The sequence below is a fragment of the Eleutherodactylus coqui genome, chromosome 7 (genome assembly GCF_035609145.1).
Source record: "Eleutherodactylus coqui strain aEleCoq1 chromosome 7, aEleCoq1.hap1, whole genome shotgun sequence".
NCBI lineage: Eukaryota > Metazoa > Chordata > Amphibia > Anura > Eleutherodactylidae > Eleutherodactylus > Eleutherodactylus coqui.
This window is the reverse complement of record NC_089843.1, coordinates 30,590,849-30,662,937: the sequence shown is the minus strand read 5'-3', so window position 1 is coordinate 30,662,937 and position 72,089 is coordinate 30,590,849. Positions and strand designations below refer to the sequence as shown.

The window sequence follows — 72,089 nt, the reverse complement described above, 5'->3', positions numbered from 1 at the left end:
TACAACTCCCTAATGTGAAGTCCCTGTGGACCCACGGCATGGGTGGCTCCCTGGAACCCACCGGCGGTACATAAATATATCCCATTGCATTGCCCATCACAGCTGAGGTAACGTCAGGTTTAATGCAGGTGGACTTCGGCCCACACTGCATGCCCCAGTCAGACTGGGGTTCTTTATAAGTAGACACATGCAGTTACAACTCCGTGTGGACCAACAGCATAGGTGGGTCCCAGGAAGCCACTGGCGGTACATAAATATATCCCATTGCAGTGCCCTGGACAGCAAAGCTAACGTCAGATTAAATGCAGGTGGGCTTCGGCCCACACTGCATGCCCCAGTCACACTGGGGTTTTTTATAAGTAGACACAGGCAGGTACAACTCCCTATTGTGAAGTCCGTGTGGACCGACAGCATGGGTGGGTCCCAGGAAGCCACCGGCGGTACATAAATATATCCCATTGCAGTGCCCTGGACAGCAAAGCTAACGTCAGATTAAATGCAGGTAGGCTTCGGCGGTACATAAATGTATCCCATTGCAGTGCCCTGCTCAGCAGAGCTAACGTCACATACAATACAGGTGTGCTTCGACCCACAGTGCATGCCCCAGTCAGAGTGATAATATGTACCTAAACAGTAACCGCGTTGGTGGGAATGTGGTGGCGACTGCAGACCTAGTAGCGCGGTTTTATTTAGTTGGTTTTCGGAATGTGGCCAGAATTAAGTGGGCCGTGGCAGGGGGGATGGGGGGGGGGCTCTCTTGTTGTGTTGGTTAAGGTGAAATTCTTGGACTGCCACCAGACGGACCTATGCAAAGGTATTTGCCAAGAATGTTTTCATTGTTGGAGGAGGAGGGGGATGTTTTTGAGGCACTACGTGTCCTCTCCACGTGTCCGTGGTTATATGCACCTTAACAGTAACCACGTTGGTGGGAAATGGCCTCGCCACCATCATGTCTTTGGGAAGCCTCCGTTTCCACACCCCAGTGACATAGCATTAGCAGCGGTATAGGTAGAGCCCAGAATTAGTAACATTTCAGCGGTAGCATTAGCGACAGGCCCCAGTAACATATCACTAGCAGCATTATAGGGGGAGCACAGTATTAGCTCCATTTCAGTAGTAGTAGCAGTCAAGACAGGCCACAGTAACATTCCCGTTGCAGCAGTTTAGGGAGATAACAGTCTCTTGCACATTTCAGTAGTTCCAGTATAGACAAGGCCCCAGTTACATGTATGTAGCAAAAGTGTAGGCCAACCCCACACACCTTGCTGTACCATGAGTGCAGGCGAAGCCCATAAAAATTACTAGGATTACACTGTAGGCGAGGGCCCAAAAAAATTGGTGTACCAACAATACTAATGTACCTCAGAAAAATTGCCCATGCCCAACCAAGAGGGCAGGTGAAACCCATTAATCGCTTTGGTTAATGTGGCTTAATTTGTACCTAGGCCTGTAGGCAGCCCAGTTAAAATAAAAGTTGGTTCAGGTGCAAGTTTCAACGCTTTAATGAGAATTGAAACGTATAACCATTGTTTACTCAAGTCATATGACTGAGCCTTGTGGGCCTAAGAAAAATTGCCCAGACAGATACTGTATGCAGCGTATATATTGTATACTGTTTCTCTCTGGCGCTACGACGGCGGTGATGTAACGGAGACAGCAGAGCCAGGAAACAATTTTGCGCACGCCTGTAGTTAGACGTAGGTGCGTAGGACTGAGCTAGTGGAATTCACAGCGCAGAAGCTGTCAAGTCGCCAAAGGGCAGTGGTACGCCTTAAGTATTTGGCTTCCCTTTTTTTAAATGGTGAGCTGAAACAGCAGATACTGTATGCAGCATATATTATGTTTACTGTTTCCCTCTGGCGCTACGACGGCGGTGATGTAACGGAGACAGCAGAGCCAGGAAACAATTTTGCGCACGCCTGTAGTTAGACGTAGGTGCGTAGGACTGAGCTAGTGGAATTCACAGCGCAGAAGCTGTCAAGTCACCAAAGGGCAGTGGTACGCCTTAAGTATTTGGCTTCCCTTTTTTTCAATGGTGAGCTGAAACAGCAGATACTGTATGCAGCGTATATATTGTATACTCTTTCCCTCTGGCGCTATGACGGCGGTGATGTAACGGGCACAGCAGAGCCAGGAAACAATTTTGCGCACGCCTGCTGTAACGCTTAGCTGCGTATTAATTACGACATCTGCCTCTGAAGACAAACTGTTCTAAATTTGCTAAAAACTCAAACTGTGTGAAAAAAAATCAACTTTTCTTGGAAAAGAGGCATTTAAAGAGAATATTCCACTAAAAACCACACAGAATATTTGCAGAGTATCGAGCCCTAAAATGCACGATAAAAAGAATATGACAATTATAGCAGATGTCCCAGCGACGGCGGGACCTAGGAGCATAGCACAATCGTGTAAGTTATGTGTGGACTTGAATGTCTTTAAATACATGTAACTATACATCTTACTATACATAGCTCTAGCCTGTATAACCCTAAGCTGCTTATATGTTTATCTGTGTAGTGCTCAGCACTGTAACCCTTAAAACTCTGCCTGATTATACGGCACACAATATGTAACTTTGGATTACGTATAAGAGGGGCGTCATTTACTGAACCCATTACATTTTCTTTCAGTCATAGACACCGTGATGATGAGGAGCAGTATTTTAACAGCCATCCAACCCCACATCTCTGCTTCCACATCTCTGCTTCAGCACCGCTGCAGTGAAGAAAGGCAATCCTGACTCTCTGTATTAAAGCCACCAAATGGAGCCACCTGCTACAGAGGATTATCATTGGTGCTCCCAACCATCTCTAGTTCAGGAATACAATACTATTCCTGATGGAGGAGTCAAACCAATACTACCCACCTTAAGATCATAAAATGACTGAAGCATTTACGAGGCACTATCGGCAATTTCTGCAGTGGATGATAATCTGTCCGTCATTAGGAAGCACTGGTAAGATGCATTTCATAAATTCAAACGATATACAGAAGTATTATGACAAACAAGCATACAATACACAACAGATATCTACATTATAAGCCATAGAAAGAGACCTGTATCTCATGAAAACAACACATAAAAAAGGCAAAAAAATCATAGCCAAGAATTCTTTGTTACCAGGGACCGGCAATTATCCATTGATATACTGAACAGGTTAAATAGAATGGGTGGCCCACAGCTTGGCACTTAAGCCAGATACTTCAAATCTATATACAAAAGATATGTCAAGTGTTTTATATCCGAGCCGAATGCTCACAGAGTACCAGAAATAATCGCTTAAGATCAAGAAGTTGCTGAACTTGCCAGAAAGTACACTGATGAACTATTATAATTGTTTATGACAGGCTCTGGGTTGAAAACAACATTATAAAAACATAGGCCATGGATTTAGCAGGTCAAAGGCTGTTAAAAATAATACAAATGTTGTCCAGGGCTAGTAGGACCATGGCAAGCAAAATACACAATGTCAGCTATTCACAACAGTCCACCACAACAAAGGCTAGATTTTCACACACAATTTGTAGACAATGCTGACACCACACAGAATCCACCTGGAGCTGAACGTTATGAGCTGACTGAAGGGTCTGACCAGCCTGCTGTTAGTTCAGTATTTTTACAGTATTATTTTCATAGACTTTAAAATCTTATTATTTTCAATGGTGTTGAATATGTAGAACATTTCAGGTTTGTGATCTTAGGCCATGTACAGCTATTTGCAGATGCTGTGTGCTGTACAAAGTGCCATTTAGTCTTTTATTTTTCAGTGATATTCAACTGGGTGATTTTGTGCAGCTAAAGCTAGAAGGTGGCCACTCTCTGGATGCTGTTTATTTAATAAAGTAGGCCAGGGATGCTCTAAAAGCTATGAACGTCTTAATGCTGTGGACAGTGTACTACAGAGAAGTGCAGAGTGTCTAGCCGCTGGTTGTTCATTCTAGTGTTCATTCTAATCAAAAATCAGAGAGGTAGTGGAAAGCATCGGAGATGGTTGAAATCTATATTTTACAGATTAAGTCATACAACCACCACTTTTTTTGTTTAGTCACAATTTTGACTATGATATGTGTTTAGCTGTCAATCGCCCTGCATAGACTGTGGTACAGAGTGTTAAGGCAGCATAATTGCAGTCCCAAGCTCTTGTTCATGACCTGAAGCTTGTGGGTTCAGTCCCTGTGTGATTCAGGTAGCCAGCTCAATGTTAACTCAGTGTTCTATCCCTCCAAGGTCAGTAAAATGAGTACCCAGCTTGCTGGGGGTAAAAGATGGCTTGGTAGGACAACGGCAAACCACCCCATAAAAGGAATTTACCAAGAAAATGACACAATATCACGCTACCCTAGGAGTCGGTCATGACTTGGTGCTTGCATCGGGGGACTTTAACTTTACCTTAGAGAAAGGGTGATAATGTTTTAGATATTATTACATGGTTCTGTGTCTAAAGTTTGTTCAGTTGTTCGCAGATTCCACTTTTATTGCTCGCAATGCCAGCAGATATGTCTCTTATTTTAATGATAAAGAGTTGATTTGCAAAAAATACCTGTAAAGATGATTAGCCAAGGAAAGCGGCTGTTGTGTGTGACGGTGCCTGATTTGAACTTGAGGTTCATAGAGTCGCTGAGTTTCATTACCAAGTAGCTTAGAAAGCTGTCAGGGAGAAAGAGGGGGGACCCAATCAATCCTGCTTTATCGCTGATTTGTCACAGATCGACCACTCCGAGCGCTCTTGCCGCTATGACCACTTGTCATGGCGAAGTCTCAGTCAATTACTCTAGTGGGGTTGCAAGCATGGAGTTGTTAGAATACAGGTGGATTTGTCCCCAGCTTTCCCAGGCTTCTGCATGCATTCAGAACAAAGCTTCAAATAATCCCATGAGCTAGTCTAAATGCCTCTAGCAATATACAATACCCGCACACACTCGCTGCCACCACCAGCTTTTAACACAGGTAAACTGGTGGTGGCAGCGAGTGTGTGTTGGTATTGTATAGTACTAGAGGCATTTAGACTAGCTCATGGGTAAGCTTATGAATTCTGAACACAATTTTTTGAGTTACGGTTCATTTTAAAATGGACAAGGTTTGACTAATAGATTGCAGATTTTTTTCTAGAAAAAAGACTAGCAGTTCTGAATATTTATATATATATATATATATATATATATACATATATGCAAAACTATACAGAAAAGGATGTTACAGTAGAGATAAGGTTTTCAGGCATGCGCAGCAAACAGTACGTTCAATAAACAAAGAAGAAAATAACAGAAAGCTACCAGATTTGGGATGTTTCAGAATCAGTTGGGGTCATGGGAAGAAACAGGAAAGTTTTTATGCCGCAATGTATCTCAGAAGGTCTGACAACTGAATATTTCTGACCCTCCCAGTTTTTAAGGTTTCCCCAGAACACACCTCCCCCACCCCGTGAGATCATTCCAAGAGAGGGGGGGGGGAGCGTTTGTACCTGTGGAAAAACCATAATTCCCCACTTTGCCTATATCTCTGCAGCAGATTATATGATCAGAAAAATATGCCTGGCATGTTTCCAGTTATGATTTTTTCTACTCAGCGATGCCAAGCATGACACATAAATTATATCCAGTTGCGCAGATGTGCTATTTGGGGGATTTCTGGGGCCCACACTTCCATGAGGTTAGATATGTTTTTATCAGCTGATCCACCCTACTCCAAAATTATAATTTATATTGGGCTAGGACCTTTACATAATTAATAATTCTTATTAAGAGATTTTCCCGTTAATCTGACTCCTGGAGCCTGGGTGTCTGTGGGAAATACTATAGTTGTCAGCCCTCACTGGCGGGGGGGGGGGGGGGGGTAATTAGCATTCCCCTGTCACTGGCTAACTTTATTGCCATACAGAAAAAGCATCTCCTGATGCCAAATGCATATCAGAAACCTCTGCAGATGTGATGGAGGAATGGAGGATTTAAAAAAAAATTGTTCTACTCTCCCAGTATCCAGAGTGGCAAGTTGCTATGGACAGTTGGGTGACACTTTATGAATATCATTATACAACATAAGCTACCACACGTTATGGACTTTTTAAGTTTCAAGGGTCACTTCCCACACTTTTTCAACATTGAGGAAAATCAAAATTGTATAAATCCCCTACCAGCAGTTAAATATTATGGTGTAGAGTACAAGATGACTGGTGAGAAAAAGGAAATCATGGAATGGTATGAGGTGCAAAAAAACATTACTTTTTTATTTTACTGCAAATAAGATGTTGAGGATTTAAAATAGGTGCCTGAACGTCATCAAGATTGTGTTATGGAAATGACTAAACCAATGGCATGGAACAACTAAAAAATTTCCACGTAATGTGTTTATCCCTTTCAGCAGGTCACTCTGTTTCCTGTATGTATGGCAGGGTATTGGTATAAATTCCTTCCAAAAGACACCATAACTATTTTACCAGTGGATTATTATTACAAGACCGAAAAACATTAATCAACAGTGGCTATTAAGTGTCTCATGTACGTGTCTCAAACAGAAAACATTGACATTCAATATGCGCTGAGAGCAAGCGAAAAACAGGTGGGTCGGTATTTTTTAGAAAGTTATGCAATATGATCAGCGCATTCTGTTTGAATTTCTGGGCTGTTTTTACCACATCTGCTACAATGAAAAGGATAAACATAATCTAATTATGGCCAGCAATATCACACTTTTCTAATGATTCTTACAGCATTGCGGATACACAGTGCATGTTTAGTGGGAGCATGAGTGGAAGAAAATGGTTGAAAAAGATTGAAACCTTCAGACATTTCTTCTTAAAATGCAATTGCTAACGCCACTAGACCCGGGATGATTTCACCAGTCTGTATCCCCTTATCAACAAAACAAATATGTATCCTGTAGGTCCCCACAGATTATTCAGGAAATACAAATACATTTTGGATACATCAAAAATTACTCTGGCATTGCAAAATTTACAATGCCCCTCCAAGAGATTTGTTTTTTTCCGGTACTGCCGATGAAAATTAACAAGAAATTGTAGGGAGTTAACCAGCAAAATAACTGATGATATTCACACCACAGAGTTTGTATCTGCAGGTCCCAAAACCTACGGCTACAAACTAAACATGGGTAAAACCATCTTCAAAGTCAAACGGATAACTCTAAACTTTACTAACACACAGTGGGTACATTTTGACTGCTTAAAAGATCTGCTTTTGGATCATTCTCACAATTCATTCTCTAAAACTCATCAATCTATTAGCATAAAACAGTCTGGGATTGTGAAAAATAAGAAATACTGGGACATTGAAGCAAACTGCTGTGCAAAACACAAAAGTGCGTTTATAGAAAGAGACACTTAGATGATTTTACACCACTGATTTCTGGCTACTAGTTCCGGTATAGTGATGGTGAATAACACACACTTACCTACATATACAAGCCCTGTAATATCGTTTGAGCGTATGTGTGTTGGCAAAAACTATATGATGACCAGTCTGCTATTTTTGCTAAGCAGACTTTGTAATAAATAAGAAGTATTGGGTTGTTGGTGAGGCAGCACTACGCAAAGCACAAAAACACCTAAGGGGGGGATTATTAGACAAATATACAGTAGAGCCTGACTCTCATGTATTTTAGCTGGCCCGTCTAACGCTGGGGAAAACGTATTTTGTAAAACAGCTGTTACATAGCTGAGACACATACATCACGCAAGCCCGATAATATTGTTTGGTTTTATACATGCTGGCAAACACTGTATGATGAACTGTCTGATTCTTTTCCTAACAATAGGTTTATCAAGGGCCTCCTGCGGACATTTATAGAGTTATTTCAAGGTAAATTTGTCTACTGTTGATGATCTCATGGACCGCATTAGTGAAAGCTGAAATAGAAAAATCATTTGCCAAGTAAATGGTGCAGAACATATTTTGCCTGAGTTAAAAAAGTGGATGATAAATTTAGACACCAAGTACAAACATTTTAGCAGCAAACCCACCCCTATGATGTATCGTGATATTCTTGGTTTATCCACCCCTCCCCACAGCCTGCATCATAATTATAAGAATTTATTTCTCTACAAGGCCAGGAGTTATATCTCCAAGGCCTAGTAAATCCAGCCTCTAGCCCTTTAATTCACAAGACCATCAAGACCTATTACCTACATATAAGGGTGCCTACCCACTTGCGTTGCCGATTTTCGCACATGAAAAACGCGGCGTTTTTGCGTGTTTTTGTGCGTTTTCCACGCCATTTTCGCAGCGTTTTTCACAGCGTTTTTTGCAGCCCTCCATTGACAATCATGGGTGCATTAAGAGAAAAATAAGGACACATATGCAACTGACAGTTCCTATGTGAAAAAAACCCCACAAAACGGAAAAAAAAACCCAGATGGACAAGAACACATTGTAAACTAATTGCTCTTGAGAAAAAACGCAAAACATCGGAGGAAAAAAAATTGCAAGTGGGTAGGCACTCTAAAGGTGAAAGCTCTCACTGACTCACGGACTGACTCACCACTAATTCTTTAACTTCCTGATGTCATACAAACATAAAATTTTGCAGAGCCATTCTTTAGATTCTAAATAGGAAAAATAAAGGGGTCACAACTCGAAAATTCAATGCTAAGTGAAAAAGTATTGTTGGGCTTGTGTAATGTACGAAATCTAATTCTCTAACTTCCCAATGCCATACAAACATGAAATTTGGCAGGAGCATTCTTTAGGTCCTACGTAGGAAAAATAAAGGGGTCACGACTCAAACATTTAATGCTAAGTGCAAAAGTTTTGGCACACCTTTGTAATGTAACTTCCTGGTGTCATACAAACATGAAAATTGGCAAAACCATTCTTTAGGTCCTAAATAGGAAAAGTAAAGGGGTCACAACTCAAAAATTCAATGTTAAGTGCAAAAGTATTGGTGCCCCTGTGTAGTGTAACAAATCTAATTCTTTAGCTTTCTGATGTTGTAGAAACATGAAATTTTGCACAACCATTTTTAGGTCCTGAATAGGAAAAGTAAAGGGGTCACAAATTGACTATTCAATGCTAAGTGCAAAAATAAGAACACCCCTATGTAATGTAACTTTTTGGTGTTGTACAAGCGTGAAATTTGAAGTGAGCATTCTTTAGGCCCTAAGGGCTTTGTCACATGGGCGTATTGGCACCCCTACATGGGTGCCGATGCGCCCGTGTGACTGAGCCCTTACTGCAGGTAGAAAACGGCCGTACTTCAAGACAGACGACTCCCCGCAGCACTGAAGAAAGAACACATGACCGGCAATGAAGCCGATCACATGTTCTTTCTTCCGGCGCTGCAGAGAGACATCTGTCCTGAAGTGCGGCCGTCTTCTACCTGCAGTAACACGAGCACCGATGCGCCTGTGTGACTAAGCCCTAAATGAGGAGAGTGGGAGGGGTGGCATATTCTGCAGAGGGACATCCATACATGCAGCCTGAGGAGAATCTAATGTTCATCTATGTGTATACATATTTTATTCCTTGGTTACTCTAAAGTTACCTTGACTACATAAAAATTTCTGTGCAAAAAACACAAACACCTGTATCAAATTAACTCGGGGGAGTCTGGGTATATCAGCTAATAATAGTATAAAGATCACACATCAGTTCTATGCAAAAGTTTTAAAAGCTTTATTGAACACACACATGAACACAACCAACTTTAATGCAAATATATTTACTTTTTTACTATAATTTACACAGTTAACCATGCAGTTTGAAGCAGAGGTAGAGTTCTGCTTTTAGACAGTAAACTGTCCTTTGTTATTTCTAAAGGTGAGAAAGGAAAAATGCATGTTTTTCTCTTCAGGTAGCATGTACATAACCACGGTTCAAGTCTACTTTTAGTGTAAGTCCAGTGTGTTGAAGCCGTGGATGGCACTTCCCTTGTATATAAATTCATAATTATTGTTTCAGGCTGTAATATTTTCATTCTGCAACAGTCTGTTTAGTAAAAGTTCAGCATTTTTTTAAAATGGGGATTGACATTGACTCTATTATCAGGTTCAGGATTTGACATTTGTTGATGACCTGATTCACTAGGAGTTACAAGCTTTAAAGTTGCTAACTGTTGCATCTTGTATAAAATGAATTAAGTATCTTTGTAGAAGATCAGTGTGTCTTTTAAGTTTTCCATCATCTGGTAGGTCACTACGCTGAAAAGCACTATTACTCTCATCATCAAGACGTTGAATAGCAGTTTGTATTATGTCAGGTGTCGTTATAATGGTTTGTCTTAACTTATTAAGCTTGCATTTTGGGATCAAGTACAATTTCTTTACATGCTCTATTATTGTTCAGCACGTAGGCTGATTATTATCAAGATAGCAAAACCTAATAGCGATCTTATAAAATTGCCGAACTGATTCACTATATGCTTCTTTTTCTTTATGGTCAGAGTTTTCTCATTCTTAGGGTCCGGGCAGACGAGCATAGGCGTATTTACGTTCGCACGAGCGCAACGTATAATCGCCCGAGCGATCGTTTTTCACCGATCATGACCAGAGCTAGAAAGCGTATTTTCGTTTGTTCCTACTTTGCAAACGGTCTTTTCGGCGATCGAATATGCGTTGGCGCGTATTTCGGTCGCATATGTTCCATTTTTTTTTCGAATTTCCGTTTTTACGCGCCGTAAAATCGCCCATGTGAACGAATACATTCGAAACCATTGCCTCAGATGGTCACGTATATACGTTTGGTCACAAAAACGCGCCGTTTATGCGCTCGTCTGCCCGCACCCTTATAGCGTGGTGCCACTTTTTTCGTACATTTTTCTGATGCTCTTTTAAGGTTATTCAGCCTTTAAAGCTCTCTGCGCTATGGCTATAATTAAATAATTGCCCACATGGTGAGTATTTCTTCTTCTCTGAAGAAGCAGCAGCAGGAGGAAAAAGAAACAGCAGCTAGCATTGTTGTCCTGTAGAACTGTGTCTTTAGGTTCACAGCTCATCAACATATGCATGGAGTGTGTATATTCTCTTTGTATATTATATCCTTGTTCTTCCCATTTTGCCTCCTCTGGAGTAGAAACAAGAAAGAAGTGTTGTGGCTCAGATGTTAGCACTGCTATTTTGCAATGCTCAAGTTCTAGATTCAAATCTGGCGAAATACAATATCTGGATATTGCTTTAATGTTCTCTTTGCATTTATTCTTGTTGTTTTCCCCCTCTTTTGGAGCAGACCAAAGAATATTGGTGGCTCAGTTGTTAGTTTTGCTTTCTGTATTGAAGGTTGAATCTGACCCTGGGCAACAACTGAATGAAGTTTTTTAAAGTCCATGCTGATATTATCCTTGATGTGACTTGAACCTAAGATTCCAGCATTGAAAGGCAAAAGAAAGTGCAATTTTTTTGCTAAAAGTTAGGTCGCCATGACCCAATCTGATTCTGCGAAAATCAACCCAATTTTAGTGCCCAACCAATCATAATAATCAACACTACCCAAAACTGTACGCAATATTCCATGTGTAGTCTGACCAGTGATTGAGGAAGAAGGAGGAAGAATGGATGGAAATGATTCTTCACATTGTGATAATCTTATCTGCAGCTGCAGGATACTTTTGTTGCTAAAGAAAGATCTACAGTTTATTAAATTTAACAGTTCACTTACCTTTTCTCCTTGCACTGTGGTTGTCTATTCAATGTTGTGCCAAATCAGGGTCACTGCCTACAGAATCTCCACCCTTCTGTCCAGAATGGGCATTGCACGTACATAAAGGCTCAGAGACTTGTATTCTTTTTAAATCTGGTGCCTGCCAGTATCTATTACATACACAGCACACAAGGCCATAACAAACAGCAAAGTTCATTACTTTGTACCCCACCAAGGTGAGAGTCTAGTGGCGTCCTCCCTGTCAGACTTGGGCCCTTTACTAGTCCTCAATACACCTCTGGCTTGTAGCCTTGTGAATTGGAATGCTCGAAACGGACTCCCATTGAAGTTCATGGGAGTATATAGCAAGTTAACCAATTTACGCTTTGATGGTTCCCAATGCAGGCAACCCCCCCCCCCCCCCCTCCCAAAAAAACTACAAAAAAATAAAGCAAAAAAAAAACCTAATGGGATACAGCCAGACATCTGCATAGCAAAGTTCTTTATAGTTTCTTACTGCCTTTAGAATGGCTACTGAATCAAGGAAGGAGAGTAGTTCACAAATAACTTCTCTAGAGGGCTCTGTGAATACGTTCAATAATAATGGCGGCTGTCCTATCCGACCCGAAGAGTAATTCAAAGATTTCTTTAGTGATTTTTGTTAAGCAGTTCCCTGCCCACGCCTCCAGCAGTCCCTTGATGCACACATTGCTGCGCCTATTTCTATTTTCAAGGTCTTCTTGCATTATCAGGGTTCTGTTAATATGGGAATGCTGCTCTTTTAGGATATGCTCAACTTCCAAGGAGTGAGAAGTCATAGATGAAGATGTGGCTTCCAGCTCCTCTACCCTACAATCCATCTGCCAGATCTCTTATTTTATCTCACACAGGTCTGATCTTACTGGGCGCAGGGCTTGAAAGATCAGATCCCTCATAAATCCCCTGGAGAGCTTTCCACCATCCTCCCCATCTGTGGATGCCTCCTCCTCTCCCTCCTTACTATGGGAAGCAGAGGTTTCCTGAGCCGGAGCCATCTTGGAGGCTGCACGCAGGGACTGGGCGCTCTGTTCCTTAAGGTACTGCTGCATGTCCACTTGCCCTCTCGCCGGTTGGGGAGTTCCCTGGAGCTCTCCCCTGTCTCTCTGCCGATCTTCCCCATCTTTTTCTCCTTTAGGCTGCTGGAAAGGGTGCCAGAAGGTGCCGCTGTGATGGAGCACTGCACTCAGGTGTCCATCTCGCTTAACGATCAGGCTCCGCCCCAACTTTACAGTCTTAATAGGTTATGAAAATAATAAACATAGACAAAATGACTGAGGGAAGTAAGTAACATGTTTTGGGGGATAGAGTTACCCCTTTCTCAAGCACATAACAGGGTGTCTAGCTAGTTGATATATTTATGAGGTTTACATGTCAGCAAGCATAGACTTTCAATTTCCCAATATTGCGGTTGTTTTGGTGTGAAAAAAAGACTTGAAAGTGAGCATTTACCAACGCCGTGCGTCTGAGTGTAGAAGCCTGCGGCGGAGGGCTCGTTTTGCCTTCCAAATGGTGTTGTGTGTCCAGACGTGAAAACAATCACTGGAATGCACGCTTTTATACTTCAAATAGTTGGGGGCAATTAGAGCGCCGAGCGACCAATATTTGTCTCGGCGTTGATCGCTGTGATGCTTTTGCACAGGAGCGATCAGTGCTCAATGACTGGGGGTGGAGCAGGAAGGAAATTATTTTGGCCCATCTGCCTCACTTCAAATTAGGCAGGCAGTGAATTCTAGATGAAAGACTACTTGTTAACACAGTCAGATCCTTTGATTTTCTAATAGCTACATGATCCGAACAACAAACAAATTATCTTTCATCATTCAGATTGTGCAGGCATTTGCACTGAACAATTATCATTCAGATTCCAGAGATCCAGTGAGAATCTGAACAATAATCGTTCAGTGTAAAAAGCCCTTATAATAGTCTGACATTAACTGTTCTGTAGGGAAAAAACACAAATAACGCACTGATATAAATGGTCACTTAACAAATGGTTATGTAATACTTAATTACCCCTGTGGTGGCACTGCAGGGAAATTGAACACTTATTGCAAGGTTTCTCCACAGACTGCAGTTGATCACTGGGGATCCCAGTAGATGGAAACTTTGTGATCAGCTTACCATCCAGGGACCCTTTTGACAAGTCAAAATGAAAATTGTCCATTGTAACAATGTCTAAAATGTGCTTTTTCTATTCACCTTTACCGCATAAAACAGCTTTTGAGGTGACTGCTCAACTGATTTACTGCTCTTACAGAAAAGAAGACTGCACATATCTTCAAGGTTCTCTGATAACGGCCCAATATCTTCCTGGCAATCCATTGTGAAAATAGCCTTGCATCCCTGCGGGGAATCTCTTCATCCCATAGCTTGCAATGGGGCGGCAGCAGCAGCACCAGCCCCACTGAAAGCAATGTGAGAAGATTATGATCTCCTGCCTCACCTGTGACAGCTGCAGCAGGAGATTCCTTCATCCCTGCAGGAAGTCCCCTCATCACTGAACACTGTCACAGCTGTGGCAGGGGATTGTGATCTTCTCTCATTTATTTTAATGGGCGATATCTCAAAAGTAATGGACATACTGCGTTGTGTTTCCTGCATCGCATTCTTCAAAAAATGGGTTGCATATTTGTGTGAGATTTGCGCGTCTTGTAATGCACAAATCATGCCGATTTTGTCACCAGTGTGAAGGCACCCTCAAGCTTCATTCACACAGGCGCGTCATTTTTCATGCTGGCTGTGGGACGGCCATAGCTTGCCGAAAATCGCGTAAATGAGAGGCAGCAGTGACCAAGTCACAGCTGCATCTGCCATTTATGCGCCCAATCAGATGGCCTGGGGTGGATGGAAAGGGTTTAGCTCTGCTAAACGTTCACCCCCTCTCGGCCCTTTGCCGGCTGCGAACAACAAATGGGGCAGAACAGGGTGGGAACTAGTGTGCTAATCTCCTGTCCCGTCCCCTCCCTTTGCCAACAGCTGGCAAGGGGTGGAAAGGAGGATGAAAGGAGAATGGAGTTTAGCAGAGCCACTGTTGTTAAAGAGAGGTGTATAGTTTTGCTTCTAAATGTAACACATTTCTATAATGATACTTTATCACCTCACTAGGGGGTGTCTTATAAAAGTGCCCTACATCTCTGTACAGAGGATTTTACAAGAAATGACCGCTCAGTGGAAATGTTTGTAAGCAAACATTACGTATTATATTATACTCTATGTCATGGAGAATTGTGTCACATTTATAAGCAATCTTCCTGTTTGTGGCCATTGATGTTTGTGAAAATTACAAGTTTGTTGTCACATTATTATACTGTGGAGCGCTATACCAGCATTGGGGGATGTGGAGAGGCTGGGGAGGCATCTTACATTATAGACATGTCCAGGTACATTCAGAGCTATAGCTCATCTGCAGACCATGGAGACGCCTTGTGGGGGTTACACATCCACATTCTACTCACACAATCCCGTATGCTTCATTCTTATTCCAGATGGCATCACACAGTCCTCTATGTAATATCAGGCATAACCAGCGTTGAGCTACAAAGGGTAAAAAGGGACAACCGCATCCAGAAATATGGAACATACACGTTATGCTGGTGAAATTAGTAGTTTTTTTACAGTGTGCTAAGGTCACGTGGGATCCAGCGATGACGCGGCACACCATGTGACCGGGATCATGTGACCCCCGTTTGTCTGTTGCGGCACTAGTTTTCTTTGTAAATCATCTGTTTGAGACAGTGGCAATCGGACACAGGGGGTGGGAGGCTGGTACTACGGGTGACACAGGATTCGTTCCCAGGCTCCATGATTATCCATCTGAATACTGCTGTGTATTATTGTGCCAAAGGGCGTTAGCATGCGGCTTATTGGATTAGCAGGCACCTTTCCCCTAAGGGGCGGTACCAGATTAGGTTTCATAAGGAGCACTGTGTCCAATCTAATTTATATGCCTCCAGCCTACCTTCCAGAATGGGGATGCTGCTAGGTTTTCGATTTTGTTACTTTTGGTTCTCTTCCCAAAAAACCTCTGTTTTAGCTGAGAGTTGATAAATTTTGGCAGTTGATCGAGCATAATTAGTGACAGCGATTGAGCAGGTTGCTTTTTGTTCTCAGGGGTTTGTAGTTAATCTAGCTGTATGCCCCTATAGTCATTCTTACATTGGAATGACTGGCTTTAAAGGTGGCATTTTGCTAGATTGGGGACTGTGACTTGTTCTACTTGACAAACCTTATACCTAGCACGAATGGGCATTGTCCTCAGGGGTATCGACCAATTTTACTAACATTATTGGAAAACATTTGGTTTACTACTATAAGGGCTGCTGATGACCCGAGCGCCTGCAGAAGCAGCGCATACTCACCCGCGCCCCGCAACTCCGGATCTTTCATGTGCCAGCTGCCAGGCGCAGACCGGAGCCGGCGGCCGGTGAGTGACGTTTCTGTGCGGGGCTCTCAGAAATAGAAAATGCTGCGGTTTGTTTGCCGCGGCCAAACCACAGCCGTCTGCCTAGGATTGCGTTTGCTAACGCAATACTATGGCAGCTTCCAAGGGCGGAAATTCCGCAGGAAATCCTGCCGCAAAATTTCCGCCCATCTGCAGGCGGCCTTATCATGCATAGTTTCATTTTATAAGACTTTAAACTTTGTAACAGTGTGCTGTGTGGATTTTTATATGCCAGCTACAATAACAACAATCGAGGGTGATGAAGAGAATGGGGGGCGGGGGCCTTCAGTGATTTAGGAGAATGTTGGTAAATCACAGGGTGGGGCCATCACTGCTCCAGGGATGAGGGTAGGTTGATGAGCTGTACTTAATTGTGTGGCTGCCTACATTACTACAGGAAAAGGGTGGATGGGGGGGTGACAAGATATGATAAGTGGGTGGGGCACCCATCACTTTACCAGAAGTGGGCGGTTTCATGAGACATATACATGCTGTACTACTCTTTATTATCAGGGAGTAACATTTTACAGTCATTCCTTCCTTTTCCCCAGCAGATCAGTTTTTCTATTCATTTCAGATCTGAACAAAATGATAAAACACTTTGGGAAAAACACACAACCTAAAAGTCCAGCACTGGATGCCATCACTGCAAATATCTCCACCGCCACCATGTATTTCCCTCTGGTGCTCAGATAAGCCGGGATCATGGAGATCCAGACACTACAGAACAGCAGCATGCTGAAGGTGATGTACTTGGCCTCATTAAAACTGTCCGGTAATGTCCTCGCCATGAAAGCCAGAACAAAGCTTGCCACTGCTAGGAACCCCATATAACCCAACATGGAGTAGAAGCAGATATCTGAGCCCTCATTACACTGAATGATGATCTTCCCAGGATAAGACTGACTGTCCAGGTCCTGGAATGGGGGAGAAACAGACAACCAGGTAACACAGATGACAATTTGTATAGATGAACACAACAGCACTATGCTATAGGGCATCTTCACACTCAGCCATTTTCTCCAGGGGCTCCCAGGCTTGGTGGACTTAAAAGCAACACAAACCATAGTAGTCTTGGCGAGAAGTGAAGAGACGGCTACTGAGAAGAAAATCCCAAAACTAGTTTCCCGTAATCTACAAGTTACATCACTGGGACGACCAAGAAACAAGAAGATAGAGAGGAAGCTGAGGATAATGAAGATCAGGAGGAGATAACTCAGGTTCCGGTTATTAGCTTTAACAATAGGAGTGTCTTGGTAAGAAATAAATATTCCAAATATGAAGCTGGTCACAAGACATCCAAAAACTGAGACACCAGAAAATACAGAAGCCATTGGGTCATTGTGGTAAGAGATGAATTCTAGAACTTTGGGCAGGCATCGGTCTCTCTTCTCATTTGGCCATTCAGCATTTTGGCATTTAATACAGTCCTCAGCATCTGTAGGAATATTTCATAATAAATTAAATGTTATAGCCTGGTAGGACCCCTTAAAACGTAACCTTTATTGTTAAAAATATTAAAATATGCTATTGAAGGACCAACATGAATAGACAAAAAACAAAAGATGTTTGAAATAACGGAACGGTCAAACGAAAAGGGGATCAAGTCCGGAATGCCTAACAGATGATACAGGACTAGAGATGAGCGAACGTACTCGTTACGAGTACTTACGCACCCGAGTACCGCCATTTTCGAGTACTGCAGTACTCGCGCGTAAAGATTCGGGGGGCGCCGGGGGGCGGGGAGAGGCGCGGCGGTGCGGGGGGTAGCAGCGTGGAACAGGGGGGAGCCCTCTCTCTCTCCCTTTCCCCCCCACTCCCCTCTGCTACCCCCCGTGCCGCCACGGCGCCCCCCGAATTTTTTCGCCCGAGTACGGAAGTACTCGGAAATCGCGGTATTCGGGCGAAAAAGGGGCGTGGCCGAGCACGTTCGCTCATCTCTATACAGGACCTTATCAGTCTGGAGTGACCAGTTCCAAAAAGAGTGGTACAAGATGCAACAGATAAATACTGTGCAGACTTGATCAACCTAAAAAATACCACTCTAGTAATGACACTGCGGTGGTCCCAAATATGACACCCACTGCATGTGTGCTACAAGGAAGCAATTAAAGCTTTTTGGTTCAATTTCAGAATATATTCTCGTATTCTGGTCGTGTTTTGTACATTCTATGCGTTTCGTTTCAACATGCGACTCATCAGGAACCATCAAAAACTGTGTACACAGAACCGATTGTAACAGATTAATAACGCCATTCAAAAAGAATGAACGCCAAATTTTTCCCTACAGTGAGAAAGAGATGCTAAAAGACTGAAATGGGCGGCTTGATAAGATACAGCCAATGTTATAGAGAAATCCAGAGAGAGAGAGCGTCTAAAAGCTCGTCTGTCCTATGCTGAGTAAAGAGATTCAGATTCAGCCTAGCTGATGTTTGCTACGGTCTTAGGCTGCCTGCACACGGGCGGAAATCCCGCGGCGGTATTTCCCGCGGGATTTCCGCCACTGAAAGCCTGCATAGGAGTGCATTGCAATATGCACTCCTATGCAGACGGCCGCGGTTTGGCCGCGCGAAATGTCACGCGGCAAACAAGCAGCGGCATGTCCTATTTCTGTGCGGGGCTCGCAGAAACGTCACTCACCCGGGCTCCGGCTCCTGTCTGCGTATGCGCGACGGCTGCCCGGCAGCCAGCACATGAAAGAGCCGGGGCCGCCAGGCGCGGGTGAGTACGTGCTCGTCACTGCAGGCTCTCGGGTCGGGTCCCGCGGCGAGAATTCTCGCCGCCGGATCCGACCCGCTCGTCTGCAGGCGGCCTTACATAACTAGGTAGCTCATGATAGATTTGCTAGACCTAAAATCCTCGACCCATAGATAAAAATAATAAACAGAAGACGCAGCAGAGTCTCCATCTCAGAGGGTAGTCCTCTCCAGCCTTTGTCTTTTTGTTTTTTGTCTATTCATATTGGTCCTTAACCCCTTCCCGCTCCAGGGCATAAGTTTACGTTCTGGCAGCCGGGTACTTCCCGCAACAGGGCGTAGACTTACGTCCTGGGGATAGCGAGAGACATAAGTGATCTCACGCTATCCCGCAGCGGGAGTCGGCTGTCAGTCATAGCCAGCCTCCCGCTGCAACGGGAGATACGCCCCCCACTGTAACCCCTTCCCTGCCACGATCTATGCAGATCGCAACGTGGAAAGGGTTCAGAAAGGGAGCGCGCAGAGAGCCCGGCTGGTTGCCATGGCAACAGGACGCCAGATACCGGCATCCTGTAGTGCCATAGTCTGTGATCGTTGTATAAGCGATAAGGCATGGCAGGGTAGTAGCCCTGCCATGCCTTATTACAGCAATCATCATCAGTGAAGTGTTGTAAGTCCCCCAGGGGGACACAAATTGTGTAAAAAAAAAAAAAAAAAGATAGTAAAAATGAACAAAAAAAGCAAAATGTAAAACAAAGTAAAAAAAAAACTTTTTTGTGCTTTTCCTTATATTAGCATAAAAAAGGAAAAAAAAAATTTAAATTCCACATATTTAGTATTGTCACATCCGTAACAATGCATAAAATAAGTTGCACATGCTTTTGACTGTGCACGGAAAAAAAAGAGCCTTAAAAAAAGGCAAAAAAACTGAGGCAAAATGCTAATTTTCAGCGTTTTGCCTCCCTAAAAACGCAATAAAAGTGATCAAAAAAGCTGTATGTACTCCAAAATGCTACCAATAGAAACTAGAGCTCCGTCCAAGGAAAAATAAAAAAGTTATAAGACTTTGAATGCAGCAATTTAGAATAAAAAAAGATTTCTAAAAAAGGGGTTTTATTGCAGAAATGTGGAAAAACCTGAAAAAAAATATATAAGAATTTTGGTATCATTGAAATCATACTGACCCACAGAAAAAATGAATTGTGTCATTTATTCTGCATGATTAACCCCTTAGTGACGGAGCTTTTTTGCTTTTTTCCATTTTTGTTTTTTCCTACTCCCTTTTAAAAAATCGTAGCTCCTTTATTTATCCATCGACGTCGTTGTATGAGGGCTTGTTTTTTTGCGGGATGAGTTGTATTTTTCAATGGCACTATTTATTGTACCATATAATTTACTGAAAAACTTTTTAAAAATTCTTAGCGGAGAGAAATGGAAAAAAAACAACATTCCACCATCTTTCGGTGCGTCCTGTTTCTACGGCGCACAAACTGCAACAAAAACAACCTGATATTTTTATTCTATGGGTCAGTACGATTGCTACGATACCAAACTTGTATAGTATTTTTTTTGCTTTAGTACTTTTATTTTTTTTTTAAGATATTTAATTTTTTTCAATTATTTTCTGCGGTCATTTTGTGCGCGCAATACCTTTTTTATTTTTTCGTCGACGTAGTTGAGCAAGGGCTCATTTTTTGCGGGATGTCCTGAAGTTTCCGATAGTATCAATTTGGAATACATACGACTTTTTGATCACTTTTTATTGCGTTTTTTCTGGGAGACAGGGTAACTAAAAAAGTGTATTTCTGGCGTTCTTTATTTTTTTTTTCAAACGACGTTCACCGTGCGGGAAAAATAATGCACTACTTTGATAGATCGGACTTTTACGGACGTGGCGATATCAAATACATATTTTTATTTTATGATTTTGATTTTTTAATAATAGATATGGCAAAAGGGGGGTGATTTAAACTTTTAGAACTTCTTTTTTTTTTACAATTAAAAAAACTTTATTGATCTTTTTTTTTTACTTTACTTTGAAGTCCCCCTGGAGGACTTTAACATGCGATGCTTTGATCGCTCCTGCAGTATGACGTAATGCTATAGCATTACGTCATACTGCTTTTTTACAGGCAGTCTATGAAGCCACTCTGTGTGGATGGCTTGATAGGCAGTCTGCTAAGGCAGCCCTGGGGCCATTCATTAGATCTCACCGCGGGGGGGCAGTGCGGGACCCCCGAACAGCGTTCGGGGGATTTAAATGCCGCTGTCAGAATTGACAGCGGCATTTAAAGAGTTAATAGCCGCGATCGGCCGAACGGCTGAGCGCAGCTATTGCCCGCGGGTGTCAGCTGTAATAAACAGCTGATGCCCGCGCTGTATGGAGGGAGATAGCAGCACTACCTCCCTCCATACACGTCCTGCAACAGCAGGACGTAGTTTCCCGATGGGGCGGTCGTTAAGGGGTTAACACTGTAAAAAAAACAACCAAAAATCTATGGCAGAATTGATGCATTTTCTCTTCTTGTTATCATAAAAAAATAATAAAAGTTTTACAATATAGTCTATGTACCCAAAAATAGCACCGATAAAAATTACAGTTCGCCACGCAAAAAATAAGCTCTTATACGGCCGCATCGACAGAAAAGTAAAAAAGTTATGACTTTTGAAAAATGGAGATGAAAGTCGACCAAAAATCGTTGCGTCCTTAAGCCCAAAATAGGCCATGCCCTTAAGGGGTTAAATAGCATATTTTAATATTTTTAACAATTGAGGCTATATTTTAAGGGGTCATACCAAGCTACTGCATTAATATTCCTTGGGATGTTCTCCGCTCCAGTGACTTAATATTAAATGTTACATCTAATTGATCCATCCAACAGTGCTGAATCTACCACTAAGCCGAAGTATAAGCAGTTTGGGGTGCTGAGTCCTTTGGTGAGGGTGTGCACCCCATTAACCCTTTCCAATCCTTTTTTTGTTCTTCTCATTCTCCCCAGCTCCAATTCATTTGAAGATGGGGAGAATGGCATTCTCCCTTAACCCTCCTTATCTCTGACAGAGATCAGGAAGGTGACGGCGGCCACATGATCACCGGGGAAATGGGAAGTAAGACTTCTGCATTCTCTCTTCACCCACCTGATCTCAGCTGTGACTGTTAGCCGAGATCAGGAGGGTGCCAGTGGTCACATGATCGCCGGGCGGAATGCAGAAGTAAAACTTCCGCATTCTCTCTTCATCCTCTCTACCTTGGCTATGACTGATAGCTGAGGTCAGGAGGCACCCGGCGGTCACATGATCGCCGGGTGAAATGTGAAAGTGCACTGCATTACATAGTGCTAATTGAGTGCTATGTAATGTGTAAAGGAGAAGAAAAAAAGGGCTTAAAACCCTTTCTGCCTTCTCCTTAGGGGACCTCGATGAAGACCAATGCAGGATTGTATTTGCACCTGAAGTGTGGGTGCAGATCCACTCCTGAACTGCAGTGGTGGGCCTGTTCAGACATTGGAGCTATAGAGAAAGCTCATGATGTTGGGACAGGCCCGACATTGGAGAAGTAAAGGTTAAAACTAGAGATGAGCGAGCACCAAAATGCTCGAGTCCTCGTTACTGGAGTCAAACTTTCAGTGATGCTCGAGAGTTTATTTCGAGTAACGAACCCCATTGAAGTCAATGGGCGACTCAAGCATTTTTGTATATGACTGACAGCTGAGAGCTGCCCCTGATTGCTCCCTGCGCTGAGCCAATCAGAGGCAGCACTCACTCACCCATTCATGAATTCATGAATGGGTGTGAGTGAGAGCTGCCTCTGATTGGTGAGGCTGTGACCAATCAGAGGCAGCTCATTCGGCAGGCAGGGATTTTAAATCCCCACCTGCTGAATACTACAGAAAGCAGTTCAGAAGAACTGTCAGTCAGACGCGGCTGAACTCCGGCTGCAGCGGAAAGGTGAGTATACATTTTTTTTTATTTTTACACATTTTAGGATGATTTTCAGGTAAGGGCTTATATTTTTAAGCCCTTCCCGAAAATTAATCCTGTGCTCGCCGGCAGCCCATTGCTTTCAATGGACTAACATCGTTCTGCCGGGACAAGGTCAGTATTTTTTTTTTTTTACTTTTTACACATTTCTGGATGAATTTCAGGGAAGGGCTTATATTTTTAAGCCCTTCCCGAAAATTCATCCTGCGCTAGCCGGCAGCCCATTGCTTTCAATGGAGCCGGCTGTATTGCCGGCTCCATTGAATTCAATGGTCAGTGCTCGTTTAATCGAGACGAGTACCGCGTGGTGCTCGTCTCGAGTAACGAGCATCTCGAGCACCCTAATACTCGAACGAGCATCAAGCTCGGACGAGTATGCTCGCTCATCTCTAGTTAAAACTCTTAGAAATTATTTCTACTGTTAGATGCCCATCCTTGAGTGGAAGCAGGTAGCTGATCATCAGTGACAAGCTGATTGAGCTCAGTGTATCAATATATTCATGATTCATATCAGAAGGGGTGCAAGAGTTCAGCTCGCCAGCCCCCCTCCGTACCTATACCCATGCCTAAACCGTGTTGCATACAGATGCAAAATTAATTTGCATACATGATCTATATCCCTTGGCATAAAATTTGCAAGCATGACTCATTTTCAGGACTATGTGAAACATTTTTGGTAGCCCAATAGATTATGTTCGGGGTTGTTGCAATTTTGAATCACAATTTAAGGACATCAAAAAAACTGTATGCGGTATTCAAAAACCAAATGCATTTTTGAGAAACTGCAAACACTATTAGAAAACACACGTGGAATTAAACAATATTGCATGCAGGTTTCTGATGTGTTTTTTAATTGTATATGAAGTGTGAAATAATATACAGGAGATATCCAGGTTATACCAGCATTGTCTGTATCATTATATACAAGAAGGAGTATAACATACGAGTAGTACATATAATTATATACAGGAGATCCCTAGGTTATACAAGCATGGTCTATATCACTATATACAAGAGATGCATTACTTATACTAGCTGTACATGTTTAATTAATTATATACAGGAGATATCCAGGTCATAGCAGCATGGTCTATATAATTTTATACAGGATACACAGTGTGGTTTATGTATATCCAGGTATATAGTGATATGGACCATGCCGGTGTAACCTGGATATCTCCTGTCTATAATTATATATGTACAGCTGATATAACGTATGCTAGCTATATATGTATGAGTATGTAAAATACATACCTGAGTACACCATGCGGTCTGCTCCCCTCCTACGCTATAAGCCACCACCGGCTAGACCAACCACGCATCCGGAGGTGCTCTGACAGAATGCTGTTGTGGAGGACCGCAAGCCAAGGGAGTCTACAGTGTTGACTTTGCTTCACACTGTCCTCGTTTATGGCCCTCCCCTGCCTCAGCATCACACAGTAAGGGCTCTTTCACACGAGCGTATATCAGCCACTGTTTTCACGACTAGCCGATATATGCTACAATGTGAGGAGTAAAAACTTGTGAACAGATGAACAAATCTAACATTTCTGCGCCCGTTAAGACTGCATGGTCCGCAGCGCATATACATCGAGGCTGCTATTCCATTGAGTCTTGCCCGTCGCTTCCCCTCACCGGCTCACCTCCTCTCCTCCCCTCCGGCTGATTGCAATGTGAGGGGGCAGGGGCGTAGGCAGAGCGAAGCGCCGACCCATCTCTCCTCCCTCAATGCTGGCTGAGGACAAGGGGCGGGGAGGGGGTGAGAGCTTAGCTCCGCCAATTGTCCACAACCAGCAAGGAGAGGAGGCAGGACAGAGCAATGCTTAGCTACACCCTTTCCCTACCCCCCTCCTATTGCAATCAGCCAGAGGGGAAGAGAGAAGAGGGAGGGAGTTTAGCAGTCACGCTGCTAAACTCCCTCTCACCTCCCTTCTCCGACCGCCGTCATTGGCTCCCATAGGAGCCAATGCAGCGGCCGACATATTCCGTACCAAAATATTGTTCAAGGACTATCCTTTGGGCCTGACGTAAAAATGCCCAGTGCTATATTGGCCGACCGGGCACTTTTACATTGCGGAAATACGGGCACCTGATCTGATGCATTGGAATCCAATGCATCAGATAACAGTGTATATTGGCCGACCGTGAAAACGGCAGGCCGATATACACTTGTGTGAAAGAGCTCTGATGCAGTATATGGCACGGCCCATGGGCCTTGGCTCGCCAGGGAAATGGGTCGCAACAGTGACCCCTGAGACACCTAACTATATGCCAGTGGTACATACACATCAGCATTGGAGGTTCCATTTGGTTCCTCTGCTGCTAATTTCTGCTACAAAACATGAAATAATTGTGTTATTTAATCCGATTGTATCCTGTAAAGTACCAAACAAATGGAAATAAAAGCCTCATTAAGCCAATGAAGTCCATGTGTTTCTACTCTGTTCTGTAATTTGACAATTCTGTTCAGCCAGGGGTTCATGTTTTTCTCCTACCCAAATAGAGCAGGAAAACTGAACCGTGCTGACGTGAAGAAGCACTAACCCTTCTGTCAGCCTTCAGCTTTTGGCTCCACCAGATTGGGTCCTGGTGATGTCCAACAACACAACATAATATATTGTCTGCACTGGAGGACACTATATGACGTAAACTAGTTCCTGGGGAAGTGATTTGTAAAGCATGGGGAGAGGGCAGAGATTAATGTAAGGCATGAGTGTGGGGAGAAGTGCAGTGCATCTGAGCAGACAAGTGTGGCTGAGCCACGTGGCGCGCTGAGGAAGCCTGTGCAGTGGAGCTGATACGCAGTACTCGGCAATTATATGTGTAACGTGGGTTTATTGTGAACTTTATGCACTTTTAGTTCTGCATACTGTATTATATGCATAATATACAGATAAACTAGGCCCATATGAGTGAGTGAGCTTTTACAGTGTAACATTATTAATGCCTAAGCATAGATTAACAATGGGTTACTCCATAAATGTGGTTACTAAAATGTCCAATCTTTATTCATTGGTGGACAATCATACATCAATGTGAAGTTAAAATCTTCAAGACGGTAGACAGATATAGTTTAAAGGGGTTGTCCCGCAACAGCAAGTGCAGTTATACACTTCTGTATGGCCATATTAATGCACTTTGTAATATACATCGTGCATTAAATATTGGCCATACAGAAGTTATATACTTACCCCCTCCCGGTGTTGGTGTCCCCGTCTCCATGGCGACGAACAAACTTCTTCTCTGGTCGCAGGAACAGTCGCGCTTGCTCACAGAGGATTCTTCTCCTAGATGGTCCGGGCTCCTCCCCCTTCTCAGTGTCATCGCATAGCTCCGCCCCGTCACATGGTGCCGATCAGCCAATGAGGTGGTTGGAATCGGCAGTGGAGCACAGACAGCAGAAGAACTTCCACGGTGCACCCTGGGAGAAGACCCGCGGTGCACTGTGAGAGAAGACCTATTTGCCTATTTTTAAACTATGAAACAATAAAACATGTTCCTTTAGACAAGGAGTTTTTTTTGTGCATCACTATATGCTGCCACCTTTTCTGCTATACGTGTTTCCCCAAGGGGCTTCTGTCCATAGCCCTGTTGGTGGCTCTGCATCTATCTAACTAGATTTTTTTCGCTACAGAGAACTAAGATTCTCCTCTATTTAAAAATACTATTTTTCTCTAATTTGCCTCCCCCCTAGTATTTTACTCTGGTGGAGTGAGTGCCGTGGTCTTTTGCTTACTACTGTGAGAGAAGACCAGCGGCAGCCATCTTGGACAGAAGATTTTTTAAAGTTGCTGAACGGGGATTCAGGTAAGGGAATTTTAATTTTTTTTTAATAACACATGTCAGTGGTTTTCCTTTAGAGGTACTGGGGGACTGGGCAAAAAAAAAAATTATCTTTCGGCGCGGGACAACCCCTTTAAATATCTTTGTACGACAACTGTCAGTATCGTGTTATTAACAGCTGATGACTGTCAGAACAAAAGGTTTATTATTGGTCTTAGACAGCGTAGTAGATATACTGATAGTATCATTTATGATCTAGTACTGGAATATATTACTTCTGCCTATGTAATTACCACAATAGCATGCATGCATTGATTAGAATAGGATCATTCAAATGAGAGCAATTGCTTCACTGAGATATATAAAAAAACCATTGATGTTACAAGCACCTGAAGGGTTAATGTAGCTATACTATGGGTGTACAAATAACAACCATGTAGACTGACCAGCCATCAGGGACCGAGCTCCACCAGTTTTATATAGACTGACCAGCCATCAGGGGCCGAGCTCCGCCAGTAACATATAGACTGATCAGCCATCAGGGGCCGAGCTCCACCAGTAACATATAAACTGACCAGCCATCAGGGGCAGAGCTCCGCCAGTAACATATAGACTGAGCAGCCATCAGGGGCAGAGCTCCGCCAGTAACATATAGACTGAGCAGCCATCAGGGTCCAAGCTCCGCCAGTAACATATAGACTGACCAGCCATCAGGGGCAGAGCTCCGCCAGTAACATATAGACTGAGCAGCCATCAGGGGCCGAGCTCCGCCAGTAACATATAGACTGAGCAGCCATCAGGGGCCGAGCTCCGCCAGTAACATATAGACTGACCAGCCATCAGGGACTGAGCTACGCCAGTAACATATAGACTGACCAGCCATCAGGGTCCAAGCTCCGCCAGTAACATATAGACTGACCAGCCATCAGGGGCAGAGCTCTGCCAGTAACATATAGACTGACCAGCCATCAGGGTCCAAGCTCCGCCAGTAACATATAGACTGACCAGCCATCAGGGTCCAAGCTCCGCCAGTAACATATAGACTGACCAGCCATCAGGGTCCAAGCTCCGCCAGTAACATATAGACTGACCAGCCATCAGGGGCCGAGCTCCGCCAGTAACATATAGACTGACCAGCCATCAGGGACTGAGCTACGCCAGTAACATATAGACTGACTAGCCATCAGGGACTGAGCTACGCCAGTAACATATAGACTGACCAGCCATCAGGGTCCAAGCTCCGCCAGTAACATATAGACTGACCAGCCATCAGGGGCAGAGCTCCGCCAGTAACATATAGACTGAGCAGCCATCAGGGGCAGAGCTCCGCCAGTAACATATAGACTGAGCAGCCATCAGGGTCCAAGCTCCGCCAGTAACATATAGACTGACCAGCCATCAGGGGCAGAGCTCCGCCAGTAACATATAGACTGAGCAGCCATCAGGGGCCGAGCTCCGCCAGTAACATATAGACTGAGCAGCCATCAGGGGCCGAGCTCCGCCAGTAACATATAGACTGACCAGCCATCAGGGACTGAGCTACGCCAGTAACATATAGACTGACCAGCCATCAGGGTCCAAGCTCCGCCAGTAACATATAGACTGACCAGCCATCAGGGGCAGAGCTCTGCCAGTAACATATAGACTGACCAGCCATCAGGGTCCAAGCTCCGCCAGTAACATATAGACTGACCAGCCATCAGGGTCCAAGCTCCGCCAGTAACATATAGACTGACCAGCCATCAGGGTCCAAGCTCCGCCAGTAACATATAGACTGACCAGCCATCAGGGGCCGAGCTCCGCCAGTAACATATAGACTGACCAGCCATCAGGGACTGAGCTACGCCAGTAACATATAGACTGACCAGCCATCAGGGTCCAAGCTCCGCCAGTAACATATAGACTGACCAGCCATCAGGGGCCGAGCTCCGCCAGTAACATATTGACTGACCAGCCATCAGGAGCCGAGCTCCGCCAGTAACATATAGACTGACCAGCCATCAGGGTCCAAGCTCCGCCAGTAACATATAGACTGACCAGCCATCAGGGGCAGAGCTCTGCCAGTAACATCTAGACTGACCAGCCATCAGGGTCCAAGCTCCGCCAGTAACATATAGACTGACCAGCCATCAGGGGCAGAGCTCTGCCAGTAACATCTAGACTGATAATATCAGTGACTGAAAATCATTAAAGGGAACGGTACACAAAAAAAAATAAAACTCTTTTGGGTAAACTGTGCCCAACAGAACTAATGGAAGCTCTGTTGTTGGGTGTGAGGTAAAAAAAAAACATAACAACTCAACTACTAATCACAAAGGATCCCAATTTTATGCGTTAAACTATACACACACACACACACACACACACACTGCAGGCACTCACTATGAGTACAAGGAAGCCTGTTAGTCCACCGGGGAATGTCTTCCAGAGAAGTCCTGTATAGTCGTGTTGTCTCAATTTGCATCCCTTGAAGAGAGGAGAGGTCTGGTGTGAGCTGCTCCTCACAATGTTCGTTGGGGGTGGTTATCGCTGCATACTAAGTGCAGAACTAAAAGAATGCTCACTGGTCTTAACTCGTAAAAGCACACACCGCTCTGGCCAGAAGTGGCGGTGTCAGAGGGCTAAAGTGTGACATCAGATGGCTGGCTACGATGGCCGCTGCTGCCCAAAACGTTCTTGATGTTACGAAGCTTAGAATTGGCTCCTTCGTCAGGGAAAGACAGTTTGTAAGGCGAATAAAGCATGGGTTTATAAAAACAGAATCATTGATCTTGACTTTAGTAAAGCATCGGACAAAGTATCTCATACCATCCAATTGAAAAAAATGACCTAATACGAAATCAACAAGGTAACTGTTAGGTGGATTTACAACTCATTTTCAGTAATTATAGTAGCGGATTGGCACATTCTGAAAAGAGAAAGGCCTATGGTTCCTGAATTTGGGATTTTACCCATTATGTCCTATAGACAGAACAGTAATTTATGGGATAGACTGATGAGATAAGATATGGGAGGTAGAAATAAAAAAGGGGGAAAGTCACTGACTGCAAAATTAGGGAATTGACACTGCCAAGGAGTGGATTAGGAGCGACACTGTGAGTGTCCTTCAGTGGCCCAGCCAGAGCATTGACAAGAACCTATTCAAACTTTTCTGGAGAGATCTGAAAATGGCTGTCCATAGACAAAGAGGATCTGCAGAGAAGAATGACAGAAAATTCCCAAATCCAGTTGTGCAAACCATGTGGGATGATACCCAAGAAGACAAGAGGCTGTAATTACTACCAAAGCCATAGACGTATCGTGAGGGGGAGCAGGGATCGACGTTGCGACCCGGCCCTTGCTCTGCGGGGGCCCAGAAGCCCCGCCATATTCAAAATGCACACGTGTGCATTCTGTAGAAGGCGTAGCAGGGCGACCGGCATTACACTGGCAGCCCTGTGATTGGTGCGGCCGGGATGTGTGGCTGCTGGAGGGGAGGTTGACATACCCACGCAGCTGTGGCTCCTCTTGGGTTACTTCTCAGCGCGTCGGCAGTCACCAGCGAGACGTCCAGGGAGCCATCAGGCTTCTCTCTGGTTCCATAAATATTCTTTGCAGTAAAGTCCCGCTTGGCTCCTCCCACAGGCTGGTCACATGACTGGCCACATGAGTGTGACATCATCAGAGGTCCTTGATAGAGACAGCAGACCCACCCGCCTCAGGTAGTTTACCATGTGCTGCCGGCTCCCTGGAGGAGGACCCGTCTGCTGAGAGTCCCCCAAACTAGTGGAGTTACTGAGGTGAGCAGATTTACATGCAGTTCACCCAACAACCCTCCATCTGTAACCTCACTGACCAGCAGTGAATGTCTGCCATTAACCCCTTCATGACTGGCCCTTTTCAAGCACTAATTAGCAACCAATTTTTAAGTCTTTATTTTTGTGCATTCCTAGGGTCAGAACTTTTTTTTTCTCATTGACATGTTGGTTTTGAGGACTTGTTTTTGGGTGACAAGTTGTTTATTTAACTCTTTCCCTCCCCATGACATAAGGGTATGTCCTGGCAGCGGGGTACTTCCCGCAACTGGACGTACCCTTATGTCATAGGGATAGCGCGACATCATGGCAGATCTCGCGCTATCCCACAGCGGGAGCTGGCTGTCACTAGTAGCCGGGCTCCCGCTGCAACAGCGGGGGTGCATCGGAGATGCGCCCCCCACTGTTAACCCCTTTTCTGCCGCAATCTAAGTAGATCGCGGCAGGGAAAGGGTTCACAGAGAGAGCGCGCTCCCTCTGAGACTTCAGTCGACTCTCGCCGTCTACGTCTAGTCTATGTATCCAAAAATTGCACTGTTAAAAACTACAGTTTGCTTTGCAAAAAAAACAAGCCCTTATACGGCCGCGGCAGCAAAAAATTAAAGTCATAGATTTTGAAAAAATGGAGATGAAAATCTGCCAAAAATCGTTGCCCAAAAGGACTATGCCCAAAATAGGCCATGCCCTTAAGGGGTTAAGTTTATACAGTATTTCTTTTTTTTCTTTTAGGTTTTCACTTTTTAATACACTAAACACCCATTTTTTTAATTTTATTTGTATTTTTTATAGATTTGCTTTTCAGTCGCTGCATTACATTATGTTTTTTATTTTTCCATCAATGGATCCTCTGAGTGCTTGCTTTTCTTTTTTTTTTTTTTTTTTTGCAGGATGAACTCTAGTACCCTGTTGTACCGCCTCTAGTTTGGATACAAGATGTGAAACGGGTGGGCATGGAGACTCTAGTACCCTGTTGTACTGCCTCTAGCTTGGATAAAAGATGTGATACGGGCAGGCATGGAGGCTCTAGTACCCTGTTGTACTGCCTCTAGCTTGGATAAAATATGTGAAACGGGTGGGCATGGAGACTCTAGTACCCTGTTGTACTGCCTCTAGCTTAGATAAAAGATGTGATACGGGCAGGCATGGAGGCTCTAGTACCCTGTTGTACTGCCTCTAGCTTGTATACAAGATGTGATACGGGCGGGCATGGAGACTCTAGTACCCTGTTGTTCTGCCCCTACCTTGGATAAAAGATGCGATACGGGCAGGCATGGAGGCTCTAGCACCCTGTTGTAGTGGCTCTAGCTTGTATACAAGATGTGATACTGGTGGGCTTGGAGGCTCTAGTACCCTGTTGTACCGCCTCTATCTTGGATACAAGATGTAATACAGTGGGTATGGAGGTCCTAGTACCCTGTTGTACTGCCTCTAGCTTCTATACATGATGTGATACGGGGGGCAATGGAGGCATGCAGGTTCTATATGGAATTATGTGTCCACATTTGCTGTAACTGAGCCTCTAGATCATGCAAACTCCTAGACTGTGGGAGTTGGCGTCCCAAATGGTGATATATATGTTCTATTGGTGATGAATCTGGTGACCGCGCAGCCACGGAAGTGTGACAATGTTGTGGAGATATTCCTGTGAACCCCTTGTGTGTTCGGCCAACACTGGCGTACCATGAGAGGTTGCAATGGCGACCGGGGCCCATGTGCCACCTATCAGGCACAGTCTGACCGCCGTGGCCCACGGGCCTACACTCTAGACGGGGAGAGCCGTTACCAGGGGAGTAGGCTGCAGACTCCCTGGCGCGGATTCCTCCCACTGAGAGACTGCAGTTGTGATTGGTCGCAACTGCCAGACACAGGATTGGTATGGCTAGTAGTGCACTGACAGTGTCGGGGAGCATAGGAGACCAGAGGAGGTGGTAAGTATTATAATCTTTCCATCTGTTTATCTCTGGTATAAGTTATTCAGCTCCCTGTATATAATTGCACTCTTTGCACACAATTAAAAACGCATCAAAAACACACACGGTTTTTAATAGTGTCTGTAGTTTCTTAAAAAACGTTTGTGGTCTTTGAATACCGCATGCAGGTTTTTTATGTGTTTTTCTGAATTGTGATTTAAAAGTACAAAAAAAACGTGAACATACCCTAAGGCTGCTCTAAGACGTGCGCTCAGAAAACGCAGCCTAAGGCGCATTCAGACGACCGTATGTCAGCAGAGTTTTCACGTCCTGCTCTGCAGGGGGGGGAGGCTGGAAGAGCCAGGAGCAGTGCACTAAGCTCCCACCCCCCCTCCACCTCTCGCCACTCGCCACTCGCCCCTATTTGCAATGGGTGGGGCGGGGCTAAGTTCTGAGGCGTAGCTCCACCCCCTGCCATTGCAAATAGTGGCGAGGGGCAGAGAGGGGGCAGGAGCTCAGTGCACTGCTCCTGGCTCTTCCAGCCTCCTCCCCCTGCAGAGAGGGACGCCGTATATCGGCTGGGCATGAAAAGCCAGCTGATATACGGTTGTCTGAATGCACCCTAAAACCATGGGTTTTTTACCTCAATTTTGAGCAGCATTTTTGAACACATGGTAAAGAAGTTTTAATGCACCCCATTATTGTGATGGGTGGGGAGGTGCATTAGAAAACGTGTGTGTGTGTGTGTGTGTGTGTGTGTGTGGCCGGCGTAAGGGGCTACAAACAAATTTTCATGTAGTGCAGGAAATGCGTTAATGGGGTTAATTCATGTATGGAAATTTGTTTTGCAGCTGTATGCAGCACGATTTAGGTATGGGTACGTGGTGAGAAAGGGAAGGGGGGGGGGGGGGGGCTCGAGCTGAACATTTGCACCCGGGCCCCTGAGCCTTTAGGTACGACCCTGACCGAAGCTGTTGCAACTAAGTACTGAGTACAGGCTGTGACTACTTATGTCAATGCTAAATATTAGTTTTTCATTTAAAAAATACAAACATTTGTAACATTCTGTTTTTATTTAGTAAATATGGGGTATTGAGTGCGGAATTATTGAAAAAACCATGATAGTCGATACAGGGCCATAGCAATGTGTCCTTCTTCTTGACGAAGAAAAGAAAAAGGAAAAAAAAACAGCTCTGGCAGGAGACGAGGACTTATGGATAAACTCTCTGGTAAGGTTCTCCCTAACATATTTAGCTGTGGCCTGGGTCTCGGGCAAGTAAAGAAGGTAGACTCAATGTCGAGGAGGCACGGAATCAACTATTGTTTTTAAATATGGAGGTGTACTGGATTGGATATTTTCTGCAGATTCCTAAAATGACCTTAAAAATTTAGTATCATGAAAAAAAACAAACATTTTTATGACATTCATATATGGCAATGTTTGTAACGTGGGAAAATGTTCTCTCGAGGAATAAAATGAATGTGCAAGGAACTAACATTATAACAGCTGATTCCGAAAATGAAATAGATTTATCTGTATCGCGTCAAGATTTGCTGCACTCACAAAGCCTAAACATGAGAGAAAGTAAACTTTGTACGCCAGTATGACTCATACCTCATGCCACTCTTCCTTCTTTCTTTATAGTGACCATTCGGTTGTTGCTTCATGGCATGTACAATAACTTCATATTTTGCTACAAAGTGTGCCGTGCATGTGTGGAGGGGTTGAGGAACTGGAAAAAAGGAATCAATGCCATTCGGTGTACCCAACGTGTGGCATGAGCCAAGAAATCACATTGATGACTGCTACTTCTGCACAGTGAAGATAGCGGGCCATACCAGTACATGTAACATAGTGTATCCCAATATGTCATCTGTCATGAAACCAGTGCCCCATAGTGAATCCATCCCTTTGCTATCACCATCCAATGTCAAGCCCCCAACAGACACCAATGCAAACAGTGATACAAGTGTTGAGATATACCAACCAGACAGTATGGAAGATGAAACCCCAGTGCCATTTACCCAGCATCAACTAAATGATTTAGTTTGAGATCATGAATTTACCTAAGGACGCATCCGAGTTGTTAGGATTACAACTTCATGAAAATAATTTACTGTGTCCTAATATGATATTCTCCTGGTACAGACACCTAGAAGCAGAATTGTTTCTGTTTTTTTGCTGAGGAAGGTGGTTTGGTATATTGTCCTGACGTTCCGGCAGTCATGAAATACTTCAACATTAAATCATTATTCAGGAGAGTGGAGTTTGTTCATAGATGTCAGCAAATGCAGTTTAAAAGGGGTTTTATTACACAATATTAAAATCCATCTATCCATTCCAGTAGCACATTCTGTGATTATGAAAGAGGCATATGAAAACCTTACATTTCTGCTGGAAAGTGTGCAGTACAGTGTGTCATATATGAATGCCATAAAAATTATGTTTTTTGAAAAAAAACTAACATGATACTGAATTCTGAAAGTAATTTTTAGAATCTCCGAGAAAAATCCATTCTGATACACCTCATCATTTCAAAGCAACAAAACCTTGCATATCTGTGATCACTGGATGAAGTAACTTTCTTACCACCCCAACGTTCTGATGATTAACATCCCATTGAGTGCTTAATGATACTTGTGCAACCGGATCGCCTTTCATGTCCCCATGAATGCACACCACCCCCTACTGCTCTTCAGGAACTAGCACTTGTGGGAGGGAGGCAGTTATCAAGGTGACCAAGCTCCCTGAATTCCGGAACGTGGAATCCTTGAAACCGTTCAAAGACATTTTACATATCTATCCGAGGTTGTGGTTCTCTAGAAAGAGGAGCTCTGCACATAGGATGTGCAAATAAGGAGCAGAAATCAAGGATTTCCACTTTTAGCTTGCCATACTCTAGTGTTCTGCTGGGTTAAATCATAGCATGCCTTCTGAGGCTTCCAGGTTAAGTAGAGGGCTAGCACCTCTTCTCACCGCTATAAGGGCAAGTTCTCCCTTTCCGCCACTCTCTCAAAAATCATCTTGCAGGCTTCCACGTCATCTTCTTGGGTCATTTTCTGTATGGCCCCACTCATTGTCCTCAGCATTTTCAGACTGGGGAGACCTACAGTCTCTTCAGACTTAATGGCCTTAGACAGCATCACCATCTGTTTTATAAGGAGTTGGTTTGCCTCCTGTTGGTTTCACACAAACTCAACATGAACCTTTTTTGCTGAGCCGTCACCTGCTGTTGCTCTATAGTTATGTGGATCAGCTGTTTAACCAATTCCTTCATGCCTGGAAGATTTGTATGTAACGTTACTGCTGTTCTAACACAGGACATCTACCTGTGGGTCTTTTCCTGCCTACGCAGCCTCCACCACATGTAGGAACGTCAGGGATTAACCACGAGGCAAACAGTAACAGTCAAATCGTGTTGTTTATTCACACAAACAAAAATAAAGGAACAAACTGTTTCTCCAGCAAACTAAAAAGAGATACAATGTCCTTCACACTGTTATTAACACTTGGAGTATTAGCTATAGCAATAACTGTAGCAACAGTAGGAGTAGTAGCTTTCACCTAGCTTTCCCAAGGGCAGGTTCCAACCAGAATTCCTCAAGGATAGGTTCCAACCAGCTTTCCTCCCAGATTACGTCTTGAGCTCACACATATCTCAGCGATCTGCAGCCTGTCTTCGTTTTTAAAATTCAAAAGGTGCCTGAGCCACACCTGGGCTCCTGGCTAAGGTGTAAACTCCGGACTGGAGTGAGAGTGACCTGGGCCTACATTACAGAAGCCAGCCACCTCCGTGACACATATCTCCCATCCCTGACTTCTCCTCTTATCCTGTTACACACAATATAGAGTGGCACACAACTCCTCACCACACTGTTGCACATGTAACTGTGTAGCCCAGATAAATAATAACCTGTTACTAGTCGCCAAGGTCATTCTCTCCTCTCCACCACCACAAGGGAGGTTTGCTCTTGGTCAATAGGAGAATACTAGACTTCACTGAACCCAGGCTTGAGTAATGAGATCATGATAAACTGTAGAGATAAACCATGATAAAGGAAGACTAACTGCATTTTTTAAATCAGCATGCCTATTTTAGTCTAACTCACCTGAAAAACCAAAATTAACAAAAATGTTGTTCAAAATTGTTCCCCAGTGTATAGTAGAGCAGGTATAGTGGATAAAGCTGCTGTATTGTTATCCCTCTCAGTAAAGGTCTGCACAGTGCAATCTTACAGAAACTTCAGGAGCAGGCTACTGCTCAAGAAAAAGAAGAATGGACAAAAATAACAGGGTCCAGAGGTGCCAAGTTGTGCTTACTTAGAGTACTCCATCCACTGACCTATGCCCTGTCCCATGCGCCAACACATTAGTAGTACTGTTGTATCTTGTTGCCACCGGAAGCTAGGGGTTCAATAGCCCTTAGATGGAGGAACGACCCTGTCATGCCCCTAGCTCCAGATTTGTTGCAGCTTTGTTGACTATGCCATCTCCAAAGCTCGGGACTCCATAGATGGCGGCTGACAGTGGGCACACAGCAACGATGGGGGCAGCAGAAGACAAAAAGAGAGACTTGCCCCCACACCCCGTCAGTCATGAGTGAGGGCAGTAAACAGCCGCACCAGTCTGTGTCACCTTATCTCCCTAGCAGCCTGTCACCCCCTCACTGTCCCCAGAGGACAGTATTGCTAGGGGCCCACTACTGGCAACACTGCCCTCCCCTTGGCCATGCCGCTGCCAGCAACACTGTCCTTTCCCCGTGCTGTATTGCTGTTCACCGCACTCTGCAGTTTGAGGGGATGTCGCCACTGATGGCTACTTTGCTCCCCTGCCTTCTCTCCCTTCAGCAACTGTCACTGGCGCCACTGCTGAGAGGCAGATGCAGAGCAATGTAGCCCTCAGCGGCTGCATCTCGGCGCTACAGCAGCATGAAGGAAGACATTGTGGCCAACACCGGGGTCATTTCAGCACTACAGCATTGCAGCCAATCGAGAGCTAGGGGGCGTGACAGGGGCATGCTCCATCTAAGCACTGTCAAACCCCTAGCTTCCCATGGCGCCAATGTAAAACAGTACCCACATCAATCCAAAGATGTTATGGTGAGTCTGGATTAAATAACACTGGTAACCTCAATGTTCCATAATGCTGCTGCCAGGTTCGTGTCGTTTGTGCTTGCCATAAGGCGAAAAAACTATGAAAGTCCCTCTAAAATGCACATCTAAGCACTTGTGGTATTCCTGTATCTTGATGCGACTGGAATCTAAGGGTTTGAAAGGAGGAACGCCCCTGTCACACCCCTAGCTCCCGATTGACTTAAGCCTTCAAGGTCCTAGCAGCCTCTCCAGCTTGTAGCCAACCCTGTTGACTTCGTTTGAGGGTTCATTTCCCATGTGCCACCACAGATGCTCCTGCTGCTGTCCCACGGCTGTGCAGTGTGATCGCTGATCTGCTGCTGTACTCTGCGGGTGGCTGCTTTTCACATTGTCTGCCCCCCGTGCTCTGATCTCCCCGCGCAAAGTGAAGAAGACATCAGGCTAAGGAGGGGGGGGGGGGGGGCGCCTTGGGTCTACAGCTGGTGCTTGCAATTTGCAAATGACATATGGGGAAGGCTGCTCGCACTCATTTCATGCTGCCAGGGAAGAGCTGGGGACCGCTGTGTTACAGAAAAATTATAAGTCCATAAGAAATCACCAGTACCAGGTAGAATTAAAATAATCAGTCACCAGTGACAACGGCCGACAATGAAGATTCAGACACAAAAATGTCCGAACAGCAGTCAATGTAGGCAGGTTCTACTGCTCCTTCCTGCTCATTGTTGTGTTTTATAAAAGAGGTGTTAATGTACATTTGCACAATTGCTCTAGACATGGTTACATAATTTAAGGTATATAGGTACATTCCTTTTTGGGCTATAAAAGTATTTTCTCAAAGTAGAACATTATTCTGGCAAAAACAAACTAATATCTGGAGACACATTTTGCAATCTAACACAATGTTGCACAATGTTATACAATCAGAGGATAAACTCCCCCATACTGGCTATTATGTTGGACATTCGATATCATCTCTGGAATAATTCTGGCCTTCAGACTGTATTCACAATCCAAGAAATAAATGTGATTCTAATTTTCCAAAAATAGAGCATGTCAAAATACATTCTTCTTTGTTCCTAAAGGGAATGGTTTAAGCATAGGTCATGTGAACCAAAGTCAGAAAACCATTAAAACATTAATATAACAGTCCCTCCTATTATTCTAGAGATAATATAGGACGTTCCTATACTCAGATAAATCAAAAACGAAAACCTGCTATCATTGCCCTGCCTCACAGGGACCTGCCCCGAGAAATATCTAGAGATTTTCATCTGACTCCTCAAAACTATCCCCCCAACTGGTTCAGATCTCATCTCTCCCTTCCTTATGTTTTAGCCAGTGTTCAGATGACTTGTAGAAAGCATTAAAAAAAATTAAAAAAAAAATATATATATATATATATATATATATATATATATATATGGTTATTCAGTTAGTTCTTGAGTGGTATAAGTCCAATATTAAATCAATAATAGTCCAATGAAGTTCTAATCAATTTAAATTCTCTGTGGTCCTTTATTCTGGGATATGATGTTCACAGTACATTCACAGTCCTTATCACCAACAAAGTAGTGGTGGGATGTAACTTTGAAATGCTACATTATGATTAGAGATGAGCGAGCATACTCGTCCGAGCTTGATGCTCGTTCGAGTATTAGGGTGCTCGAGATGCTCGTTACTCGAGACGAGCACCACGCGGTACTCGTCTCGATTAAACGAGCACTGACCATTGAATTCAATGGAGCCGGCAATACAGCCGGCTCCATTGAAAGCAATGGACTGCTGGCGATCTCAGGATAAATTTTCGGGAAAGGCTTAAAAATATAAGCCCTTCCCTGCAATTCATCCAGAAATGTGTAAAAAAAAAATATATATATATATATATATATATATATATATATATATATATATATATATACTCGCCTTGTCCCGGCAGACGGAGTTCAGCGCGGCCGGCAGCAGTTCTCTGAACTGCTCTCTGTAATATTCAGCAGGCGGGGATCTAAAATCCCCGCCTGCTGAATGAGCTGCCTCTGATTGGTCACAGCCTCACCAATCAGAGGCAGCTCTCACTCACACCCATTCATGAATTCATGAATGGGTGTGAGTGAGAGCTGCCTCTGATTGGTGAGGCTGTGACCAATCAGAGGCAGCTCATTCAGCAGGCGGGGATTTTAAATCCCCGGCTGCTGAATACTACAGAGAGCAGTTCAGGAGAACTGCCGGCCAGACGCGGCTGAACTATTTTTACACATTTTAGGATGATTTTCAGGTAAGGGCTTATATTTTTAAGCCCTTCCCGAAAATTCATCCCGTGCTCGCCAGCAGCCCATTGCTTTCAATGGAGCCGGCTGTATTGCCGGCTCCATTGAATTCAATGGGCTGACATCGTTCTTCTCCACCACAGCTGTTACAGCTGTGGCAGAGGAGAACGATCTTTATGCTGACAGTGCGGGGGAGGGGGCACTCTTGCCGCTATTGTGGCTTATTAGTGGGACCTGGGAACTTGAGATGCAGCCCAACATGTAGCCCCGCGCCTGCCCTATCCGTTACTGTGCCGTTCCCATCACTTTCTTGGGTTTTGCAGATTTTCACAAATGAAAACCTTAGCGAGCATCGGCGATATACAAAAATGCTCGAGTCGCCCATTGACTTCAATGGGGTTCGTTACTCGAAACGAACCCTCGAGCATCACGGGAAGTTCGACTCGAGTAACGAGCAGTCGAGCATTTTGGTGCTCGCTCATCTCTAATTATGATCATAAATGCAAATGGCATGGTAGAAGCACACAAGCCATGGACAGAGTGTTTCACCATAATCTTACATTCAATAAGAGTAACACCAAATAACAAAACAGCTCTTAATCCTTACAAGGTACTCTTTGGAGCATCTCCAAGACAGGCTTATATTTTCTCACCAGATACAGAAGCTCTGCTTAAACTTAACTTCTTATGTAGGGGCTTTGCAGAAAATGATACAGCAAATTCACCAACATGTCTTCAGTTCTATTCTAAATACATTGTCACTAGAGATGAGCGAGCCTACTCGTCCGAGCTTGATGCTCGTTCGAGTATTAGGGTGCTCGAGATGCTCGTTACTCGAGACGAGCACCACGCGGTACTCGTCTCGATTAAACGAGCACTGACCATTGAATTCAATGGAGCCGGCAATACAGCCGACTCCATTGAAAGCAATGGCCTGCCGGCGAGCACGGGATGAATTGTCGGGAAGGGCTTAAATATATAAGCCCTTCCCTGCAATTCATCCAGAAATGTGTAAAAAAAATAAATAAATAAAAAAAAAATATATATACTCACCTTGTCCCGGCAGAACGATGTTAGCCCATTGAATTCAATGGAGTCGACAATACAGCCAGCTCCATTAAAAGCAATGGGCTGCCGGCGATCGCGGGATGAATTGTCGGGAAGGGGTTAAATATATAAGCCCTTCCCTGCAATTCATCCAGAAATGTGTAAAAAAAAAAATAAAAAAAAATATATATATATATATATACTCACCTGGTCCCGGCAGACGGAGTTCAGCGCGGCCAGCGGCAGTCCTCCTGAACTGCTCTGAACAGCTGTGAGTAGTATTCAGCATTTTACACATTTCTGGATGAATTGCAGGGAAGGGCTTATATATTTAACCCCTTCCCGACAATTCATCCCGTGATCGCCGGCAGCCCATTGCTTTCAATGGAGCCAGCTGTATTGCCGGCTCCATTGAATTCAATGGGCTAACATCGTTCTGCCGGGACAAGGTGAGTATATATATTTTTTATTTTTACACATCATGTGATCAGGGGCAAAGGTCAGAGCCCAGATAACTGATCACATGATGGTGACATTATCACAGATACTGTAAGCATGCAGCAACTGTCTGGCTCTGCATGTTTTATGCTTTGGGACCTGTGATTACATCACCGTCATGTGATCAGGGGTGGAGCATGTAATGCACTCACTCATGGGACAAGTGGTCATTAGTACTTTGATTGAGATTGATCGAGGGTGGAGTAAAAAGTCTGTTAAGTATGATGGAATTGTATTATGCATGAAGAACTTGGATTGTTGGATACGCTCACACATTAATGTCTAAAACAATGCCTTATTTTGCATCTTCACTAACAGAACAAGATTTACATATATATGTTGGAATTTTCCTTCCTTATCCTGAGTCCTTGTTTACAGAGAGAGGTTCTAGCACAGTATAGGCGCGTGAAAAGATTGTGGCTATACTACACTAAAAATAACATGAATGTGCAATTTCCAGCTATTCAGTCTTGAGCTTAATTAGCAGTGAAATTGCCCGTTCACACGATCTAAATCTGCATGGTGTGTGCTATTCAGCTCCCATATGAGTCTGTGGAAACGCCAGCGCAGCTCGCACCAAAGATAGGTCAGATTCTATCTTTCATCACAGTACAGACCTTAGATGCGAGTTTTGAACCATCTAAACCTTTCTATAGAAAACCATTGGTTCTAATAGACACAATATTTTGACATACCTATTCTGCGCTAAAAGGGGACCAAAACTGAGCCTGGTAACTACAGCCCGGTAAGTCTTACTTCAGTAATGGGAAAAAGTTTCGAGCGGTTTCTGAGGGACGCCATCAAAGACTACCTCAAGGAGAACAACAGAATAACTCCTCACCAGCATGGGTTCATGAAGGGTCGATCATGTCAGACCAATCTGATCAGCTTCTGTGATGAAGTAAGCTCTAGGCTGGACCTGGGAGAGTCTATTGATCTCGTATATCTGGACATCTCTAAAGCATTTGACACTGTGTCGCATAATAGGCTGATATATAAAACTAGCTGATATACCCAGCTTCGCCCGAGTTAATTTGGTACTGGTGTTTATCTGGTGTTCACACGGAAAATCTTATGAAGTAGTCGTTACTTTAGAGATACTGAGGAAAAAAATATGTTCACCATTTTGCATGGTTCTTTGCGATACCCAGGAAGCACCACGTGGAGGTAACCATGCAATATTTCCTTTATATAAAATGACATCAGGAAGTGATAGAATTAGATTCCGTACATAAAATTTGGATGCTAATTATTTTGTTATATTGAATAATCGAGTTGGGACCCATTAACTTTTCCTATTTATGACATAATCAATGCCTGTGCCAAATTTCAAATTTCTATGACATCGGAAAGTGAGAAAATTACATTCCGTATGTAAAATGTGGACGCTAGTTCTTTTGCGCTTAGAATTGAATAATCGAGTTGGGACCCATTAGCTTATCCTATTTATGACATAATGAATGCTCGTGCCAAATTTCATGTTTCTATGACATCGGGAAGTGAGAGAATTAGATTCCGTAAGTAAAATTTGGACGCTAATTCTTTTGCGCTTAGAATTAAATAATCGCATTGGGACTCTAACTTTTCCTATTTGTGACAAAAGTAATGCTTGTGCCAAATTTCATGTTTCCACGACATCAGGAAGTAAGATAATTTGATTCCGTACGTAAAATTTGGATGCTAATTCTTTTGCGCTTAGAATTAAATAATCGAGTTGGAACCTAATAACTTTTCCTACTTATGACATAATCAATACTCGTACCAAATGGCACCGATTAACTTTTCCTATTTTAGACATAATCTATGATTATGCCAAATTTCATGTTTCTACGACATTGGGAAGTGAGAGAATTAGATTCCGTACGTAAAATTTGGACGCTAGTTTTTTGCGCTAGAATTGAATAATCGAGTTATGACCTCTTTACGTTTCCTATTTTGGACATAATCTATGCTTGTGCCAAATTTCATGTTTCTACGACATCGGAAAGTTGGAGAATTATTGGCCAGTCAGTCAGTGAGTCAGTCAGTGAGGGCTTTCGTCTTTATATATATTGACGAGACAGCTTGGATTGGGTAAAAACGTGTGTATCTGGGTAAAGAATTGGCTCAAAGATAGAAAGCAGAGGGTGGTAATAAAGGGTTCGTACTCTGATTGGGCCACCGTCGCTAGTGGGGTGCCTCAGGGTTCAGTGCTAGGCCCCATTCTGTTCAATATATTTATCAACGACCTGATAGAGGGGCTGCATAGTAAAATATCAATATTTGCAGACAATACAAAATTACACAAGTTAATTAATACAATGGAAGACAATGTACGGCTACAAAAGGACCTAGATAAGTTAAGGACTTAGGTAGAAAAATGGCAAATGATGTTCAACATTGATAAATATAAGGTTATGCACTTGGGCAGGAGAAACGGATGTCACCAATATACACTAACTAGGGGAACTGCTAGGGAAAAGTGAGGTGGAAAAAGACCTGGGGGTACTAGTGGATTGTAGACTAAACTGGAGTAACCAATGCCAGTCAGCTGCTGCAAAAGCAAATAAAGTCTTGGGATGCATTAAAAGAGGTTACGGGGTGAAGGACGAGAACATTATCCTTCCACTATATAAGGCACTAGTCAGGCCTCACATGGAATACTGCGCACAGTTCTGGTCACCGGTGCTCTGGAAAGATGTTACAGTACTGGAGGGCATTCAAAGAAGGGCAACTAAACTAATACATGGAATTAAGGGACTGGAATATCTGGAGAGGCTATCCAAATTGGGGTTATTTACCCTAGAAAAAAGACATCTACGGGGCAATCAAATAACTCTGTATAAATACATGAGGGGACAATACAGGGATCTCTCCCATGATCTGTTTATACACAGGACCGCAACGGTAATGAGAGGGCATCCACTATGTCTTGAGGAAAGAAGGTTTAATCACTAACACAGAAAGGGGTTCTTTACTGTAAGAGCAGTTAGTCTGTGGAACTCTCTGCCTGAGGATGTGGTGATGGCAAAATCCATAGAGGAGTTTAAAAGGGGACTTAATGTCTTTCTGGACAGGAAGGATATTATAGGTTATAAATCTTAGGTTAATTGTTAATCCGGCTATACAGACAGGTAGGAACTATTAGGGGTTGTTCCAGGGATTTTCCTGATTGCCATTAGGGAGTCAGGAAGGAAGTTTCCCCCCAAAAAGGCTAATTGGCTTCTGCTCTTGGTTTTTTTTTTTGCCTTCCTCTGGATCAACAACACAGGAGGATAAAACAGGCTGGACTAGATGGGCACTGTCTTAATTCGGCCTTACATAGTAACATAGTATGTAAGGCTGAATGAAGACAATGTCCATCTAATTCAGCCTGTCTATCCTCCTGTGTTGATCCAGAGGAAGGCAAAAAACCCCAAAGGCAGAAGCCAATTTAGCCCTTTTGGGGAAAAAATTCCTTCCCGACTCCCTAATGGCAATCAGACTGTTCCCTGGATCAACCCCTAATAGTTCCTACCTGCCTGTATACCCGGATTGACAATTAACCTAAGACGTGTATCCTATAATGTCCTTCCTCTCCAGAAAGACATCAAGCCCCCTTTTAAACTCCTCTATGGATTTTGCCATCACCACTTCCTCCGGAAGAGAGTTCCACAGTCTAACTGCTCTTACAGTAAAGAATCCCCTTCTATGTTGGTGATGAAACCTACTTTCCTCTAATCGTAACGGATGTCCTCTTGTTACCGTCGCGGTCCTGGGTGTAAACAGATCTTGGGAGAGATCCTTGTATTGTCCCCTCATGTACTTATACATGGCTATTTGATCACCTCTTAGCCGTCTTTTTTCCAGGGTGAATAATCCCAATTTTGATAGCCTCTCTGGGTATTCCAGTCCCTTCATCCCATGTATTAGTTTAGTTGCCCTTCTTTGAATTCCCTCAAGCACTGTGACATCTTTCCTGAGCACCGGTGACCAGAACTATATGCAGTATTCCATGTGAGGCCTGACAAGTGCCTTATACAGTGGGAGGATAATGTTCTCGTCCTTTGCCCCTATACCTCTTTTAATGCACCCAAGACTTTATTTGCCTTTGCAGCAGCTGACTGGCATTGGTTACTCCAGTTTAGTCTACTATCCTTACAAACTATGTTACTATGTTAAAATCACGCTAGTGTGAATGAGTACTCAGATGAAGGACCGAGGAAGACTTTTCTTTCATATGTAAACCATTTACTACATCATTGCCCTCGTCACCACTGATAACTCAGTCCTACTGCTCATACTACCATATACCGGTTATATTGGATATCTCTCCTTCTGCACACGGGACACAGTCATAGCAGCAGATACGGATTATTCCTTTTGCCTTTTTCCTGCTACCAGGTGAACATTGGTCGGAGCAGCGGGATACTGGGATCTGCAGGAAAAGACAAGAACGTCTACTGGGATGACAAAAACAAAACACACATGTATGATAAGAGGATGTAAACTAGAGAATGATGTTTAACCCTTTCCACTTGAATGTCAGATCTGTTCCGAAATCATGAGCTTCCTCCACAGCTCCAATGTCAGAACAGGCCTGCCACTGCAGTGCAGGAGTTCATCTGCACCCATTCGTGAGACACATCGAGTGCAGACGCACTCCTGCACTGGTCCTCTTCGAGAGAGTTTTAACCCTTTCTGCCTTCTCCTTTACACATTACATATTGCTCAATTAGCTCTAAGTAATGCAGAGATCATGTGACCGCCGGGAGCCTCCTGACATCAGCTGTCACTCACAGCCGAGGCCGGGAGGATGAAGAGAGAATGCAGAAGTGTTACTTCTGTATTCCACCCGACGGTCATGTCACCACTGGCACCCTCCTGAACGCTGTCAGAGATCAGGAGGGTGAAGGGAGAATGCCATTCTCCCCAACTCCAAATAAATTAGAGATGGGGAGAATGGAGAAAAAATTTGGAGTGGAAAGTGTTAAGGGCAGACAAGATTTATATAATAGTAACATATACATAGTAACATAGTTCGTTAGGCCGAATGAAGACAATGTCCATCTAGTCCAGCCTGTCTATCCCCCTGTGTTGATCCAGAGGAAGGTAAAAAAAACCCAAGAGCAGAAGCCAATTAGCCCTTTTGAGGAAAAAATTCCTTCCAGACTCCTTAATGGCAATCAGACTGCTCCCTGGAACAACCCCTAATAGTTGCTACCTGCCTGTATACCCGGATTTACTATTAACCTAAGATTTATAACCTATAATATCCCTCCTCTCCAGAAAGACATCAAGTCCCCTTTTAAACTCCTCTATGGTTTTTGCCATCACCACTTCCTAAGGCAGAGAGTTTCACAGTCTAACTGCTCTTACAGTAAAGAACTCTTGTCTATGTTGGTGATGAAACCTGCTTTCCTCTAAACGGATGCCCTCTTCATACCGTCGTAGTTCTGGGTGTAAAAAGACCATGGGAGAGATGCCTGTATTGTCCCCTCATGTATTTATACATAGTTATTTGATCACCTCTTAGCCGTCTTTTCTCTAGAGTAAAGAATCCCAATTTGGATAGCCTCTCTGGGTATTCCAGTCCCGTCATTCCATGTATTAGTTTAGTTGCTCTTCTTTGAACCCCCTCCAGTACTGTAACATCTTTCCTGAGCACCGGTGACCAGAACCGTGCGCAGTATTCCATGTGGGGCCTGACTAGTGCCTTGTAAAAGGAAGGATAATGTTCTTGTCCTCCGCCCCTATACCTCTTTTAATGCACCCCAAGACTTTATTTGCCTTTGCAGCAGCTGACTGGCATTGGTTATTCCAGTTTAGTCTACTATTCACTAGTAACCCCAGGTCTTTTCCATATCACTTTTCCCTAGTGGTACCCCATTAAGTGTATATTGGTGATATCCGTTTTTGCTGCCCATGTGCATAATCTTACATTTTTCAATATTGAACTTCATTTGCCATTTGTCTTTTACCCAAGCCCCCAGTTAATCTAGGTCCTTTTGTTGACGTACCTTGTCCTCCGTTGCATTAATTATATTGTATAATTTTGTGTCATCTGCAAATATTGATATTTTGCTGTGCAGCCCCTCTATCAGGTCATTGATAAATGTATTGAACAGAATGGGGCCTAATACTGAGCCCTGTGGCACCCCACTGGTGAATGTGGTCCAATCAGAGTACGAACCATTTATTACCACCCTTTGCTTTCTATCAATGACCCAATTCTTTACCCAATTACACACGTTTTCACCCAATCCAAGCTGCCTCATTTTGTATATTAGCCTATGATGTGGCACGGTGTCAAAGGCTTTAGAGAAGTCCAGATATACAAGATTAATAGACTCTCCCAGGTCCAGCTTAGAGCTTACTTCATCATAGAAACTGATCAGATTTGTCTGATATGAGCGACCTTTCATGAATCCATGCTGGTGAGGAGTTATAGCTTGAGGTACTCATTGATGGCATTTCTCAGAATCCCGTCGAAAAGTTTTCCCGTTATTGAAGTGAGACTTACTGGCCTGTAGTTACCAGGCTCACTTTTGCTCCCCTTCTTGTAAATTGGAACAACGTTGGCAATGCGCCAATCAAATGGTACAACACCGGTCTTGATAGTGTCTAGAAATATTAGATATAACGGCCTAGCTATCTCTTCACTTAGTTCCCTTAGTATCCTTGGGTGTATTCCATCTGGGCCTGGTTATTTGTCGATTTTAGTCTTCTTTAATCGCTTTTGCACTTTCTCTTGTGTTAGGTATGACATATTTTGTGAGGGGTTCATTTTATTCCCCTACATCTCCTGTGGCATTTCCTTTTCGTTTGTGAATACACTTGAAAAGAAACTGTTTAATAGATTTGCCTTCCCTCCTTCAATGATTTCCCCTGCATTATTTGTTAAAGGGCCAGTGCTCTTTCTGCAAATCTTTTTGCTGTTAATATAGTTGAAAAATAGTTTCGGGTTGTTTTTGCTCTCTTTGGCGATCAGTCTTTCTGCCTCCTCCTTGGCAATTTTGATCCTATCTTTGCATATTTTGTTTTTTTCCCTGTACGATTTTAGCGCATCTTCGCTGCCTTCTTGCTTTAGTAGTTTGAACGCTTTCCTTTTTTCGTTTATTGCCCCTCTTACAGTCTTGTTGAGCCACATTGGTTTCCTTTTACTCAAAGTTCTTTTATTTTTAAAGGGAGTGAACTGCTCACATGAGGTGATTAGGATCCTTTTAAACTTTTCCCATTTGTCCTCTGTACTGATATTTTTGAGGATGTTGTCCCAATTAATGTTGACGATAGTAGTTCTAAGCTGATTAAATTTTGCTTTACTAAAGTTTAGTTTCTTTGTCGCTCCCTGATAAGGCTTCCTATTGAATGACAGCTGGAAGTTGATTATATTGTGGTCACTGTTCCCCAAGTGTGCCTCAACCTGTACCCCCTTTATTCGTTCCGGTTTGTTAGTTAGTACTAGGTCCAGAATGCCCCCCCACTTGTTGGTTCCTGCACTAGTTGGTTCAGGTAATTATCTTTAATTACTCTCAAGAACTTATCACCCCTGTGAGATTTGCAGGTTTCGTTCTCCCATGTTATATCTGGATAATTAAAGTCCCCCATGATTATTAGTTCATTGCGGTTTGACACCTCTTCTATCTGCCTTAATAGTAAGTTTTCAGTTTCTTCTGTTGCTTTTGGTGGTTTATAGAAGACCCCTATCAGGATTTTGTTATTATTTCCTCCCTGTATTTCTACGCACCTACTCCTATATCCTCCCGTAGCCTCAGCTTAAATTTTTTATTAGTAATTTCAGATATACAGGACATTGATAAATGGCACTGACATATGCAGAGATTTTTTACGGAGGTATACATCAGAGAAAACAATCATGTTGCATAACAGTGAGCATGAATATGTTTAATGGGTTTTCCGATATAAACCTTACGATTTTAATTTTGTATAAACCAAAATAACTTGTATTAAATTTTGTATTGAAAAGGGGGGGGAGGGATAAAATAAAGAAAAGGGGAAGGAATAACTTTAACAAGGCATCATTCAGTTATTATTACAAAGATTATATTAATGTGGTAGTTTCCACTTCTCCCAGGTCGCTTCAAAATGTTTTATGGTATTACTTCTACGTGCTAACCATCCTTCAAACATGTGTTGTTCCGCCATCCGTTCCACAAACTCATCCAATTATTGCCAATGTCTGGCAATAATTGTTTTTGCTGTCATCAAAGAATAGCCAAGAAGGTATCTTATGTTAGGGGGAAATTCCTCTAGGCCTATTAAGAGTAGGATTAGTTTGGCTTTTTTTGGAATATGGCACTTCATTATTTTAGACATCTCTCCTAATACTTCGTTCCAGAATTTGTTGAGTGAGGAACAGGACCAAAAAATGTGAGATAGGGTGCCTTTACGGCCGCAACCTCTCCAGCACAGGCCCGTTCCTATTTTGAATCTGTTTTCTAGCAACGAAGGGGTGAGATGCCATCTAAGATGTAATTTTGTCTGAGTCTCTAATATTCCCATCCCTTTAGAGGATTTCAGTGAGGTTTTGTAAGCCCTTTCCCAGGAGACGATAGGTATGATTTCTCCTAGTTCTTTTTCCCAGTTTAGCATATGGGATTTCTTTTTTAGAAAAGTGTTATCTGTTAGGATGTCATAAAAGAGTTTGGTGTCTGATTTAGTTCCCAATCTTCCTCTTGTGGAGATTTTCTGAATAATTGTAGTTGGGAGATATATGTTGTGTATAGATGTTTTTTGTAGAAAAGAACTAATTCTACAATAAGTGAGGAACTCCTTCTGTGGTAGATGATGTGTGGAGCTGAGCTCCGCAAATGTTTTTAAATTGTTTGTAGACCTAAGATCGTCTAATGATTGTATACCCCTGACCGTCCATTCTTTTAGAGTAATATTAGGCAAGAAGAGATGTAGAACATTAAGGGGCAGTGAGGGTTTTTCCAAAGTGTCCCACATAGCTAACTTCTGTGTAAGTTCACTCCATGCCTCTTTTGATGCCTGCATAGGAGGAGGCATCCCCATATTTTTTTAGTTCTAAATTTGATAGTTTAGATACACCAGAAAAGGATGTTGCTAATAGAAGAGTTTGACCCGAAACTTTGCTTAAGAGAGCCATTTCTATACCCGACCAGGCCGTAGTTATCTCTGATCAACCATCCTTTGATTTGGCTCAACACCGTTGCATAATGGTATATTTTTAGGTTGGGATTATCTGCTCCCCCGCTTTTGTGGTGTAGGGCAAGGATCGATAAGGCTAAGCGTGGTTTTTTACTCCCCCCAGATAAATTTATTTAGTTGGTTCTGTAGATTAGTTAAAGAAATGCTTGTGAACGGAATCGGGAGGACTCTAAAGTAGTATAAGATGTTGGGTAGGATTTTCATTTTGTATGACATGATCCTGCCATACCAGGTTAGATTTAATTTTGTCAGGTGTTCGATTTCTTTCTGTATAGAATCGAATAGTAGAGGAAGATTTGTGGTTTCCAAATCCTTGAGGGGAGTTGTTAATTCAACACCTAAATAGGGAATAGAACTTTTTCTCCACCCAAAGGGGAATTCAGATTGGATGGCTGCCTTTAAATTTTGGGGTATATTTATACCTAGGATGAGTGACTTGTCGGCGTTTAAGCTGTAAAGGGAGGCTTCGCTAAATTTTTTTAGAATGTTTTGAGCTGCTCTCAAGGATTCCAGGGGGCGGGTCATAGTTAAAATGACGTCGTCTGCAAACCGACAAATTTTGTGTTGTCTTAAGTTTATTGGGATACCATTGATTTCAGGAGCTAGACGAATTGTTTCTGCTAATGGTTCAATTGCAAGGACATATAAGATAGGTGATAATGGGCAGCCTTGTCTTGTCCCATTTGATGTGTATAGAGGTTCTGATAGGGCCCCATCCACCATCACCCTTGCAGTAGGGGACGAGTACAATGCTCGTATCGCTCTTATTATACCCTCTCCCATGCCATATCTTTTTAGGGACTCAAAGGCGAAACCCCAGTGGACCCTATCAAAAGCCTTTTCGGCATCTAGGGCTAACAAAATTGATGGTGTACGGGAGGATTCTATCGTGTGTAAGAGGTTTAAGATTCTCCTAGTGCCGTCTGATGCTTGACTGCCCTTGACGAAGCCCAGCTGGTCAGAGTGGATCAGGGACGGAAGCAAATTCAGCAGTCTATTGGCCAATGTTTTTGCGTATATTTTAACGTCTGTATTGAGCAACGATATGGGCCGAAAGTTGGCAGGATCATTTGGCTCTTTACCCGGTTTGGGGAGAACTATTATCGTTGCCTGAAGCATTTCTTCTGGAAAATTGCCTCTTTGCATGGCTGTATTGAATGTATTTTTGATATATGGAGCGAGTGTGTTCCAGTATATTTGGTAGTATTCTGCTGAATAACTGTCAGGGCCAGGTGCTTTGTGTTTTTTTTAGAGAAGAAACTGTTGAGAGCAGCTCAGTGGGGTTAAATTGTTGATCTAAGAGAGATGCCTGTTCCGCATCCAGTGACGAAAGGTTGGCTCCTTTTAAAAAGTTGTCAATTGTGACACTGTTAGGTTGTGTGATAAACGGGTTGTCTTTTAAATTGTAAAGATTGCTGTAATAGGTGCGAAAGGCATCTGCGATATGTTTGGGGTTGGTTAACTTATATTCCTTTTTTTTTTGAGTTCCAAATATATGGAATATTAGCTTGTATGGATTTCCTTTTTATTAAATTAGCCATACACTTGGAAGGTTTGTTTATTGATGAGTATATGTTGGCTCTGTTGGCATTGACTTCTTTGTCAAAGTCTCCCAACAATATTTTACGAAGATCAAGCCTCAATTCACGTAGGTCATTTTGCCCCTTGGGGGATGGTTGTAGTTGAATTTATTTTTCTTTTGTAGCGATCTGGGACAGTAGTGCAACCGTTTTATTCGTTTTGTCTCTTTTAAATGAGGCTCCGAGTTTTATGAGAATGCCACGCATGTAAGATTTGTGGGCATTCCACAAAATCATTGGGTCCACGTCTGGGGTATCGTTGAATGTAAAGAATTCATCAAGGGCCTTTTGGATTTCTATTTTTTGTTTAGGCAGGTTCAATAGATATGCATTGCTTCTCCATAGCCTGTTTGTTTGGCGTTTTCCCCCAAACTCCAAGTGTGTCACAATCGGGGCGTGATCAGACCAGGAGGCGATGCCTATTTCTGATTTAGAAATCCTTGTGAGAAGGTTTTTGTCTGCCAAGCATAAGTCGATACGGAAAAAGGTACCATGTCTAGGGGAAAAATAGGAATACTCTCTTGCAGAGGCGTTTACGCAGCAGAAGGTGTCATATAAGGCCGCGTTATGTAGCCAATTCCCTAGTGTGAGCCCTTTCTTTAGTCTCCGATTAGTAGTGTCAACTGTATTGTCAGGGACTAGGGTGAAGTCGCCACAGATGATCACCGAACCTTTTGCTGCGCGGTTTATTTTTTTCATAAGCTTGTTAAGGAATCTAATTTGTTTTGTGTTTGGTGCATATACATTTACTAACGTGATCACTATGTTATTAAGGGAGCCCACCAGGATTATATAGCGACCCTTGGTATCACAAATTTTTTCATCTAGCTTGAATGTTGCATTGTCTTTAAAGGCGATCATAACCCCTGCGTGTTTTTTACGTGTACAGGCAAACACCGATTGGTGGAATTTTTTATGTGACATGCGACCTATGTCGGATTCTAACATGTGTGTCTCCTGTATACATACTATATCTGCGTTATAGGAGAGTGATTCTTTCCAGACGGCGTGTCTCTTGTATGGGGAGTTCAGGCCATTGGCGTTTAAGGAAAGGATTTTCAGTGTCATGACGAGGATGGTGGAAGAAGGACATTGAGACCTGGGAGACTGCGGAAAACGGAGATGCCTGAAATAGAATAACAACAAAGAAACTGAATAAAACAGTTATCAATTAAACTTTCTCCATTTAAAAATGATCCAGTCTGGAAAAGTGGCTTTTGAGAGGAGAAAACGTTAAAGTACAATAGGAGGACATAACAAGACATCGCTTGTTTGATCATTTGGGGGAGAAAAGTCCGGCATAGGCGGTTGGGCACTCAAATGATATGTATTACATATCGGAAAGGAGAGAAAGCATAGGACCTGGTCTTCATTTTGGACTGGACGCTCCCTGGGGTCCGGGTGGATAGGTCTCTTGGTGTTGGCCTGAGCAGAGGACTGTGTCTGGGCTTGTAGCTGAATTCCCCATGAGTTTAGTGCGTTCGTGGCTTCTTTGGGGTTATGAAAGATATGCGTTGCATTGTCTCTAGTTGCTATGATTTTTGTGGGGAAACCCCATCTATAGACGATGCCAGCTCTTGCAATGGCGAAGCCTCTTCTCGCCTCCATGATGGCCTGCAAGAGGTCTATGAAGAGGCGGATTTTGTCATAGAGGCTTGGAAGAGTTGGCGTTTTTCTGGCCACATTCATCAGGGCTTCCTTTGTGCGGAAAAAATGGATGTGCACAATAATGTCTCTAGGGCTATCTTCTTTGAGAAATTTCGGACGCGGCAGACGGTGAGCTCTGTCGATTTTTCAGTTCTTGGTCAGGGATATCTGGGAAAAGTTTTTTCATGAAACGCATGACGTAGTTATATATTTCAGCGTTAGAGACTTTCTCAGGTACACCCCTGATTCTGACGTTGTTACGTCTGTTTCTGTCTTCAAGGTCTATTAACTTGTTTTGAAGTTTAAAGACTTTTTCTTCTAGATCATAATGCGCCTCTATAAAGGAGTTATGTGATTTGACATTTTCCTCCATTTTATTCTCTGTTTGTTCGACTCTATTTTTAACTTCAAGGACAGATGTATTCATGTCAGAGGTCATGCTTTTAATGTCAGATCAGATAGTGTCTCTTAGGATCATGACTAGTTCCTTAATGTATAGCTCTGTGGCTGGTTTATCAGATGCTGAGAGATTATTAATATTTTTCCATCAGCTGTATTGCAGGGAGGTACAGTGTGTGCTGTTAATTCAGCAGCAGGAGACAATTTCTGCCTCTGCTTTTCTGGGCTGCCTGTGAGTGAAGCTGATTTTCTGCACAGTGGTAGCGTGGTCGGCGCCATCTTGGAGGGAGAGAGCTCTGCTCCCGCTTCCCCCTCCATCACTAACCTCCTTTCCCTGGATGTTTCTCCCTGACCTGCAGCTGACCCCAGTAGCTGCGCTGAGCTGGCGCTCCACTCCTCTTCTCTATCGCCGGGGGAAGTTTCTCCTGCAGCTGTCACCTCCGCAGACCCGCGCGCGAAGAAGAAGGTCTCCAGCCTGGTCAGGATCGATTTTGCAGCTCTTCTCCTGGACATCTTTGGTCCCTGGTATGTTCCTGGGTAGTTTGAGCAGTTTTCTCTCCTCTGCCGATAGCTTTATGCTGCTAGAAGTGCCCTTGCCGAGCGTAGCTTAAGGAGATGCGTCCGTCTCGGTGCCTCCACAAGCCACGCCCCCAGGTTTAAGTTCAATTTGATGTACAGACATACCCCTCCCCCTTTCTGGCTCCTTCGGTCTCTTCTGAAGAGATTGTACCCCTGCAAATTTGCCGCCCAATCGCATTTATCATCAAGCCATGTTTCCATTATTCCGACTATATCATAATTATCATCAGTCATTCTCGCTTCAAGCTCACCCACTTTACCGATCAGACTTCATGCATTCTGGTCATGCAATTTTATATCGTTTTTTTTTGTTTTTAAATTTGTTTTGTTGTTATTCGTACTAATGGCTGATCTAACAGTTCTAACTGTACTAACCCCATCCCCTACTCGACCCCCATTCCTCTTGCTTGGACCCGGGTCGCTAGTTACACTGGCTACCCCACTATTTCTTATTTTAACCTCCCCCAGTCCCTAGTTTAAACACTCCTCCAGCCTTCTAGCAATCTTTTCCACCAGCACAGCTGCACCCTCCCCATTAAGATGCAGCCCGTCCCTACGGTAGAGCCTGTAGCCGACAGCAAAGTCAGCCCACTTTTCCAGGAATCAATAATCACCTGCATAATATGTCTTCTCACCTCCTTTGTGTGTTTCCATGTTATAGACTGCGGATTTATATGAAGCTTTTCACCATTGACGGCCCACGGAGTAAAATTTCCTACTTCAACCTCAACTATGGCCTCTGCTATATATAACCAGTTTATTATCTTATATGGATGTACGGCTTCTCCCTGCTCATTAAAGTAATATGAAGGTCTCATTGGATCCGGTGAGGACTTCATCATTTGTATGTAGCTCTGTAACTTCCGTCTGTAGTGTAAAAATCCAGTTATTGAGTTTTCTTCATATTTGTCCTTTATAAATAAGAACATTTCATTTAGAGCTTTTGCCAGAACTTCTACCGCAGAATACAGTCTTGGGGCGACCCCCGCTGAGAGGATATATGTTGGATTTGGTGCAGTATAGTTGTATTTTTTATTGATGTCATACCCTGATATGAAGGCATCTATTTCCTTAATCTTGTCTATATTATATAAAAAATTCCAGTAGTTCTTTTCAAAATGTTTCCTGTATATTTTAACAATATCCTCCAGACCTGGAAAGGGTGATGAAAACTGCACTACTAGACTTCCATTATATGCTGAGTACTCTTCCTTTACAAAAGAATTAGCTATCCAGGATGGTGAAAGGATGAAGGTTTTATTTAAAAATTTAAATGTATACTCGAATATTAAATTATTTATATCATCAGAGAAAGTCCCACACAATATTATGATGGTGACTTGTGGATTACTTAGAGCTTTTAAAATCATATTATAATTATAATTTTCTTCTGTAAGTCTTTCGGTGAAGGCGGCACAGATCCCACGCTCTCTCATGTACTTTGTTAGTATTTGCAGCTCATTCTCTCCAGTTTCATTATCAGATACTAAAATCCCAACCCAGGTCCAGCCAAAGTGCTCCAACAGTTCGCTGATCGCCATATTATGTATTTGGTTGTTTTGGACCATTCGGAAAAAATGTGGATAGAGGAGTCTATCAGATAATGAGGGGTCGGAGGCTCCATAGCTGATCTGCAAAACACAGAGGAAAACTAAAATCATTTGTTCAGACTGTTCTCAGTCAGTTAGTTAATAGGACGTCCCAAACTTCATATACAAAACATATTCTGTTAGGCTTCCTACACACGGGCGAGCGTGATATTGGGCTGTGAAATCCAGCTGATATCGTGCTCTTCAGCATGCTTTCTATATGGGAGATGCAAGGTGTTTTCCTATGGGAAATGCCCTCCATCCTGGGGCCATGACTTGGCTGATGGCAGAGTAGGACACATTTCCACAGCAGTCCTGCAAACCCCAACAATCTACAGCCTTGACAGACATCATTGTGCCACCAACCAGGCAAGGGTATGGTTGTATCTTGATGCCACCATAAGTTAGGGGTTTGACAGGACTTAGAGGAATGCCCCTATCACGCTCCTAGCTCCCCATTCGCTGCATTGTCGTCCAGTCAGCACAGCTCTGAGGCAGAGAGCAACATGGAAGGAGTTTGTGCTGGGATGGAGGTATAGTGGCCCAGCGGGTACTTCAGAACACTAGCAGCACACTTGTCCTGTCTCACCTGTCTATATACCATCCCTTGATACAGAATGTGCCATCTGTGGGAGAGACCCTATGTCACCCCATTCTGCTCTAAGCTAGAGATTATCACTGATGTCAGCTGGCCTCTTATTGGCTGGCAGTCAATTTTAATCTCACTGGTGCAGAGCCACAAGGGCAGGAAACAAAGATACAAGTCCCTGTGCAAGTGGGCGGGCAGAGAGAGAGAGAGAGATTATAAAAGGAAGTGATGCAGAGCAGTTAGCAGACTCAGTGTAAGGAGAAGGTTGCAATTTCCATTGTCGGCAAGGAGGAGTGTTCAGCGAGTTATTCCTAGCCAAGGTAGATTGTGGTATACAACTCGCTCCCTTGCTATTCTACAGCAAAGTTCCAGAAGACCTTTTCCAAGGTGCATCTTTATCAAACAGTGAGTTATAGCTACCCTGTGAAAACCAAAGCCAGGATCAGCATATAGTCTGTGGTCTCTCTGCTTCACAAATACACCATCAGTTAAAGCAAACTTAAATCTGTTTCATCTAACTTTACTACTGAGGAAAATTGTCTAGCAAATTAGTCATCAGCTAAATAATAGAGAGAGCGTTGAAAACCACCGAATCATCAAATCCATCTTACTGTAACTTGCCTGTCATATATTGCATCCTTGTTCACCTGAGATATAGTCCTTCACCGAAAGTTGTAAAGTTAACCTGTTGCTTACCAAATACCAAAGTTAGTAAAATTGCTCACTCTCAGTTTTCTACACATACTGGACTCGTCTCCGTTATTTCTACGACATACCATTCGGAGTGTCCAAATAGAGTGTGGTATCACCGTGACAATAAAAGGCCTCTGGTCATACCAACTGTAAGTGTATTAGGGTGCTACAACCCCCAAATTTCTGGCGTCCTATGAACAGCATAGTTCCTTTTGTGTCCTAAACGATAATTCAAGATGTCGGTTGCAGAGAATAACCCTGCTAACAACCAGCCAGCCATGAACCAGGAATATGCCGCTGCACCAGTCATTGCGCCTGCAGATTTAGCCCCTGCAGCTGCTAGCAACCCCAGCTTTGCTCTGCTAACTATGCCTTTTTACTTAGGCGCGCCATGGCTACCTAAGTACAATGGCAAGCCCCACACACTCAGAGAATTTAGGGGGAAAATGGGGCAGTATTCTGTCTATACTCATTAGCCACGGAGCAAAAAGTGGAAATTCTCATAGGGCAGCTAGAAGGTCTCACTGCCAGGGAAGTTAAAACATGGCTACTTGACCACAAAAAGACAGTGGATGATATTATGGATAGACTGCAGGCTATCTTTGATAAACATACAATGTCGGAGATAAAGAAGCGATTCTTTAACAAAAGGCAGAGAGTTGGGGAGACTCTAACAGAATATGCACTGTCCCTGCAGGAGGGCCCTAAGGAGGCCGCTGGTACAGACCAGGCTCTTACGGAACAGTTTATTGAAGGTTCATTAACAGACTCTCAAGTGCAAGATGAAGATGCTGTCGGTGCAGCACCCGATAGCACATTTTTACAATTCAAAGAACTAGCCATTGTTATTCTGGGTACGGAGCCCCAGACCACTGAGGGGGAGTAGCCTAAGAAAGGGATGAATGTGTTGTGTGATGAACGTTTGTCCTGCTCAATCAGTGTGACGTGTATCAACAGGCGAAGCAATCTAGAAGTGATATGTCTCTATTATTGGAAATGCAGAAACAGATGACAGAGCTGATTTGCAGTGTTTTCAAACTGTGTGAGAAAGTCATTGAGCTCGAGGGTCCAAGCCCAATGTCTCAGACATTACTGTCCGAGCACTGGCTACCACTGGGACCACATCGGCTGGCTGGAAGTTATCCACGCCCCTCGCTGCCATTTTGTGTGCATTGCTGCCAAAACAGACATGATAGTCAAACATGTTACCGTTTAAACGGGTATTCCCTGGGCAGAAGGACCGCACCAGGAGTACAGACAATAGGTCCATGCTCTGATAAAGGCATTAATAAATATGTAGGCCCCCGTGCAGAAGTCATGTTATATGTGGACGGTATGCCCCTGCCTGTGCTCATTGATACCGGGTCACAAGTCACCACTATCCACCAGAGTGACTTTGAAAAACACTGGTCCCCTGATGTTCTCAGCTGTCCGCATAAACAATTAAATCAACATTGTGGCAAGCAATGGTCTACCCATACCTATAGTGGGGTACTGGGAACCGACTGTTATAGGTGGGAAGGTAGAGCTACGCCAGCAATGAATACTGGTGGTAGATGTGCCTGACAAAAATGCACCGATTATCATGCTGGGCACGAATATCTTAAAGAACTGCTATGCGGAGATGCTAGTAGCACTGAGTAATAGGCCTGCAGAGTTACAGGACTAGAGAGTTGTACTAAAGCTTTGTCAGCTCAGCAGTGGTTTGACAATCCACAGGGCCATGTGGAAAGAGCCTGCATGAAGGATGTCAGACCGGTTTTAGTCCCGCCGGAGTCTGAATTTGTCCTATGGTGCCAGACACGACCAGACACATACATGGCTGTGCCTATGAGGCTGTAGTAGAGCCCATACCCATAGATGATAACGCCTGGGATCGTCACCGTCCTCCTCACCCACTGAAAGCTCTTGAGACAGTTGCCGGAAGTCCCCAGCCTCTTCCCCCAGACCCCGGGAACTTTCCTTAGGTTGGGCATCGGTCACGACAAACTTCTCCGGTGGGAGAGGAACCATTGTTGCCCAATCTGGGCAGGGGCCCGAGAACAGTTACTGGGAGTCTGCCTGCTCCTCAGAATGTGTCATTTTCATGGAGTGAGGAGGCTGGGAGGAAGGAGGAGCAGCAGCCAGAGGATTCAGAGTTGCATCACTGGACGGCCTAGAAGACTGGGTGGTCGCTAGATTGCTGGATGCACTTTCTGCCATCCACGACAGGACCTTCTCACACTGCTCGTATTTTAATAAAGGTCTACCACGTGGACCCAAAAATTGTGATATGAAGCTGGGGACCCCAGAAACGTTCCTCTCTCCTAATCCCGCAGCAGCCGGCTGCTATTCATCTGGACCAGGAACTGGGCCTATGCCCACACCCTCACGTGGAACTCCGCGTCCTCGACCGTGTCCACGTCCTCTACCCCTACCTCTACCCTCAGCATGGTGGATTAAGAATCGAGCAGACACTGAGCGGTGTAAACATTATTGTGAACTAGTGCCGCGCAGTTGGTGGCTGCCAGCGGTTATACAATGCAAAGTGAAGCCAGAGATAAATTATAAGGAAGGATGCAAGCAGGTCTAGCTGTGCAATATGCAGTTGTGATGCACCTGAAGTCCCACAGGCCACGCAGTGATATGCACTGGGTTACAACCAGCCGTAAAAAAGGATTTCTTTTTTAAAATTGTTTTTTTCAATGCAATGCAGGCTATGGAGCGTGTATTGGACTTTCCCTCTATGGGTGTTTGCCACCATACACTGTGCGGGCAGCTGACTGGTAACACAGAGCGGTGAAAAAAATTAGTGCTTTCTTGGCGTGCACTTGGAGGCAGAGAGCCCTTACATTACGCTAACTGCACCCAGTAAAAAATGTAACTGAAGGCTGAACGCAGGCCTTGCTGTGCACTATGCAGTTGAGATGAACCTCAGGTCCCACAGGCAACGTAGTAATATACACTGGGTTACAAGCAGCCGTAAAAAGGATTTCTTTTTTAAAATTGTTTTTTTTTCAATGCAATGCAGGCTATGGAGCGTGTATTGGACTTTCCCTTTATGGGTGTTTGCCACCATACACTGTGCGGGCAGCTGACTGGTAACACAGAGCAGTGAAAAAAATTAGTGCTTTCTTGGCGGGCACTTGCAGGCAGAGAGCACTTACGTTACGCTAACTGCACCCAGCAAAAAATGTAACTGAAGGCTGAACGCAGGCCTTGCTGTGCAATGCTGAGGTACTACAACTCCCAGCAACCACAGAGTTAAATGCACAGGTAGCCCTAAGAAAGACCGTTGGGATTGCTGTAGACAGGATTCCACACTACCACTGTCCCTGCCTCACCAATACTTCTCGTATACTACGTAGTACAGACTGCAGCCTGAGAACGCTATAGCTGTAATGGGGCTGTACGCCCGATATACAAAAAAAAAAGTGCTAAACTGCTCCAAGCAGCCACAACAGTAGTGCACTAGGTGAGCTGTGGCCCTAAGAAGGACCGTTGGAGTTCTTGCAGACGCTAACACTCTCCCTATAGCAGCAGCACTGTCCCTAATCTCTGCCAGCGTGTGTCTGTGGTGAGCAGCGGGTGGGGCTGCCTTATATACTTGGCGGTCACTTGATCTTGCCAGCCACTCACTGCAGGGGGATGGGATAGGGCTGGAACGTCACAGGAGGAAGTTGTAATGCCTTCCCTGCGTTTCTATTGGCCAGAAAATGGCGCAAATTTTTCTGAGAAGGAAATTGAATTGACTCGAACACCGCGTGGTGCTCGTCTCGAGTAACGAGCATCTCGAACACCCTAATACTCGAACGAGCATCAAGCTCGGACGAGTATGCTCGCTCATCTCTAATAATTACCTGTCCGCCGCTGCCATGTCCCTTCATCCCCCGCAAGAAAAAAGAATTCCCTGCTGCACCTGACACATCCGTGACAGATGCAGCAAAGAATTCTTCATCCCTGCGGGGAATAAAAAATTCACTACCAAAGCTGTCACAGATGACAGCTGCGGTAGAGGATCCTGCTTTAGGCACCTGGTAATTGTTTTTCAGGGAAGGGCTTTAAATATAAGCCCTTCCCTTAAAATAAAAAAAACAAATGGTGATAAAAATAAAAAAATTAAAAAAACTACTCACCTTTCTTCGTTTGCTGGGGCTCAGCCGTGTCCAACTCTTCTCCTGCACTGTTCTGAGGAGTATTCAGCAGGTGGGGATTTAAAATTCCCGCCTGCTGAATGGGCTGCCTCTGATTGGCTAAGTACTGTGACCAATTAGACGGAGCTCTTAGCTATTGAATAACAGCTGAGAGCTGTCTCTGATTGGTCCCTGTGCTCAGCCAATCAGAGGCAGTACTCACCCATTCATGAATTCAATAGCTGAGAGCTGTCTCTGATTGGTCGCAGTGCTCAGCCAAACAGAGACAGCCCATTCAGCAGTCAGGGATTTTAAATCCCCGCCTGCTGAATACTCCTAAAAGCAGTGCAGGAGGGGAGTCGGCTGCACATGGCTGAGCCCCGGCAGCTGAAGAAAGGTGAGTAGTCTTTTTTTTTTTTAAATTTATCACCATTTAGGGAATTTTTTATTCCTCGCCGGGATGAAGAATTCCTTTGCTGCATCTGTCACAGATGTGTCAGGTACAGGAGGGAATTCTTTTTCCTTGCGGGGATGAAGGAAACATCTGCCGCATGCGGCAGATGTGTTCCTTATCCCTGTGGGGACACGACCGTGGTGGACAGGTAAGTATTTTTTTTATTTTTTTTTATATTTTACACTAAAATTATTGTTTTTTAGGGAAGGGCTTATATGTAAAACTCTTCCCTGAAAAACAATTCATGGATGCCAGCAGACCATTTCCTTCAATGTAGCTGCTGGCAGTAGCCACAGCTCAATTGAAGGCAATACCCGGACCGTCATACACGCGTGTTTTTGCGCATACATAGGTGTGCACCCATGTATGCGCAAAAACACGCTCGTGTGAAGCCACCCTTAGATTGTAATACATATGACAGATTGTGAGCCGTGACTGCCTCTAGCACTAAGCCCTGTCTACTCTTGGAAAAATACACCTTCAAAAAAAATCTGAATTTTTGCCACTATAAGTGCAGCTTTTTGACACCACAATTCTACACAATCTAAATGATAAATGTGTCACAGTGCTCAGAGTATATAATACCTGAGGATATCCATAGAGGCCAAGGACCTGTGCTGCTGGAATAGTGGTCGATGAGTGCTGATCTCCGATGACACCGGCCAGCTGGCCACGGCCTGTACATGAGTAATTAGGTATCATCTTATCAGGGCCAGACAGAAGATGTAAAGCATAGCGTATTGCCAATTGTCCATCTGAGCATGTGTCATAGAGATGGTATCCCAGTGTAATATTGGGTAAGATGTCAGGATTCTGATTAATATTATAAATGGTGAATAGAAAAATCAGAGGTTGTGTTAATTCCTCCAACCCGGAACTGTAAATAGATAAATGAACAGATGAGTAAGGCTGGTTTCATACACAATCTTAGGCTACATTCCCACGAACGTATAGCGGCTGGGTTTTCACGCTGAGCCGATATACGTTGTCCTCCTCTGCAGGGGGGGGGGGTGGAAGAGCCAGGAGCAGGAGCTGAGCTCCCGCCCCCTCTCTACCTCCTCTCCGCCCCTATGCACTATTTGCAATAGGGAGAGGCGGAACGGGGGTGGGGCTAATTCTCGGAACTTAGCCCCACCCCGTCCCACCTCTCCCCAATCCAAAAATAGTGCAGAGGGGTGGAGAGGAGGCAGAGAGGGGGCGGGAGCTCAGTTCCTGCTCCTGGCTTTTCCATCACCCCCCCCCCCTGCAGATGAGGAGGACGTGTATCGGCTCAGCATGAAAACCGAGCCAATATACATTCTTGTGAATGCAGCCTTAAGCATATTAATTCCCAGAGTAATAAGTGACATCATAGAGTGAATCATGTGACCTAGAGTGTAGAGCACTCATGTTCCAGCAGATGCAATGATGAACATATCAAGCCCCAGCATCATGTGCTCAGAAGTTTCAAGCTGATGTAACCTAGTTTTTGTGAATTATTTGTCAATTAATAATAACAAGCTGAACATTAATGTTTACTTGTTAAGTTAAAAAATACTTTGTAGTGTACGGAAGTTTCTAGATGTTTTTGAGTAATCGATGTGTGTCTTGTGCTTAAGCATTGTCAGTGTCTTCTATGTGAGTGAGTTTGATATGTATTGTATAGCTTCTTCTAAGTATGTGTTTGCAAGGTGCTTGAGAGGGTTTGTGTGTCTTTTCAGTCTGTTGTTTGAGTGGAGTTGGAGAGGCTGTCTGCACATAGACACCTACAGTCTGTGTGTAGTGAAGATGGAAGAAGCTGAGTGATTGCTGTGTGTGAATCTTGGGCCCAATCTACCCAGGCTTCTAGGCTGAAGACTTGGAGAACTGTATGTATGCGAGAACCCACCATGCAGCGCTGAGTGACTATCCTTAAATGTGAGTGTTTACGGGTGGAGAGCTAGAGATAGAGCAGCACAACCCTGCAGATAACTTGTGAATTTTGTGTTGGACTGTTTTTCAAGTTGTTCTTCAAGTAAACAGGCTTTACTGATTGTTCCCGGTTCTGCCCTAGAAAATGTTAGCTCTGTGTGTGTGGATTCTTTATTTACACCTGAGGTATTCACCACAGAGGACAGAATGGTGGCATCACACGTGACAAGGACTTAAGGTAAACCACAGTTTGGGTTACTCTTTACATAGTCTGCCTTGGTTCCTTGGATGGGTCCCAATGCTACTCTCAGGGTTGTAGATGGTAGAGTCCCATGATAAGGCCCAAACTTGACCTTGCTGTCTCCTAGGCTATTGGCCTGCTCCTCGGACATGGCACCTTCTACATGCTTTACCTTCCACACCATCGCTTTCTACAAGCTTCACAATAGTCATCAGATGGGGAAGTGGCTTCTGACTGCTACATCTATTTTGCTTCTGCATTCACTTCTTTGTTGCACAGCTGTCTGTCCAGGATAAACTGGCTCAGAGCTGTTGCACGGGGTGCCGCCATTTTGATCTTTTGCTTTCAAAACTGCTGAATGGAGCATAACTGGGATGCACTGAGTGTGCCCTGTGAAGTGTGCTCCAGTAATGATGAACAGTTAGAACGTGTGCTCTAGAGATGTTCCTGGCATGCTTGGATTGCAAGGATGAATATGCCTCTGCAGATAAGAGATGAGCCAACTATGTGAGGAAAAGGATAGCTCTGTATGGCTAATGTTCATCAGGTGTGTATGGGGGGGGGGGGGGTAACTAAAGCATTTTAAAAGCAACACATGCAGTTCTTTCACATCAGCGCATATACATCACGTTTTTACGCCGTCCGTATATATGTGACCATCTGAGGCATTGGTTTCCAATGCACTTGTTCACACAGCTGAATATATATATTGACCAGCTGAAAATAAAATATATGCAACCGAAAATACATTTATCATTTATATGACTCCTATGGGAGCATTGAAAAAAAGGGAGGGGGTGGCATCTGAAGGCATCCCAAGGATTTTTGCCGAGCAAGAGTTTTCGGAGTGCAACATATTTGTTCGCTAAAAACTATGCTCACGGACGTGTAAATGAGCGAGAAAACACTGTCTGTGTTCGCAGAAAAACTCCTATTTACGTTGTTTTATGGTTCCGGCGGGCAAACGTAAAAACACCTGCTCGCTTGAAAGAACCCTGAGTTTCAAATTGTCATAATTACAAGATGGTAAGCCTCATGTCCTAATTTTTTCAACAGTGCAGCTGAATGAGATCTTGTATTTTGCGGGACGAGTTCTACTTTTTATAGGAACCAATAAAATGTAATAAATAACTTTCATTATTTTTTTGCTGCGGGGTAATGGGGGGAAAAAGGTATTTTTGCATAGCTCTTTGGGAATTATTGTAACAGCGTTCACCATGTGGTATAAATATGATGTAATTTTATTCTACGAGTCACTATGATTATGACAACACCAAATCTTTATAGGGTTTATTATGCTTTATTAGTTTCCAGCAATATAAACACTTTTTTTTATAAAAAGACTTCTTGTGTCACCACATACCAAGACCAGAACTGTTTTATTCTTCAGTTAGTAGAGCTGTATGAGGGCTTGTTTTTGCAGAGTGACTTGTAGTTTTGAGGTATATGTGACTTTTTGAGTACTTTTTATTCATATTTTGAAGAAGCTAAATGTACAAAAATAGCTATTTTGACTTTTTTCTTTATAAGTGCTAGTTATATAATGTAATCCAGATTAGACCACAGAAAAATAACCTGTCACCAATCCTAGCACCACACTCTTATAAAATCTGCCTAAGGGGTCAGTCAGATGAGCATTCTATTCACACAAAAGCACGATTTTGTTGTGAATCGATGCAACTTTGACAGTAGGACATCCTACTGTCAAAGCTCTTAAAGGGGTTGTCCAGCGAAACAAAGTGGGGTTATACACTTCTGTATGGCCATATTAATGCACTTTGTAATGTACATTGTGCATTAATTATGAGCCATACAGAAGTTATTCACTTACCTGTTCCGTTGCTAGCGTCCCCGTCGCCATGGTGCCGTCTAGTTTTCAGCGTCTAATCGCCGGATTAGACGCGCTTGCGCAGTCCGGTCTTCTTCTTTTCTGAATGGGGCCGCTCGTGCCGGAGAGCGGCTCCTCGTAGCTCCGCCCTGTCACGTGCCGATTCCAGCCAATCAGGAGGCTGGAATCGGCAATGGACCGCACAGAAGACCTGCGGTCCCCCGAGGGTGAAGATCCCGGCGGCCATCTTCACAAGGTAAGTAAGAAGTCACCGGAGCGCGGGGATTCAGGTAAGCACTATCCGGTTTTCTTTTTTAACCCCTGCATCGGGTTTGTCTCGCGCCGAACGGGGGGGCTATTGAAAAAAAAAACCCGTTTCGGCGCGGGACAACCCCTTTAATTAAAGCCCTAGATGCTGGAAAAAAAAAACATCACATAGAAGCGGTGTCCGTCTCTTCCACGTCTTCTCCCTTGGTCCGTGGCACTCTCCTTCATTTTCTTCTGGCTGGGGATTGATAAATCCCTGCCTCCTGGAAGCGTAGCCTCTTATTGGCAGAGCACTTTAACCAATAACAGCCAGAATGGGGTCACTTTTTGGCAGTCTCTAAATCTCAGATAAAGGTAATAAAATAAACTGTTCGGTATGTCTCAGAAAAAGGGTAAACACAAAGGCCTGGTTAGGATGGGCACATGAGGCAATAAAACCGGGCATCCTTCCTCCTCCCATGCTTGCTGCAAACCCAATGCTTTTTTAGGGGTGTAATTGAAATCAATGCGAGCTGTGCCTGAAATTACAAGTGATAGTCACTACACAGAGGTCAGAGAGAGGCTTCTGCTTTTTACACTCTGATCCGTGTGTAATTGCTGCCCTGTTAGCAGACGCATAATCAGCAGATCGATTGGGGTCCCAAGCGGCGGACCCTAGTCAATGAACTGTTGATCATTTATCTCGAGGATAGGTGATCAATAGTATTTTTCCCAAAAAATCCCTTTAACTTTCTATACTTTTTTTTTTTACATTTACGTGATCGCCATTAACCATTAAATAATGGTAATTATGTGACCATGAAGCAGTCACCACGGCCCGTGATGACTGCTACCTCCTCTCAGGAGAAGAGAGATTTCAAATTTCACAGGCCCTACCCCGCTTATGCACAAGCCAGCAGATTTATGCACAGAAGTCAGGGAAGTCTCACACATGAAGATCATATTGAAGGAAATCGCAAAGGCCTTAGGTAATAAGTTTCATCTCCCCTCATGGATCAGAACCCCTTTTACAATATCACCAATTATTCTTTGGTCACTGTGGCCTCCATAATAGCTCCAGGCTCTTGGCTATCTCCGGTAGTCTATAGAAGGTAGCGGTCGCACTCACAGACCCCATTGCTTTATTCTACAGTGCCAGCATGTTTTTACGGCACTATAGAATAAAACCCAGACACTCAGGATGTTAAAACACATATGGATGGTTACTAAGGGGTTGTTTAGGTGCTTTCATACAGTGTAGAATTATTCCGCAAGATGTACCTAGAAATGTGGGCTATTGAGCAGAAATCTGCAACAGTAAATTAAGCTACATCTATAGCTATGTCTTCCAGAACAATTCTGCACTGCGTGAAAGCACCTATATAAGAACATACATAGACACATTTATTACCTTCTGACATCCCCATTACTTCTGGGTGTGCCTTGACAAATGCAGACCTGACAAGTATAGCCTGTTTCCCATCAGCATTGGGAATATTTGATAATAGATTACATTTTCCCTCTGACACTGCTTGCCATGGTGTATGACTTGTGACATGAAACTGCCTTCCACAACCTCAACTTTGTAGCACACTTTGGCTGTTCATCGCCCAGTTTGAAGCCTCCTACACAGCTGTTTCTGTTTCAGTTGAAGGGTTTGCACCAATATTACAACTTATTCCCTATCCACAGAATGAAGAATAACTTCGGCGGGGATCCTGCTGCTGAGATCCCAGATGATCTTGAGATTTGGGGTCCTGTGTCCCCATTCTTGCTCACTTCAGGGTCACTGTACCCTTTCAGTAAGAAGTAGACAGACTGTAGTGGTACAAGATCTTCATTTGCATTCAAAAGGACTTTGGGGATACCCAAGTGGCAGGCAATAAAGCTACTTTGAATCTTGAATTTCAGTGTTTCATTCCTACTAATACATTCCTAGTGTCAAAGCTAAACCCTTCTGTCTTCATTAAGCCTTCTCTGAGATTGGACCAATCAGGGTGCCAGATGGAATTTCTTATTTTCTTCTAGTCAAAATGAACAAAAATCAGAAACAGAAATCCCCAACATTTTTGTGGACCAATTGGTATACCATAATAATAGGCAAAGAGTATAAATAATATGTGTCTATGGCTCAGAATAGTGATATGAATACATTCGCAGCATTTACTATGACCCGTAATACGATAATCATAATAACCTGCACAAGTTCATCCAACTTCAAATAAGTCATTGATGCATTAGCTTTTTTTATTGGCACTGGAAAACTCCTCTATTTGTTTTGATTTTCTGGGAATTTACAAATATTGGGCCACTCTGAACTCTATAACCCTTATCATTTATTGCTGGGAATAGCATCCATAGAAGCTTGTATTGTATCAGTAGTTCAGTGAAATTACATTGCCAGTAGTTACATTATTCCCCCCCCCCCTCTTTTCATGTATAATATGCAGATGAAACTATGACTTACTTATAACAATATATAGTTGTGTCATTGGTCCCGCCTGGATATCGTGCATGCATTGCATTTGTGAACTGTGTCAACAAGCCACCAATGATGAGGTCTCCATCCTGGTAAGGGTTTATCTTTATGTCATGAAATTCTCTTATCTTGAGATCACAGAATAATTGTGTTACAGGAAGCCATAGAAGAAACAATATAATAATGAGACTAAACATTTCCTTGTAGGAATGGGGTGGTGATGAAGTATATAGTATTATAAGTAATACATGATGAATGGAAGCAGCAAGAACAGCAGCGACACAGAGAGCTCACAGGATCAGTGACATTATGCTGACTGCTAGCATCTCCCCTCTTTTTATACAGTATAATGGGATATATTTTACATTGTCTACTCTCATCACACATCATTCTGGATCCGCTCCCCGGTGATTGTGGCCTGAACCAGCTTTACATTAGAGAATCACAGAACAACATAAAGAAACAGAAATATCCATTGTCAGCCGTCCTTGTGTTATACAGATCATTTCTTTCAAAGATATTCCACAACGCTGTATAAAGATTGTCATCACTTACATTAACCCTCTGTCACCAACAAAGCTGACAATCTAATGTTCACTGTGAAGGGCGCACAGGAAATCAGGTGACTGCTGCAGCAAATCAAAAGCAAAAGCCATACTATTTTGTTCCCGAACTCCTGGTATCATGATTCCCAGAATGTGAGCATCAATGCCGTGCGAATTGCTGAGAATCCACTACTTAGGATCGGGACTTGATTGCTGCTATTCTTCTTTCATACAATTTTACAGCATGTACGGGTGAACGTAGAAACGCATATGATCATGTGAAAGAGGCTTAAATCATATGTGGGCCTTTATCTGCAGTTTATTATAACAACTAGAAACTTATACAGTTTTTATGTTTAACTACTTTTCTACAATTAATCAATCTTAGTAGAAACATTTTTTTGCATCACCATATTCACAAATCTACATTTTTTATTTGTCCTTCTGGGGAGTTTCTGAGGGCTTGTTTTCGTGGAAAGAGATGAAGTTTTCATTAGCAACAATTTTGAGAACATACAGCTTTATAACAGTACAGATGACAAACGGGAGAAGTTTAAAAACATCCTAATTATAGCATGTGGGCAGTTCATACCCTTTAAAAATAAAAGACGTACAAGTAGAATAAAACCAATGTGGGTCGACAAGACGGTAAGGGGGCAATAAACGAAAAAGCATTTAAATTCCTAAAAAGAGAAGGCAGCAAAGAAGCACAAAAATCATACAGGGAAATAAACTATTTATTTAAAGAATAGATAAAAAATGCTAAAGAGGAGGCAGAGAGACTGATCTCCAAAGAAAGCAAAAATAACCTTCAACTTTTCTTCAATTATAGAAACAGTAAAAGAATTTGCACTGAAAGCACTGGCCACTTAACAAATGCAGGAGAAACCATAGAAGACGATGGGGGGGAGGCAAATCTATTAAATAGTTTTTTCTCAAGTGTATTCAGGAATAAAAAATAAATGTCACATGACATACAGGGGAATAAAATGAACCCCCTGCTAAATATTGCATGCATGACAAAGGCGGAAGTGCAGAACCGGTTAAAGAGGATTAAAATCAATAAATCAATGGGGTCAGATGGAAGACACCCAAGAGTTCTAAGGGAAATAAGTGATGTGATAGCTAGACTGCTATTTCTTACATTTATGCACACTAGCGAGACCGAGTTTTTACGACTGGATTGACACATTGCCAATGTAGTTCCAATATACAAAAAAGGGGTCTAAAAGATAGCCAGGTAACTACAAGCTGGTAAGTCTCACTTCAATAATTGGAAAAATATTCTATGGGGTTCTGAGAGATGCCATCCTGGAATATCTCAAGGAGAACAATGGAATAACTCCTCATTGGTGCGGGTTGATGAGGGGGCGATCATGTCAGACCAATTTGATCAGCTTCTACAATGATGTAAGTTCTAGGCTGGACCTGGGAGAGTCTATTGATATATCTGTATTTCTCAAGCATTTGACACAGTGCTGCATAATAGGCTAATATATAAAGTGAGACAGCATGGACTGCGTGAAAATATGTGTATCTGGGTAAAGAACTGGCTGAGATATAGAAAGCAGAGGGTGGTAATAAATGGTTCATACTCATATTGGGCCACCGTTGCTAGGGGTCTGCCACAGGGTTCAGTATTAGTTCCCATTCTGTTCAACATATTTATCAAAGACTTTATAGAAGAACTGCACAGTAAAATATCAATATTTGCAGACGATACAAAGTTATACAAGTTAATTAGAACAACAGAAGACAATCGATAAGTTGAGGACTTAGGTAGAAAAATGGCAAATGATGTTCAACATTGATAAATATAAGGTTATGCACTTGGGAAGAAGAAATGGTTGTCACCAATATACACTAAATAGGGGACTGCTAGGGAAAAGTGATATGGAAAAAGACCTGGGGGTACTAGTGGATTGTAGATTTAACTGGAGCAACCAATGCCAATCAGCTGCTGCAAAAGCTAATAAAGTCTTGGGGTGCAATAAAAGAGGTATAGGGGTGAGAGGTGAGAATATTATTCTCTCACTATATAAGGCGCTTGTTAGGCCCCACACGGAATACTGCGCACAGTTCTGGTCACCGGTGCTCAGGAAAGATGTTGCAGTGCTTGAAGGGTGTCAAAGAAGGGCAACTAAACTAATAAACAGAATGAGAGAGCTGGAATACCCAGAGAGGCTCCTAAAACTGGGCTTATTTACCCTGGAAAAAAGGCTGCTAAGGGGCAATCATATAACTATGTATAAATACATGAGGGGACAATACAAGGATCTCTCCCATGTAATGTTTATACCCAGGACTGCGTCGGTAACAAGAAGGCATTCGCTAGAAGAAAGCGGGTTTAATTACAAACACAAAAGGGGGTTCTTTACTGTAAGAGCAGTGAGACTGTGGAACACTTTGCCTGAGGACGTGGTGATGGTAAAATCAATAGAAGAGTTTAAAAGGGGCCTGAACATGTTTATAGTGCCATGATATTACAGCATATAGACATTAGGTGACCAGCAGGGTTGTTGATCTGGGTCTTGGAGTTAGGTAGGAACTTAAACATTGATCCAGGGATTATTCTGACTGCTATATGGAGTCGGAAGGAATTTCTTTTCTGCAAATGAGCCCATAGGCTCATGTTTTTTTTGTTTTTTTTTATGCCTTCCTCTGGATAAACAGTGGTGTTAAAACAGGCTGAACTGGATGGACATTGTCTTCATTCACTCTGACATATTATGTTATTTTGTACTTGATTGCTTAATATTCAATTTTATGGAACACAGGATGAAACAAAAATGCAGCATATTGTATTCACTGAGGGGTTTCATGAATATTTTGATGCAACAGTTTTTTTTTAGGAGTTAGGGCGCCTACCCACTGGCGTTGCCGATTTTCGTGCATGAAAAACGCAGCGTTTTCCGCGCGTTTTTCGCGGCGTTTT

At 43.4% G+C, this 72,089-nt stretch overlaps 1 protein-coding gene across 1 annotated transcript; it reads right to left on the bottom strand.

Annotated features, from left to right (window-relative positions):
* Positions 1-16,596: 16,596 nt before the first annotated feature.
* LOC136573470 (vomeronasal type-2 receptor 26-like) lies at positions 16,597-53,552 on the bottom strand. The gene is made up of 4 exons (XM_066574762.1): positions 53,226-53,552; positions 52,833-52,970; positions 45,406-45,529; positions 16,597-17,504 (listed from the first exon to the last, which is right to left on the bottom strand). The coding sequence occupies exons 1-4, from the start codon at positions 53,550-53,552 to the stop codon at positions 16,597-16,599; spliced, it is 1,497 nt and encodes a 498-aa protein (XP_066430859.1).
* Between the last annotated feature and the right edge of the window lie 18,537 nt (positions 53,553-72,089).

What these genes read in the sequence shown, in the direction of transcription:
- LOC136573470 (XM_066574762.1), bottom strand. Translation starts at nt 53,552, where the DNA reads ATGAATGTGGCCAGAAAAACGCCAACTCTTCCAAGCCTCTATGACAAA. An exon ending in TCTCCTATAACGCAGATATA is followed by an intron (nt 45,530 to 52,832) that starts GTATGTATACAG and finishes CTTTTCCTGCAG; the next exon opens with ATCCCAGTATCCCGCTGCTC. An exon ending in AGAGATATCCAATATAACCG is followed by an intron (nt 17,505 to 45,405) that starts GTATATGGTAGT and finishes ATATTCCTACAG; the next exon opens with ATGCTGAGGACTGTATTAAA.